The 62,815-nt window shown below is 40.7% G+C and overlaps 1 protein-coding gene and 1 pseudogene across 1 annotated transcript in view; both read right to left on the bottom strand.

Annotated features, from left to right (window-relative positions):
- The window catches only part of MYLIP (myosin regulatory light chain interacting protein), a 19,517-nt gene extending 1,223 nt beyond the window's left edge, over positions 1 to 18,294 (bottom strand). The window contains exons 1-7 of the mRNA XM_012643273.1: positions 17,971 to 18,294; positions 16,632 to 16,822; positions 5,374 to 5,559; positions 3,939 to 4,136; positions 3,298 to 3,462; positions 1,966 to 2,386; positions 1 to 363 (exon numbers count right to left, since the gene is read on the bottom strand). The exon at positions 1 to 363 is cut by the window's left edge and continues 1,223 nt beyond it. Coding sequence (XP_012498727.1) covers positions 274 to 363; positions 1,966 to 2,386; positions 3,298 to 3,462; positions 3,939 to 4,136; positions 5,374 to 5,559; positions 16,632 to 16,822; positions 17,971 to 18,057 — 1,338 coding nt within the window. The 5' untranslated portion in view covers positions 18,058 to 18,294 and the 3' untranslated portion in view covers positions 1 to 273. The remainder of the gene's footprint in view (positions 364 to 1,965; positions 2,387 to 3,297; positions 3,463 to 3,938; positions 4,137 to 5,373; positions 5,560 to 16,631; positions 16,823 to 17,970) is intronic.
- A 20,458-nt stretch (positions 18,295 to 38,752) lies between these two features.
- On the bottom strand, positions 38,753 to 39,711 carry LOC105809444 (annotated as a pseudogene).
- Positions 39,712 to 62,815: the final 23,104 nt, after the last annotated feature.

The following is a 62,815-nucleotide window of genomic DNA, read 5'->3' on the forward strand; positions in this document are numbered from 1 at the left end:
ACCTTTACTTGATCATAAAAAATGAAAGTCCAAGGAATGTGTCTGTGTCCCAGAGCTCTTCCTGGGTCCACCAATGGAGTTGATTCTACGCATGGATATGTTTTTGCAGTGAGGAGCGGTTGTGTTCTTATTTCTCTTCTTTTTTTTTTTTTTTCAAAACGTTGCATGGCAGATGGGTGTTGGAGTAATTATTTTCTCCACGATCTAATCATTTGTACAGTTTATAATAGTGCAGTTCATGGAAAATGGCAAGTCCAATAAATGCACAACAGATTAGATTACAGTTAGATTGAGAAGACTGGTGTGAGTTGGCAGATAGACGTGCTGGACGTGCTCCACGCGTGACCTGCAGACTGGACAAGACTGGAAAAGAGAGGCCAATAGCACCTGTTAGAATGAAACCCTTGGGCACCCTGTGTCTCTGCACCCACCTCAGTGCCTGCTGCATTCAGTTTCCTAGATCAGTTGTGATCACAATGATTTCTAGCTTTCAACTGATAGCTATCTTTGCTTTCTCATGACTTTGAAAGTTTATACTTTACAAGGGCTTAAAAATAAATATTGTGAAAAAGTATAAACCGAAGGAAATTAAGTAGGTTATTAATGAAACTCTAAACAATGCACACTGAGTAAAGCAATTACTGAAGACTTCTTTCTGTGCAGGGTGTTGTTCCTACATGAGTATATTATAACACTTGAGGCAGTAATGCAGCAGACCCTTCTAGAAATTGTGTGTCCTTGGCTCAGCTGACTGACTTGGCCAGCATTAATTGGGCTACTGCCCAAGCGGCCAGGGAACACGACTCTGCTCCTAGCTGCAGGCAACGGCTCTACATTCCTGCTGGCTTCTCAGCAAGCACGCGCCCTCCGTTGGCCCTCAGGGAAGACTCAGGCATGGGGGTGAGAACACGTGGGCAGAAAAAAGACAAGCCTTGACTGCTCCTGGGAAAATAACCCCTAGTAGTAGCATGGTCCACTCTCAGGAAGGACATAGGGGTCCTGCGGGCTCGTTATCTAGCCTGAAAAATAGCTCTGAAATTAGCAGCTTCTGAAGGATGCTATTTAGGGCTAGTTTCACATAAAACCATAATTTAGCAAAAACTTCTGAGAAATGAAATCAAATTAAAAAATTATTGTAAGTGGAAATGTAAAGTTCCTCTTCATGTGAAAAGAATGTATATTATGTGAGTTACTTTTGTTTTATTTTTATATTAAATTAAAATTAGTTTGACTTGCTAATAAGTCACAGCCAATCCATATGCCCTTAAAGCATATGCAGTAATAAAGGGAAATTAATCACACAAAAAAAATCACAGAGTAAACAACTTACTACGGATAACTCGAGTTACCTAGAAGTCAAAAATCTAAGTACTCTTTCCCAAAAATTTTAAATTAAAATTAGTTTGACTTGCTAATAAGTCACAGCCAATCCATATGCCCTTAAAGCATATGCAGTAATAAAGGGAAATTAATCACAAAAAAAAAATCACAGAGTAAACAACTTACTACGGATAACTCGAGTTACCTAGAAGTCAAAAATCTAAGTACTCTTTCCCAAAAATCTTAAATAAATAATAATAAAGACCATTCTGAGTGTCAGAAAATGGGAGGCGACATGAAATGGAAGAGGCAGCCCTGGGCCAGGCCTCGGGAGGTCTGGATTCCAGTCCTCAGTCTAGCCACTAACTAGATGAGTTACCTTATAAATCCTAGCCTCATTCCCAGAACTTGAAAGGCGGCCAGGATTTGGAATAATTAAGCTGTTGAAAATAGCCTGCTAATCCAGTATGTTTCCACAGGGCAATGCCTTTTAAGTCACCAAATACAAGGCCCTTCTCTGGGGGATGAGGGGCATCCCCCGTCTGTGTGTCAGGGAGCCAGTACCTGGCGCCTAGCAGGCACTCATTAGCTGCTAAGTGGGGGACGGGCGAGCCTGCAGGCAAAGCAGGCCAGCGGACGCCCTACCTGCAGCTGGGCTGCGCAGCTCTCGCAGCACACAGTGTGGCCGCAGGGGCAGAAGGTGGAGTTGATCTCCTCCTCGCAGCACACCATGCACAGCATGGCCTCCTTCAGCTTGCGCAGCTTCTCCTGCAGCGCCCTGGTCTGCTGGCAGCTGAGGCCCTCGCAGCTACTGCAGTTCATGCTGCTTTCTGACGACTTGAGAGGTGAGTTTGGAGGGCTCTGGTCGCTTCTTGAAACAAGGTCCAGAACCCCGGCATTGTACAGAGCCCTCCTGGCGTGGTCGTATACCTCCTTTGATGTTCTTTTAATATCGAAGACATACTTCTTGCCAAGGTTAATGTTTTCATTCAGAAACAGAGACGCCAAGTGGCCCTTTAAGTCGCGACTATATTGCATCATGACGGCACTGGTCACTGTGTCACACCTGCAAGAAAAGGTTGAACGTCTACTTTAACACCAAAGAGCCCAGGCAGCTCCATACTTCGCTGTCGTCAGTAAGAATGGTCACGTTGGCAGACATATAATAGTCTTGTTTGCATGTGTGAAAGTAAGTTCTACCAGTTTTATGTCTGTTAAATATCTGAATGATTCCCCTTCTGCATTTCTCAAATGTCTCCACGTTACCTCTGATAAAGCAGCCACAAATATAGAAGACAGTGAACACATACCACCTTCTCCAGGATATGAGCTACAGTCCAAAGCAGCTTACAGGAAAAAGGACATTTTTCTCTGACATTTTGGCTTCTATGTTAAAAATGTCTACAAAATTTCCCATTCCGTTCCACAATTTGTGTGTCTATTTTAACATAAAGAAGCTTTTAGGTTGCCTACCAATGAAATTTCTTAGCTTTAATTTTCCAAATACTTGAGTCCAATCACAACTCGGCTTTAACGTACCCTTTGAAAGGAGGGGATCGATATTGTCATTAAAAAATCCTTACATACATAGTGAGGATTCAGGATAGCCACTCTCCCAGAAAGAAAAGACAACCTGTGTCATCCTTCCGCTGGAAGGGACAAAGCAGCAGCCGACAGGCCTGACCCTGCAGAGCTATCTCAGGGGGAGGAAGTGACAGAAGGAACTAAGGCAAGAGGCAAGCAGAGGAGCGTGTGTGTGCAGCTCACGCACATGCACGTTCTCTGGGTAAAGCAGGACCACATCAATAAGGACTCCACTGCTCCCGCAGAGACAAAATGTTCAAAGCAGCCCCTTCTTACGACTCTGTAGTAGATTCACTGACACAACAATACAAGAAACTTGTAGAAACCTGTTTGTCACCTAAATCTCAGAGCTGCGACCGACGCTAAGGTTACCAAGTCAATAGCGATACGTGCCTGTAGAAAGCATGTGTTTCAGTTATTGCTCGGTAGAGCCCGCTGGCCGCCCTGGTGCTGATCATTTTAAACAAGAGCACGATGCTGTTCCCAGACTCCTTGGTGACCGTCAAGTACACGTTCTTTCCTGACTGGGTGGCCATCTGCACCACAGGATAAGCTATCCTAAGAGACGGGAAGAGAGATGTGAGCACACCCAAAGGAGCACCTCGTCACAGTGTGTGTGCCTTTCAGGATCCCCATTTGCTCATGACCCAGCAGAAAAACCAGACTGTTCATCTGGGGCCATCATATCACTACGCTGCTCCCTAGTTGTAAAGGCACATTGAAAAGCAGTTGTGTATACGTGGAGGGAATGGGGGAGCAAGTTTTGGGTGTATGCACATGTGCATGTAGAGGTGAAAAACGAGATTTTTATGGCCGTGAATGACTTATTTGAAAAATATTAACTCTGCCTCATTGTGCGCTTAAAATTAACTGATTACTAAGGCCTGAATAAAATTAATGTACATACCAAAATGAAACTTTTTATTCCTAAGAGATGACTGTCTAGTAAATCCCTCTCCGTTTTCTATTTTCATGTTGAGAGCTACAGATACATACATATGCTTCAATCTAAAAAAATGTAAGACTTGGCTTACCTATTAATGGGGCTAAAGTCATCTTTACAAATTGAGATTCCTTCCGGTCCAACCCCAATGAGGAGCTTCTGCCCTTCGCTGTCCCTCACGGAGTGCCACTCTATGCCGTAGTTCTCCATGGCCGACACGATCTGCAGAACCTGGTATTCAGCCGAAGCCTGGCTGGTCCCCTCCAACTCCTTATGCTTTGCAACGATGCTGTAGGACACCAAAAGGGCAGAGGATTGTACAGAGATTAACCTACACAGTCTTTAGAAATAAACATATAATTTTCACTAGCAAGTTATACTGACATTGTCATTTATGAATCACAAGAACTTAAAACTATATATTATTGAGGTTTCATTTATTTAGCAAACTTACTGTAAAATACTTCTAAGACACTGTTCAAGACCTTGACTATTAAATATTCAGTAGAAAAAACTTCTTAGACACTGGATAGAGATGAATTAGAAGAATTATGGAAAATCTCTAAAAATATACCTAAGACAAATTTCTATGTTGGAATTTCTCATGCATTTGTCTACATGTACTTTATAATTCCATTATAATATAGCATTATAAGGGATTGATTAGATCATTTGCAGCTGAAGAAAATACAGGATTCATTTTCTCTATGGTGGTGGGCAGCCTCTAACATGCTCTTTCATGATCCCACCTCCTGGTATTCATGCCCCTGTGTCATTTCCTTCCCTTGAGTGTGGGCTAGATGAAAGACCTGCTTCTATTGAAGAGAATATGGTAGAAGTCATGGATGCCATTCACGTCTGAGATTAAATTATAAACAGATTATGACTTCCATTTTGGTATTCTCTCTTGCTCTAACTTGGATCACTTGCTCTGGGGGACGCCAGCCACGGTGTCATAAAACAGCCCTGCCTGAGGCCCACGTGGCCAGGGAAAGAAGCTGGACAAGAGACCACACAAGTCAGCGTGGAAGTGGATCCCTCCCTCAGTTGAGGCTTCAGATGAAACTGAGCTCCAACAACAGCTTGACTACAGCCTCATGAGCCACAGGACGCAGCTAAGCCATGGCCAGATTCCAGTTGTTTTAAGCCACTAAGTTTTGAGGTAACGTCATGCAGGAATAGATGACAAAGATGCCTATATGTTAGGCCTCTTGGTTTAATTCTTGCTGGGATGAAGAAAAAACATCAATGTACATGATAGACTGCATTCTTAAAAGGTCAGAGCTTTTTAAGATTCTTGGTATATAGCATTTCATAAGGGCATTTATTTGTGTGGACTGTTTGTGTTTATAAGTTTCTCAAATAAAAGGTTAACGAATCTTTCGAAAATAACTGGTTAAATTGCACAATGTCCAGTCTTAACCTCACAACTTTCCTGTATATACCATAGATTCATGTTCTTCTGGAAATGCTTATTCATTTGATAGCTCTATGAACATAAACAGTAAGCTTGACTGCAGCCTCACCTGTTCAAGGTGGTGCTGGAGAGCTCCTTGGCACACAGCTCCTCATAGTGATACTTGGCAGTGTTCTGGTTGTAGTCTCCAAACTTGGTCTGGGCCAGGAGGGCGCTGAGCTCCACTGCCTGCTCTGGGGAACAGAGGAGGTGGCCGGCCAAGAGGGCCTCCTTGATGTGCAAGAAAAAGATATGTCTGCAAAGCAACGTGAGGATGAGGTTATGCTCGGGGATAACCAGGTATCAAACTTGACTTGCTTAGCAATTTCACAATCACTTTTAAGTAAGGAAAACAGAGCTCTTTAAAAAGTCACACTGAAAATGCTTAACGTTAAAGAACACTTTTTTATCATTAGTATTAAGACAAAATAAAAATAAGGACTTAGTTTCTCTGGAATAAAAACTGTAACCCAAACAAAACAAACCTAATTAAGACAAGTTCAGTAACATTAAGGCTACAAAATATAAAATAATTATACCCAATTTTCTGCATTGTAATGTTTTAAAAGAAATTATCTTAATCAGAAAAATCTTATCTTGACATGAACTCTGACATAACCTTAAGGAATACTATAATAAAGACAAGATCCTCACCTCTATTCAACTGACTCCAAATCTCATCTCAGCCCCAGCTTCTCTCCCAAGGTCACATTCAAACATCCAACTTTGTACAGACTTCACCACCTGCATGTTCTTCAGTACCTCACTTTCAGCTCATCCAAAACCAAACTCGCTGTCTTCTTTCCTAAGCCCACCTTTTCTCCCAGTAGAAACTACAGACTCACTTTTGACTCTACATCCTATTCTCATCTACTTTCTTGTCTCTGAAAACTCGAAATCCAGTTCCATCCTCCCCATTTGTACCTCCTGGTACCACTTGCAGCAAGAATTGACACCATTCTCTGAGCTGCTCTTCCTCCAGACTCTGTGCCAGTAGCCCACCTTCCAAGCTGCTTGCTTCTAGGATAAACTTGTCATTTCTCTGCTCAAAATCCTTCAAGGGATCCCCACCATTTGCCAAGGAAGTACATTAGCACGGAACTGAGGGTTCTGCACCATCTGGCTCCAGCTTTCCAGCCACGTCTCCTGGTACTCCCTCCAGCTGCTATGTCCCAGGGAAGGGACAATTCCTCTCTCTGGAAAACCCAGGAAGCATGTTCGTGCCCCTGTGTGTCTGGTCTTGCTACTCCCTCTGTCCTGACAGCCATCCTTTCTGTTCCCTCACTTGGATACCCTTTTGGACTACATCACATGCAAACCATCTATTCCTCTATTATAGTGTTTGACATGAGAACATGTGTAACTATTATATGTAAACCCACTTCCTAAGCACGTTGAACATCAGAGAGCTCCATAAATGTACATGAAACTGCATACTGTCTGCGATTAGTTTATACTCCAACCTTAGTTTTATTCCGTTTGAGCCTGTCCTAATTGTATACAATACTATATTCTACATGTATGAAAAGGTATGTCATACTTAGAAACTCCTAGAAAAATTCAGATATTGTTTGGACTGCCCAAAACTCTGAAGAGGGTATTTAAATTAACAAGAAGGATTGACCTAGATTATAATGTGTCTCTTGCAAATGTGAAGCTTTAATCTTCCTCTCAAAAACGCTTAATTGCCACAATATTTCTTTCACTAACAAATGTATTACGACCACTGGTAGTGCTCTGAACACTACATAAAAGCTCCGTTCCCCACTCCTCAACACTGCCTTTATCGATGTGCTATACCTGTGCCTGACACTCTGGGCAGAGGTAAGTATATGAGCAAGGTAAGAAAAGGAAGGAGGAGAAAGAGAGGCTCCAAACATAAGGAAGGGCTCTTTTGAGCGTCTGAAAATGTCAGGCTGACAAGAGCCATTAATCTTATTTTACCTAAGAAATTTTTAAGTTCAACGTTTTGTGCCTTCCATAATGATAAAAAAATATTTGAAATGATCAAACTCTGCCAAATACTGCAGTTGTTTCTTTATCCAAAGCCCCTATAAAGAAATGACAGTAAGAATGCATAATAGCCTGAAAGAAGATAAACATGGTTTTTATTAACCCAAACATCTGCTAGTCTTTAAAGTATTTCTGACATACTGCTAAACTGAGAAGGGAGCCCCCACTGGGGCAAAGAAATCACCACAAAAATAACTTGTTTTTTAAAATAGCTATCTGAGGACTGAGGTTTAGCATGCTCAGAAAGCCATAGTGTTACAACACTGCTTTAGGCCGCAAAAGGCTTTGTAGATGACCACTGGGAAAACTTTACCCTGGAGAACAGTACCTCGGGCTCCGTATTCAAGCGGGGGTGTGCTATTAGGAAACTAAAATCTGAATCCATGCTTACATTAAAAAAGAAATCATGTGCTGAAAGATTTTAAGGATATCACCACAAACTACATCTTTTTAATTTATTTCCTGCTTATATAAAAGTGTCTTTTAACTTATTTTCCAAGCATACAGTTAGAGACTAGTTCCTGCTTTATTAAATAGTAAGTATAGCATGCAAAAGCAGAGTTTTGAACTTGATTCAATTTCTTTTTCCAAACTATCCACGCCTACTTCTAGAGAGACAGCTGCCAAAATCAAAGGCAAAGAAGCAGTAACAAAATGTAAACAGGTGGCCAGCAGCCCAAGAGTAATGCTGATCCTTTCTCTGCATATGAGTCAGAATTAAAAAAAAAAAAAGGCTGGGGGTGTGTGAGAGTGGGCAGGGGACAATTGGCCTTTTCTACATAACCCACATTCTAGGCTGGATGGCAGACAATACCCAGCAAGCATGAAAAATCATCCTTACTGTCAACATAAACTTTCTGATAGGTGTCCCCTGCATTTTGCAGATTTATGGCTAGAAAGCAACCTTTGCATTTCAAGTCAACAAATATTTGTCTCACATTGCCTTTACACCCAGGCCTAAACTGGGATTACAGGGTGAACATGTCTCACAGTTCCTTTTTAGATGGAACTTACAGCCTTTTAGAGCACAGGGACATATCCCATATCAAAATAACTCCAGCCACCAACTGGCTTTGGGTGACAAGTGTACGCTCTCCAGGAGAACAGCACAGCGGAGCATTGGCAGCAAAGGGCACCAGCTATGATGAGCTATCAGCAAACTCTACTGTGCTCTTGCCAAGAGAGGATGGCAGAGTTCAGAGACGCATTTCCAAAAAGGAATTCAACGATGGCTCAATATTTATGGGTGATTTTGAGTCAAGTATTTTCTATGATTTTCTCCTCTAACCATCTGGACTCTGTCTGGCTCCTGGGTTTTTCCTCCTCCTTTTTTTGGTACAGTGGGCGAAAGGTTACCAATAACACCAAAACAGGTAAATGTAGTCAAAGAAGTTGTGCCTGCAGTGAATTCTTTTCTACTAAAGATCAAAAGTGGATGACATCTAAGTCAACATAGGCTACATGCTAGAATCACAAACAGGAAGAAAGCTTTTCGAAAAAAATTACTTTGTCTTAAGCAAATGTCTGTGAATATATCCTATGGGCATAAGCTCAAATTGCATTTTCTAAACATTCTTTGGGTTACACCTTGATGTTCATGATTCTCCTTTAAGTTTTATACAGTTACTAAGAAAATGGGTATTTTCAATATATGGATCACATTTTGGGGCCCAAGGTGAAACATTCTAACTCATGTCCTGGCATCATGAGTACAAATGAACTCACACTTATTGCAGCATTATGGAAGATTTTAAAAAATGGGGTGAATGTAAGGATACGCCAAATTTTAATTTTAAGAAACAATCAAATATTCTTTATATATATATATATACACTTCAAATTTTCTTCTTTTAAAAGTTCTTTTTTTACAGTTTGCATGTCCTTGGAAAAAAATGAATTCCTTTTCATAGTGTGAAGCAATGAAGTTGGATCATTTATCCTTTAAGAGTTATAATCAGAGAACTCTCCTCTAAACACTGGCTTGTCTCATGAAGTAATCACGTAGCAATCAGAGTAGAACTTTATGCAAACCACTCAGGAGTTGGGAGTTGTGGATCTGTTCATCGTGCCTACTCTCGGTTACTGCCCTCCAGTTATCTCACCAGCTACACCAGTTTGAAGAACTTTTTATGACAATTGTAAAATAACTATATCCAAATTCACAATGAAAATCAAAATTCAGGTAACTAACTTAAAACTTCTTTAAAATGGCTTAGTAGCTATTTTTAAAAATTCTCAGTTACCAATAATTGAACTGTATTTCTCCCAAAAGGCACAACTGGAAAGGCAGGACTGGTTCATCAGCGCCTCATCAGACCCCCCTGGGATCACCAGAAAGCCTGCCTCAGTCCAATGAGTCACTTAACCACATCAGTTTATTTTAAATCAAACTCTGACTGTCAAGTTATATTTTAAAACTATGAAATCAAAACAGAATCGCTCTAAGAGTTTTCTGTCTTCTATCTTAAATTCTAGTAAGACAAAAATCAGTTCAAGATGGATCATAGGACTAAATTTAAAAGCTAAACCCATAATGCTTTTAAAACTAAACATGAGAGAATACCTTCATGACTTATGGGTAGCAAAGGTTTCTCAGGACACAGTCTGCAGAAACAACAAAAAAATGGATAAATTAGACTTCACCAAAATTAAAAAGGCATCAGGAAAATAGGCAAGCCACAGAAGGAAATATGTTTACAAATCATCTCTCTGACAAAGGACTGGTATCTAGGATATATAAAGAATTTGTACAACTCAAAAATAAAGGGAAACAACTCAATAAAAATGGGTAAATGACTTGGATTCTTCAAAAAGAAGATATATGACAGGCCAAATAAGCACATGAAGAAGTGTTTAACATTATTACTTATCAGAGAAATGCAAATTAAAAACATAATACTCTACCACTACACACCCACCAGAAGGCTGGCAGGGCTGTGGAGGAACTGGGCTCTCTTCCATTCTTCATGGGAATACAGAAGAGTATAACTGCTTTGGGAACAGGTCTGGCACTTGGTTATAAAAGTAAACAATTACCTACTCTATGACCCAGCTAGTCCATTCCTAGGTAGGTATTTATTTACTCAAGAGAAATGGAAGCATGAGTCTACAAAAAAAAAAAAAAAAAAGCAAACATGTTTGCTCTAGAATGTTCACAGCAGCTTTATTGATAATAGCTAGAAAACAGGTGTTCATCAACAGGAGTATGGAAAAACAAATAGTATATTCATTCAATGGAATACTACCTTAGCAATAAAAAGAAACAAATCACTAATATATACAATATGGATAGATCTCAAAAAATTTATGATGAACAAAAGAAGCCATAAATAAAAGGGTATATACTTGCATGATTTGATATACCATGTTGAGCAGGCATAACTAACTAATCTATGGTAGAAAAACATACAACAGTGGTTGCAGAGTAGGGTGGGCAGGGGTGAGAAAAAAAGGTGGGGACTGACTGCAGAAGGGCAGGAGGGAACTTTCTGGAGTGATGGTAATGTTCTAAATCTTGATAGGGGTTTTGTTTAAGCAAAAATATCCATTTGTTGAAACTCATTAAATGGTACAATTAAGATATATGCATTTCATTATATGTAAGTTTTAAATCAAAAGAAAAAACTGTATGCAAACACTGAATTCTAGTTAATGACATGCATCCTGTAGTGTTCAGGGGGAAGGGTACTTACCCACAACTTATTTTTGAAATGCATCAAAAAGTAAGATTGATGAATGGGTAGAGGAACTGATAAATGGATAAATATGTAATAAAGCAAGTATGGTAAACTATTAATAGAATCTTGGTGGGGGTATATGAGTGTTCACAGTAAAAATCTTCAACTTTTCTGTATGTTTGAAAATTTCCACAAGAGCTTGAGAAAATAATACTAGTGAAAATCCCTTAGGGTCAAGATTGAGAATTAAAATGAATAGGCATACCTAAAATGAACCCCCACATCTATCTTCTTTGTGGAGGGCTTGCAACTAAGAGACTTGTCACAGCCAAATAATTACCAGGTAATCACCACGTTAGGTCTCTTCTCAGGCATAAGGAGATCCTTAAAGCCCCCAGTACAAAATGGGAATCACTGATAAACGTGCTCCTCTGGCTCTAAAGCAGTTGAAAGATGTGGAGGGTGGCAGCAGGGGAAATCCCCAACTTCAAATGGGATTACAACCCACACCAGAAGAACACTATTACCTGAAACCAGAAAATCTACACTTCTAAAAAACGTGTTTATTCAATCTCAGTAGACACCTCTCCTAAGCAAACACCAATCTAGGCAATCTCATAGTCTAAAAGAGTTAACCACAATCTCTTTCTCTGCAATCTAGAAAGCCAGGAGTGCTAATAGGTGCATTTATTCCACAAGGCAGGGAAGGGTCAGTAATTTTCGGATCTAATCATCTTTTTAACTATGTTCACATCCTCAGTTACCTGCTAGATCCTGCTGCTGGTACAGAGAGGGTGGGGAACAGACCACACTGGGCATGATTCAGAAAATAAACATACCCAGTGTCCCTGCAGCTGCTCAACGTTGGTCACCCCAAGTCTGACCCTGAGTGCCTCTGAATGCTCAGATTTTATTTAAAATGACATTTAAAAAATGTTCTTTGAATATTTCATGCAAATATATAAGTGTCAGAAATTCAAAAAGAGATGGTGCCCAGATGGGAATTCCCTGGCTAAAATACATACATATAATAATATAAACATCTTACAGTTTTAACAAAAAGAAAAACTTAATACGCTGAAAATCAGAAAGTCAATTAATACTTTCTTTGGAAATAATATACATGTCTGCTTTTACTTTTTTACTTTCCAGGGCCTATTTTGTGTTTGGGCATGCAAAAAAAAAAAAAAAAAAAAAAAAAAAAAAAAAAAACCAAAAAAGTACCATTCTACTCTTAGGCATATGGTTGATATGAAGAATGTAAATGACACCTTTATAATGATCAATACTGCTGCAACAGCATTGTACCTGCCCCAAATCACACAAAGTTAAATTATATAAGCAATCTTTAGCAATGCTGGCAAAGTTTTGAATGACTATGGACATGATTTACAGGTACTGGCGAGGACCAACTTGACTTGACTCAGTACTGAATTAGTTTGAAATTACCACTTCCTACCTGCCTTTAGTTTGCATGTGGCATTTGCTTGGTGGGTTTCGATGATGTCGTCTTTCCTAGATTTCCACAAGTCTAAGTGACTTGTGTTGGAAGACAGGGAAAAACTGTATTAATAAGGACTTACAACTATAAATTCGTTGAAATTAGATAAAGTGATGCTGTAACTTGAAAACTATCTGAACTTCATAGAAGGTCCAGGCAAATGGTAATTCATTTGAGATAAGAACTAACAGGCATAATAAACACATGGTCTGGGATGGGATGGAGAAGATGAAAGAAAGGAAGCAAAAGAACACTGCTGTGGTTTGGATGTTTGTCCCCACAGCCTCACCTTGAAATTTGATCCCAATGCTGGAGGTGGGGTCTAATGGGAGGTGTTTGGGTCTTGCACTTTTCCAGATATCAGAATCATGAGCCAAATAACCCTTTTCATTTTATAAATTATCCAGCTTCAGCTATTCCTTTATGGCAACACAAATGGATTAAGATAAAAAGGCCAAGCACCAAGCAAGTTCTAACAGAAAATAATCACTACAAAATATTTTTTAATGGTGAGATTTCTTTCAGATATTCTCAACTTTTCAGTTTACGGGAGCAAATTGACACACATTTTAATATCTATAAGTAAATTCATATTATCAGTATTAGTTAACTCCATTTTTATTTATTTCTAAGTTCTTAATTCATTGATTCAACAAATATTTATGCAACAGGCACTTGTTAGACTCTGAGGATACAATGTTGATCAGCTCCCTGTTTAATGGAATTTAGATTATTACAGTGACTGATAATAAACAAATTGTCACATAATTATATGTAGTATTACAAGCTCATTAAATGCTATCAAGGAAAGATACATGATGTCTTGGGAGAGTTTGGTCTCTCAAGCAGGGCTAAAGAAAGCTTTCCTGAGGAGTGATGATGGAGCTTAGGTCAGAAAGGCAGGAGAGATTTAACAAGGGATGAGTCAAACTCATTGCTGCTTGCATCATTACAGTCTTGATGGAATTTAACATCCAGAATTATAGCATTCCATGAACACTTAGTCCAGAACAAATGGATCCCCTGTGCTGGAGTTGTTTTCTGGGAGAGAATTCAGGTGTTTGTGAGCCTTAACTAAGCAAAAGACCACAGAGCTCTGCTAAAATGTGGCCAATTCAGGAGAAATGTGAAGATTTTATTGGCAGTAGATGGTGTAATTACCACTGTGAAGATGAAGCATATACTTCTCTAATCTCTGGTTTTGAAAATGTTGACAAAATCCAGTCTGAATTGCTATGAATAACTGAAAGCCTTTGAAAGGCAAGAATTTCCAAGATGATTATTATTTCAGCTCTATTTCCAGAATACATTAATTTGTTTCACTTTTCATTTTAATCCACAGCATGGCAAACATCTGCTGAAAATACCTGCTGTCTCCATCTCTGGAATGTGCCAGCTGAGTCTGAACAAGACTCTCCTTTTACTTTTGAGGTCCCTATTCAAGAGCAAAACATAATCTGGATAGAAGAACCAAATCTAAAATTAGGCCAGATCAGAGCTCTACCAGTCTACCCAGACACTTGATATGTTTGTTCTGTCTTCAGAGAAATGTATTCAGGAAAACGTTGAGGAAAATAATACAAAGAGGACACAGAAACAAAAATAAATTATTGCTAGGAGGGATTTTAGAAACAATCTCTTCCGAGGCTTAGTCTTGGAAATCTGGACAGCTGCTAGTTGGTGGCAGAGCTAGACCTACAACCCGGGCTTCTGCCTGATCCCCAGTGCTCTCCTGTGACAAACAGGCCTTCCTCCCCATCATTCTTACCATGGCCTCCCTAATCTGACATGAACTGGTATGCTAATACCCTCAGTTAGGCCAATAGTCTACTGTGAGCAGACTACTTTAATTGTCTACAGAGGACAACTCTGCCAGGATATTTCAGCACCATTTAATAAACTATCCATGAGTTTTCAGTATACTACATGTACCCTCAAGGCTTAGAAGAGAGTCAAAAATCACCGCTCATAACTGGATTGTCAAAGCTAAGTTTACTCACTACATAAACAGAGCTATTGTGTATTCAAGGCATTTCATATAAATATTTCATAACAAATAATTAAACATCAAAGAAGTTTATCAATCAGCTTTATTTTGCTAACATAACATTAAGAAAATTAAGTATTTTTTGTTCTATAGTATCATGCACATAAAAACAATGCTAATTGTAAACTGGATACAGTACAACTTCTGCTATCCCAATTAAAAGGTAAAAATGCTATTTATAAATCACTTTATCCAGTCATTATAGCTATAAATATATAAACCTATCTAAATCTTCGGTGGCATTTTGTTAAAGTTCTGTATTTCCGCCAATCCACTAAAGCAAGTCAAATGTTAAGATCACACTAACTTTTCAATATGATTTCAAAAAGAAATTAAAATCAATTAAAATTACCTAGTTGAACTAGGTATGTACATTCTTTCAGTTCTATTAGCCATGAATCTCAGGAGTCAAAGTCAATTGAGTCAATAAAGGAAAACCAAAATAGGAAATTTGATTCAAGTTCTAATTCATAAAATGTCTCTATTTCTTGCATGAATAAAATGGATTTGATAATAGTTATTAACCCAATTACAGGAAAGTACAGGTAGAGACCATCTAGTAGTCAATTATAAAGTCTGAATACATTCATAAAACAAAAGTATTATGCTATTATCACTGCAGCCATTGTTTAAGTAAGTATTTGGTCCTTTAAGCTTCTGCATATTTAAGAAATATATTTTTGTTATCAAAATTGGGTCGGTTTCATCTAGAGGTCTTGAAATAACAGCAAAATCACAATAAGACTACACAATAAAAATTCCAATATGTTGTGTTATATTTTTTCTCTTTCTTGACTGCAAGTTATGACAGTGAAGTGCAAAGTAGAAGCTTTCAAAAACCAGCTTTAAGCAAAAAAGAAAAAAAAATACAGACAGCTAAAACATCCTTAAGCATGCAATCACTTGAATAGAATATTTTGCAAGATGTTTTCAGGAGTGCTAAGAATTCAATATACCAGCTTCCTTCAGAAACAAAATCAAACATTTGCCTTCAACTTTTAAAGCTTCATAACAAGACAAAGTAGAGAGTTTCATTCAAATGAACAGTATTTCAAAATGTGTTTCCATCAGTCCTTTGGTAAACAAACAAAAAACAGTAAAAGCTCCTAAAGGATAATGCTCACTCATCATTACTCAAAATTTTCAGAAACACATTTTTCACATGCATGGCAAATTTCCAAGCCAAAGGATTAATGACAAACATTAGAACTTAGGTCTAAAGTTTGCCATGTCTTTAAAAGTAGTCATTTTCCTTTTTTATTTTTGACATACCACTGTTAAGACTGAAGTTTCTTGCATTTCAGCAATAAATATTAAATACCACTTTTCTGGTTTGGCTCATCCTTGTGAAAAGTATTACTGTCAGTGCAGAGGAAAACACATTTTGTTTGAAAAATGAAACCACATGCTTCAGTTGTCTACCACCGCTGGTGGGTTGTTTTTTTTTTTACAATGTAGATAAATTGAACAACCTAAGCTCAACAATTATGTGTAATATATCTGTGGGTTGGAATTCAGTTACAGTGGTCTTAAAAGAGTTTAAGTTTTCAAGAAACTTAAAAAACTTTTAAAATGCTGCACAAAGTCAGACAGAGCTCTTTGCTACACACTGTAATCTGATACTAGGCTGAAGAAGTTGACTAAGTTTAAGTAACCCAAGAGGAACTGTTTCCTGCTTTCAGTTAGAACAGTCTACAATGACCTATAGTAACACTGCCGAGGCAGAGGTTACTATCGGGCATTAGATGCTGCTACTATCAGGAAGTCAGTTGAGTCGTTTTCTTTTTTTTTTTTTTTTTGCGGTATGGCACTCATCTCAAGTGTTTGTCTGTAAGAATTCAACCCTGCTCTCCCATTGAGTTTACAAAGACAAGAAAATCCAAAAGAAGAGTTGGAAAATGCACCCAGGCCAACTACATAGCTCCCTCTTCACCTCAACAAAAGGTCTGTGCCATGGAAAACAAGCCATGAAGGAACTCAGTCGGTATCAAAACAACCTTGCCTGTGAACCTGTCTGGGAAGGTGCAACCGTCCCTTCTAAAGGGAATCAAAGATCTCTTCGACATAGGTTTACTTTAGCGTGGCTTTACCTAGTCTGCTCCTGTAAGATGAGATGAGGCTCCACGAAGAACTTCACTCTCAGTTTAAGCCGGTAGGGGGCTAGCCCATCCATCTGCTGGGAGATCCGGTTTCTTAGATTTAGCCATAAACTTTCACCTTTGCTACCCGTAAACTGCAGTCCAAAATAATCAACTTCTATGATTCCCAATCGCCTGCACACCTAAAACAAAAATGAATGCAGCACGGATGAGCAATTGGTACATGTCAAAGCAACCAAGGGCTCTTTCCGAGCCTAAGATTGCCGCATGCTTTTTACAAAGTTCAACGGTGTTAGGATTCCTGATCTAAACTGGAATAACAAAGTTCTAAGCGATACTAAACCACGAGCTGTCGCATGTAGGCTTGTATTTCCTTTAATATCTAGGGCATGATCCATTGCAGTAGGAAAAAAGCAGTCCTCAAAAGTAGCCTTCCAAAAGGCTCAGAGGAACCACGGGGTATTTTCCTTCTTATTCCAATCACCGGAATCCCTCCACCAGCACAATCTGCACAGCTGATTTGGCGGCTTATTATCTGGACAATTTTAACCATCTGGACTCCAGAAAACAAACACATTGAGGGAACACGCCACAAGTGTCAGCTAAGCTTTACAAGCGGTTTTCCAAACATCTCAGGTCCAGAGGGTTTGTGGGCACAGCGTTTCACTGGGATTAAACTGCTGCCTGCCATACCAACTATGCACCGTTTGGAACCGTTTTTCTGCACTCTTAAGGAAACACATGCGTAAAGACAACCGAGCAGCAGATGACCCACAACGACAGTCCTCTGGCCCCCGCGAATCCGGAAGATGCAGGTGAATGGCCCATCTGAGTAACAGCCTCAGCAGCAGGATGAGAGAAGGGCCCGGCTTGTCTGCCGAGGAACCCCGGGGCCCGCCGCCTGATTCGAGCCACCCCATCCTGGGACGCAGAAGACGCTGCCAGGAGCCGCGGGGACCGGACAGGTGGGCATCACGCACACACACCTGCGGCAGGTGTGCTGAGCCGCCTTATTCCGGGAAAGTGCCGGGTTGGGGGGCTGGGTGGCGGATCTCGGCTGCCTAGTGTGCCCGCGCCCGTAGCGCTGGGACCCCTGCCGCGCGCGTCCCCCGCGGGCCCCACGCGCTCCGGGAACGCCAGGGAGGGGGCCGCGCGCCCCACGCCCGCGGGGAGGAGGGGGCGCTCCGGGAGCCTGGGGTGCGCTCCCCCCCGGCCGCCGCCGCCGCCGCAGCGCCGCCCGGCTCCTGGTAGGCGACGCGCCCCGGCGCCGCTGCGAGGCCCCTCGGCCTCGGGGGACCGGCCGGGGTCCCCGCCCGGCCCTCGCCCTCACCTGGTTGAGGCAGTCCTCGCCGTTGGCTTTCGCCTCCACCTCCACCTCCATCAGCACCGCGTCCGGCCTCGTCACATAGCACAGCATGGCTGGGGCCGCCGCTGCCGCCACAGCCGCCTCCTCTTTGGTGCGCGCGGGGCTGCCGCCTCGTCACGGCTCGGACCCAGCCCCGGGCTCGGCGAGCGCTGGCCCTCGGAAGGCTGCAGCCCTGCGGACGCCTTCCCTGCGCCCCGCGGCCGCCCTCGCGTCCCCGCCACCCCCTCGCCCGCCGCCCGCCGGCTCCCCCTGTGCTCCGCTGTAGCGCCGCACTCCAGCAGCCCAACTGCCTGCGCCGCGACAGGCACTCCTCCGATATAGCGGCCCCGCCCCCTTCGGCTCGGGCCCCCGCCAATCACGGCGCCCGCGCCCCTCCTCCGCCGCCCCTCCAGCCAATAGCGGCGCCCGCGCGGCCGCCGCCCGGGCCTCCCAGCGCCGGCTGAGTTCCCCGGGCCGCCTGGGGAGGTGGCAGCTTGCGGGCGCCGGCTGCTGCGGGAAGGAGGGAGGCCCCGGAACACTCCCGCTGCCACTGCCCGCTGGGCGACGCTGCTCGGAGCGAGCTGTCGCCCGCGGCTCGAGGCGGGGACGCCTTTCTGTCGGGGCTGGAGTTGATGATGATTAAAAGCCTCCACGCTGCCACTCTTCTTCAGAAGCCTTGGGTCACTCCAATAACGCATTTCGGTTGTGAAAGCAAGAAGGAAGAGGAGCAACCCGGAGCCCATAGAAAACCGCCTTCCACCGAGGTTTGCCTCAGTGGGTTGTTGGAAGGCGAATTGTTGCTTATTTTAGACCTCACCATTGAGAAAACAAAATCTGAGTATAAAAGTTTTTGCAGTTGACAGATAAGCCAGGTAGCTTGGTCTGGTAGTGCTTCTTATGTTAAACCTCTCCAAGAGCTCCTGTTTACCCGTTCTGCTGAATCAAAACACCCGACAGGGCACCAGGCCCTCTCTCAGGTTGCCCATGCTATCTGTGTCTTATCTCATTCATTCGCTAAACATTCCATGAACACCCGAGACCCTGCCTGTCCCTTCTCTCAAGCGACCGATGTTATCCCCTTTTTAAAGGTAAGGGGCTCATCTGAGCACCTAGTGGTAGTAGTAGCTATTAATAATGAAAGGTCTACAATTCTTCATTCATTTACAACTTGCCTCTCTTTGCCAATACATTACTTAGCCTACTTCTTTCATGTCTTTATAGAAGAAGCCAGAAGATGTGGGCTTCAGCCTTGGACTCTTGGAAAACTGAGTTCATTTCTCTGAACCTCGGTGTTGTCAACAGTAAAATGGAGACCACGACGTCTGCTGTGCCTTCACCTAGCATTGCTGCGAAGTACAGCAAATATAATAATGTTTATAAACACATTTAAATGCGCTTGTGTATATAAGGAAAGCTATAAGGTCAGCTCTGGCACTGCGTGCTAATGACTTCCGTTCCTACTCCTTTTCTTTTATTTCTGATCAAGTAGGAAGGACAGAGCAGAGCTAATTGGAGGGATCCTACCACCGTCCTTCACTCAAGCCAACTCTGAGTAAAACTGTAAATCGTCCAAGTCCTGCCCCGCTATGTTACAGAGGGACATGTGCAGTCTCACATCTTTTTTTTTTTTTTTTTGAGATAGAGTCTTGCTCTGTTGCCCAGGCTGGATTGCAATTGCACAATCATAGCTCACTGCAGCCTAGAACTCCTGGCCTCAAGTGATCCTCCAGCCTTGGCCCCCCACAGTGCTCTCTCACAGGAGTGAGCCACCCTGCGGGCTTCTTTTGTCTCATGAATACACCTCATATTATTGTGTTGCTGAAATAGTCCCTCCCTCCTGTTCTCATTCCCTTAATTCCAGTTTACTAATTTGGGAAATTTATCTGGGAGATAGCATTTGGATCATTGTTACCTAATTTACGTGGAATTGCTAGAAATTTCAGAACAGGGAGAAGAGATGAGGGGCAATATTGAGGCCAGTTGTGTTGATTACTATTTTTGTTTATGAGCAACAGAAACCCAAGCTGGCTAACTGGAAGCTCATAGCATCAATGGGGACCAGGCAGGGAAATGAGTAGAAAGGGGACATATTGGTTGGCCGAGAACAAAAAAAATAAAATAAGCAAAAACCAAAACCAAATACCCATTTTGTGGAGAGACTATTTTAAAAATAGCTTATATGTTTGGTTTTATCAGGGATATTTCTTTTTTCTTAGGTATGATTTCATATTTATTTTTAAAAAAATCTCAGCATGTAAAATAGTTTGTAGAAGGACAAAGTCTGGCAGGTTTTATTTATTTATTTTAAAACATTTTTTGATAGAGACAGGGCCTCACTGTGTTGCCCAGGCTGGTCTTGAACTCCTGGGTTCTAGCAATCCTCCCGCCTCAGCCTCCCAAAGTGCTGGGATTACAGGAGTGAGCCACTGTGTCCAGCCTTATTTAAAATAATTTTTACATCCTGAGAGAAAAATTAGCCGGGTGTCATGGCGCATGCCTGTAGTTCTAGCTACTAGGGAGGCTGAGGCAGGAGGATTGCTGGAGCCCAGGAGTTTGAGCTTGCTGTGAGCTATGATGACGCCACTGCACTCTACCCCAGGTGACAGAGTGAGACCTTGTTTCAAAAAAAATTATTTTTAAATTCTTATATATTATTTTTAACAATCATCACTTACAAAAGAGTTAGAGGTTTAAGATTGACGAGGATATTTCTAATTCAAACCCAGATCCTGCTTCTGCTATGGGATAGTTGGTAAAGATTTCAGTTGTTTTGAAATTAAGAATCACCAGGTAACACTAAAGAGAAGAAGAATTTCTTAAAACAAAACAAAACTAATAACAGGAAAACAGCATTTGGGGAGGGGGAGAAATCCTTATGATTGGGAAGAAAAAGAATCCTGGTTTCTACCAGCGTATAGGAGATATATGAGACTATGATCTTTCTCCCTTTCTCTCTTTCTCTCTCTCTCATCTCTGTCTTTCAATTTCTTCCTTAAGTAGAGACAGGGAGAGACTGGTTAGTTAAGGAATGAAGAGGCAGAGTGAGCTAGTGAGAAAGCACATTATGCTCAAAAGACCTGGTTAGGGAATAGAAAACCCACAGTAGAATTACTTCCTAGAGGATTCCGCCATCTGCTAATGCTACTGAACGTCTGGAGCCAGTTTCAAGCCCCAGCTGGGTCTAACTCCAAAATAAGAGACTCTGAACACCCGGGGCTGGGGGTGGGAACTATATTGGATTGAGCCGTGATTGAAGCCAGGGAGAGGTGCCTAAGTTATCTGTGCCTGCTTTCTTTTGCTCTCAATTAGCTATCATCTTTTAAAGACAGCATTAAAATTAACCAGTATGGTGAAAAGGTCAGCTATATGCGTACATATTATTAAAACAGAAACCATAACTAAGTGGTAGAGAGTTGGCTAAGGCAGTGGAGTCCTAGCTGTTCCAACATACCCAAACACCACGGATTTTCTCTCTGTCTCATATACTAGAACTCAAGACTGAGCACTAGATAATATTTGCAGGACGTGATGCCATGGTTATTTGGCCACAAAATCTTTCTTCCGGTGGAGCACTAGGTCTGATCTGAATGGCTGGGTACCTATGTCTGTGCAACACTGCATGCACCACTGCAAAAGCCTGCGCTGAGCCAAAGGGAAGGCCCTTCTGGAGAAGAAGCACCTTCATTGCCTGCCACACCCTTCTCCTCACCTCTCAATGTTCATTTGTAGGAGCACCGAGGGAAGAACAATTAGTGGTTGCCTAAAATCTTGCCCTTTTGCTCTCACACATTATTCAAGCTAATTATTCATCTAAGAAATGCTTCACTGAGCACAAGTGCGTCAGAATGTGTTGAAGTGAGCTGAAATCTCTAATTTGAAATATTAAGACTTGTGAAATTCAGGAGTAGTTTAATTTGATCCTGGCTTACCAACAGAGCAGAACATCTCATTTCTAAAACTGGGTGTGTGCAGAGAAAAAGAAGGAATGGAGAAAGAATGAGGAGCACCCATGTTAAAAACTCTGGGAGATCTAAAATGACATTGTTTTAATTAGCAGGCAGTTTAAACGATTTTTTTTTTCTAGTTATGAGAATACTTACTGTTCATAATAGACTACCTGAAAAAGACAGCAAAGTACAAGGGAAAAAATGAAGTACCTATAAATTTACCAGACATTTCTATTTAGTAATGATGTTTTACTGTTGTGCTTTGCATACAATGTACTCTAACTATTGATTGTGATATAATCAAACACTGCACATTAATTTCTGGAAACATATCAAGAGAGCAAGAGAGACTTGGATGTGGAGATCCAAATCCAAACCCAGTGTTTTGAATATCAGGAAAATTATAACCAGAAAGAACAACAACCATGCAAAAATAATTCCAACAATTATTGTTTCTCAGCTCCCTTCGTTTCTTTTCTGAAATACTAACCTTTCTTACATTTGTTTTCCTTCTCACTGCTAAGATGCTCTGAAAGGTCATATTTTGTGATATGCTTACTTGTTCAACATCTGTTATTTGGTTGAGAGATGCTCAGAGCTGGGAGATAATTTCCAACTTGGCTCGTTTTGTTTAACAATAATGTTTTTGATTACTTACCTGTTACTTATGGAAATCATCAGTGGTTAGACATGTGATTTTTGAGTTGCTTATCAAGTTTGGTGATATATAGGTGCTGATTCACCCACAAGAGAGTTCACCCATCATTCTGATTTTGAATGAGATTGGACCAATGTTGGGGATGCAGTTGAGAGCTGTGGAAGAGAACAGACAACCAATCTGCCCGAGGCTCAAACTTACAAACCTATCCTAACTGGTAGGTGTTCTAACGAGCTGATCTGTAATGACACCTCTCCTGGCCCTTCATGCCTGAGCATGCCTTTCTGCAAAGGATAGAGGGACCAACCTGATGTTCTGTGTGAGAGGGTGGGGCACAGAACTTATGGGGGTGGTTGTTCCCAATATCAGTGGCACATTAGAAGTACCACCTTTCCAGAGAAAAAGCGACAATTGTTAGAAATGCTGTAGAAATACCCAAAGTACATGAAATCAGTCAGTTGTGTAAGTTGTGAAAATGACAAGCTTTTGAGCAAGAAGATAGAAAACAAGATAAAAACTATGAGCATTTTGGAATTAGGCAACTTCTCATTAAACGAGCATTTTGGAATTAGGCAACTTCTCACTAAACTTCAGTTACATCATCTCTCTCCAGCTTTTTTATTGCTGCTGACATTTGCATAGTTTATACCACTTGGTATGCAAACCTTACCTTCCTTCAGTTATTCAATATTGTGTCCTTGCTGTGTTCTCTGAAATTGTGATTATTTTTGAAAATGATTTGAAAACAAAGGTTTACTCTCTCCCTGGCAACTCTCATTGGCTATTCATGTGCAGCACCCTCTCTATCAACTGCTTTCCACTCTCTGCTCCCTTCCTCTCCTCTTACCTGGTTCAGAATTCCTGGGCAAGATTGGATGGGAAGCCGTCAGCACCCCAGGGTGAGGAGAGCAGCCCAGTTCCTGCCTACCTACAGTAATGGGTCTGAACCTCAGACCTGTTTCCCTCCAAAACAGACATTTCAGTTACCAGAGCCCAAGGAACACAGCAATAATTAGGTCAGGGCTGTGTGCATTTCCCAGATTAGCAAAAGCAGGTGAACCTTCTCTTCCTTGGGTATAGACTTCATGGACAACAGGAGTCCAAGCGTGTGCTCCTCAGTGGTTGGTGAGAGGCTGGTGCCCACCAAGAGTTAGGGCAGATGGGCACCTGGAAGCCCAAAGAGCAAACCAGACCTTGTGCTGACCTACCTAGTTTTGGAGTAGTTGCCCTTGCTTATCCCTTAGTCATTGTTCAGGTAAAAACTTGCCCAAACAGCCCAGCCTTGTCTTAGCTCTGGATAGGGTAAGGTGGGAATGGCCTCAGGACCTTACTTGGGTCTGAGTTTTAAAGCAAGTAGAAACCCCCTGAGATCAGTGTGCAGGCAATAAAAGTAATTCTAAGGAAGTAATTCTAGAGAAAGATAAGAAGTCCAGCTGCCCAAAGTACATGGAATAGTTACCTCTTATTTCCCACCTTAGAGAATCTGGTTTTTAATTTTTTTGATGGACACAGCAATTTTATATTACCCCCCCACCCCCTCCCTCATTTCACATCTTAATATGTTTTCTATGTGGTGAACAAGTTCAAATATATATCTATTAATGTTAACCTTGGAAAAGAACTACTATAACTCATCAATTGAGGTTCAGTTTACATTTTTACTGACCAACAATAATAACTTGTTAGCCAAAGTAAAGCTCTTTCTAGCATAAGCTTGAAGGGTATGCAAGTGTTGGCTGAGCTGCCTGATGTGGAATTCTCTATTGTGAAGTTTGAACATAGTCTTTTATTTGTCCACACTAAAAAAGTAAAGCTAAACAAACAACCCAGCAAACAAAATACTTATAACTGGTAGTTTGGGCAGTATACAGTTCATGAATTTGCTCACTGCTGTTATTATTGGTGTTTTGTTCTTTGCCATGAGCCTTCATTTAGTCTTTAGCAACTCTTTGATTAATTGGTTCATGCATTCATTCAGCAAATAAATGGTGTGCCAGGTACAGTGCTGGTGCTAGCCATAGAGCAGAGAACAAAACTGCTGTCATGAAACTTACATTCCAGTAAGGGAAACAGACAATGAACAAGAGAAGCAAGTACACTGTCAATGCTAAGCAGAAACAAGACAAAGCAGGGAAGGGGAGTGGGGTGTATAGGGAGGGAGGTGAGGCATGATTTGCAGCTTTGGATAAATTGTCCATGGAAGGCTTATGGAGGAAGTTACAGAAGCAAGACTCAAAGCAGGTGAGGGAGGGACAAACAGAATCCTGTGGAAGGATATCTGTGGGGAAAGCTTTCCAGGAAGAAGAAATCTCCAGCACAGTAGCCTTTAAAGGGCTCTGAGGTCAGCGTGTCTGGGGCATTGAGAAATGATCTTAGAGATAAGGGGAGTTGGTGGTGATAGGCAGAATGACAACTTCATCTGAATTATATCCACTGTCAAAAATTACTGAGTTTACTTTATATTTTGAAGATTCAGTCAAATAAAATTAAAGGTGCAAATAATTGGAAAATCGTCTCTGTTAGAAACCCTTACATTTGAATCTGCTTTCTCTTCAAAATAATGGAAGTTAAAAATTCATTGTTATTTTTCTCTTTTCCATTACCTTTTAAAATCTCTGTTCCTATTCTCAGAATCTGGCCACTGATGGTGGATGCAAGGAAGACAAACAACAAATCTCTTGATCTTGGGGTCTGATTTAGATGGAAAGACTTGCAATGCAAAGTTATAATTAGCTTTACCGTAATAGATTAGGACAAACACATACTCACAAAAACAAGATTTCACTTGGGTTGATATCACTGTTCTCATCATGACTAAAGTATATTTTGATTTATCATAAACAGATTGCTCAAGGCAGGTTGAAGATTCAGGATTGTGATAGATTAAAAGCAAGGAACACTAGGTCCTTGGAGAAAAATCAAATCCTCCTCTGCCTTTTTTTTAGCTCCACTTTAGTCAATAAGAGGTCTTTCTCAGATTGTAGTTGTTTTTAACCAGCTTCAAATATATATATATGTTTTAAAAATCTCATCTAGCTGTGAAAATGTTTACTTGAAAAACTGCAAGCCTAAAATGGTACATATATGCAAAGTATAAAAAGAGATAACAAGACAAAAATACTTAAGAAAGGGTGATATTTGAATGTACACTGGTAAAATGATATTATTTCTTTAAAGTGCCTGCTTATGTTCTGTGTCTTTTTCATTCATTTGATGCCCTGCTGTGTAAATCAGTTTTCTTAGGAGACAAGTCTTGCTGGCGGATATCTGATGGGATTTTCTGTCCCAGGTGGTATTCATGCTGTAAGATCAGTTAGATTGCTCCTTATTATAAACGTAAAATTGTATTTTGTCATTAGAATTTTATTGCATGTCATGAAAATGAAAACACATATTATCAAGTTAGAACTATCCTAAGTATTTACAGCAGTGCCTTGTATTAATAATATTTATGTAGTGTTAATAAAACCATCTTAAACATTTCTTTGAAGATTTAAAGGCTATTTTTTATTACTTTAAAACTTTTTATTCGATGTAATTTTAGACTTCAGAAAAAAATAGCACAAAGAATTTCCATATAGTTTCATCCTAGAGTCCTCAAATGTTAACATTTTATCACATTACAGTACTATTATCTAATATCCAGACCTTATTCACATTTCACCAGTTGTTCCATTAATGTCTTTTACAGCAGAAGAAAACCACCTGGATTATGTGACACATTCAGTTGCCAGGTCTCTTTATCCTTCCTTAATCTGGAACAGTGTGTCAGTTTTTTCTTTGTTTTTTGTGACATTGGCATTTTGAAGACTACAGAACCTGTACAAGGTCCCTCAATTTGAGAATAATCATTTTTAAGGTAAAAGCAAAGATAGCAGTATGTAACACATACATTCAGAAGAAGAGTAGGAGGGTTATTAACAGCCAGACTTCCTCTTTGATGGCCCTCACACACTTCTGCTGTTTTCCTGGCAAGATTTAAATCAATGGTCGTATAAGAGGCTATGAGATCTTTGGAGGTCGCAAGGAGAAGAGGCTGGAGATATGTGCCTTTAATTGCTGTGACACCGTTTTCCCTCATCAAATTCCAATTAGATGAGTTGAAGTCAACTTTGTTAAGGGTTGGCCTTTTTCTCCCTGGCCTGGCCTTCACACCTGTTGCAGTTTTTCCAGGCTACACAAGGCCTCAGTGGATGCTGTCCCCAGAAGAAATCAGACTACAGAAGGAGGTCACTGTTCACCATTCCCTAGCCCATTCACTGGGACTGTTCAATTCCTCTGGCCTGCTTACTAGTTTAAATAACCTTTCTACCGTCTCTAACAATGAGACCCTGGTCAGTTGAGGACATTGCCTCACTCCCTCTGTTTGTGCTCCTGTTTTCAGCTCTCCTTTCCCTTTTGCGGCCATGGAAAATTAAGTGTCACGTGGAACTCAGTGGCAGGAAAAATACGCAGTAAGCATCATGTAGTCAAGGCCTGTGTAAATGTTTTCAAATACTCCAGCCCGGTCTAGCCCTTAGGCACTTACTTCAAAGTACTCTCATCCTTTGTCCCCGTATTTCACCCAAGAGCAAGATTCTCTTGCAGGCCTCTGAGGGAACAGCAGCTGAGGGCTCAGCATCCCCCACACTCACCGGAAAACTGCCTAAGAAGAGAACAGAGAGCAGACAGGACCTGCCCCAGGTGCGGATGGAGCTGGCAGAGCCTTTAAGATCACACCGCATCTCCTCCTCTCCTGAGTTACTGCGCTGCTGGTTGAAGTTCTAACACCAGCGGAGTATTATTACAAGAATGTAAAATACACACCAGATCTATACATAAAAATACCCTAGAAGGAAATACACCAAGACGTTGGCTGTGATTGTTTTGATTGGTAGGCATTTATAAAAAGAAATGTTAATAAAAAGAACCACTCGACTTTATTTATTTTAGAGCTTTATTTTAACGAGTGGCCATTGCTTTCGTTATCTAAAAATTATACTTAAAAATATTCAAGTTCCTTAGAATTACTTAAAATATTAATGCAATATTTGAAACTAACCAAGGAAATTAAACCTTGATATGGACCTCCAGTATGAATAGACCGAAACTCCATTGGTTGCACTTAAAAGGACAAATATTAATATTATTCTACCCACTCTGTCAATTCGAGGTACTGATAACTATTCAGGTTACGTCCCCCAATGATATTTAGCAGGTATTTTTATTTGGACAAGTAGGTTACTGGAAAAGTATTAGAAAATTCTGCCTCTCTTTACATTCTACTAAGTCCATGTTTATTATTTTAAAAAATACTATATGCTCTAATTTCCTGAAAATCCTTTGAACCCTGCTAATTACAATAATACCATCTTAGTGCCCCGGGACAACTATTAAGGCAGAAGCTCCTTCAAGGTTCTTCTTGTAAACCAACACGTAGTTTCAGATACTAAGGAAGGAGCAAATTTAAACTGATGAGCAAGTTGTATCATGCCAAAGAGATTTTCATGCAGGAGGAGTGTCTTTATACATACAAGAAACAGTATATATTTTAATACGACAATATTTGAGATATTTCAAGAGAGAAATAAAACGATGCTGTCTCTAAAAGTTTACAAACCAAAGTAATCATCAGGTCATTCGTTTTCAGCCTCCAAGATTTTCATTCCACTACCGTAAGATCATTCTATGATGAGTTCTCACTGAGAGATCTTTATGCAACATCCACACAGGCGAAATGGAAACTTGTTCAGGGCATGTTGCCAACCTTCAGCTTCACAGGCTACCAACGTGCACTCATGTGGACTTTAATGCTGACCTTGCAAGTGCTAGCAGGGCCACGTCACAACCCAAGACTCAATTTTCTCAGCTCTAAAACGGAGTAATACCTATTCTCTCTCTTGGTTTATATAAGATTTAAATGAGATGAGTTACATGGAAGCATCAGCAAAATATGATGCATATATATTTCCTTTAACATACAAAGGAAAAAATGCTTAAATTTCTGTTTCTTAAAGTTTAGCGGAGTAATGTACATAACATAATGGAAGTAAAATAATGTAAAATTGTAAAAATAGTGTGCTATGCAATGATCACGATCCATGTGTGTTTTAAGAGTCATATAAAAAATGGAGTCCTTTCTGCCAGCTCTCTCTGTGACTGCCATGGAAGCATCAGTAGCCATAAAAGGAAGCTCCGCCATTTCCTGTGCTGGCCTGCACAAAGGAAAAGAATTACACACATTGAACAAGATGTAAATAAGGTTTATTTTGTTACTTAAAATTAATTACCAAAGAAATCATTAAAAGAAAACTTAAAGCAAATACAAACAGACTTAATTTCCTTTCTGGTGTTGTTAGATTTGGTTTTCTAACATTATATAAAATACTTTTGCATCTATGTTCGTGAATGATACTAATTTACAGCTCTTTTCTGGTAATGTCTTTGGTTTTGGTACTGGGGTAATCATGATGGCCTCATTGAATGAGCAGGGAGGTTTTTTCCTCTCTTGCGTTTTCTGGAAGAGTTTGTGTAGCATTGGTGTTAGTTCTTCCCTAAATGTTTGGTAGATTTTTGCCAGTGAAGCTCTAATTTCTTTCCTAACCAAGTCCAAATTCCCAAATCTTCCCCTTTCATCCCAGCCAACCTCCTGCCTGCTCAGAGGGGTGAGCAGCACTGACTGCTGTTCCAGAATGACGCTACTCCAGAGCAGGGCCAATCTAGATGCTTCTCCTCTTCCTAATGGCCAGCAGTTAAACTGCAATTTTTCTATCTCATTCCCCACTTCCCTCCCTTGCACTCTAAATTGGAGTTTGGAGAAAATTAAATTTTGAATTAATAGGATTTTAGATTATTAAAATGATTCCAGTTAAATTGAAGAAAACTTAAGACTTTTAAATAAAGTTGTTATGTACAATTTTCCAGAAAATTAACCATGCTCCTTGTTCCTGTAGTTAAAGGACCCAAGTCCTGGCTCTGCCACTTATGGTGTGATTGTGCATAAATTATTTCCCTGACTTAGCCTTGGCTTCCTAATCTTTGAGGAGTTTGCTTGTTTGCTTGATTTTGGTGAGGATTAAATGAAATTATGCAAAGTCCTTGGCACCCAGAAAGCCTACAGTAAATAGTGGTTATTATTACAACTCTTCAACTTCAGTTTCCTCAATTAGCAAAAGGAGACAGATTAGATTACCTACAAAATTATTTTCAGAATTTTCCCCTGCTGCCTAAGAAAGAATCTGGCCCTAATATGTTCATCTTTAGTGAAGCATACTTGACAAATGATTAAAATCATTTTTGGCAAGTATATGTATTCTGAAACTTCATTATCAACACTATAATTATTAATTATATTTCATTTTGAGTTCAATTCTATTGATTTCAAATTTACATTTTTTCGTTTCATTTTTTTATTGAATATGTAAGTAAATATTTAACCTGGGCCACGTCGTTTTTTTGTTTCTGAAGTTGATTTATTTTTGTATTGAACTGGGTGCCTCTGTCCTAAATAAGCCTTCTGCCTTGGGCCCTTGGCAGGTGAGCCTGTCAGCACTGTGCACAATGGTGACCACATGTTCGGCAGAGTCACGTCTACTGATATAATCCAAATAGATGGCATTGTGGCTGAACAGCAAAAGAGCCCTTCTAGATCATGAATAGAGGATGAAACTCAATTTAAATACTTGTAGGTGATCAAATGTAGACTACAGTTCTAAATTAGGGTTATTTTTACATGACATTTTGTTTTACTGTATAACTACTAAAAAGTCACTACCTGTTATTTTTCCAGTTTCATTATTGATTGGTTTAGTTAGACTTTTGTCTATTAAAAAAAAAGGACCCTCGGCCGGGCGCGGTGGCTCATGCCTGTAATCCTAGCTCCTCTGGGAGGCCGAGGCGGGCGGATTGTTTGAGCTCAGGAGTTCGAAACCAGCCTGAGCAAGAGCAAGACCCCGTCTCTACTAAAATTAGAAAGAAATTAATTGGCCAACTAAAAATATATAGAAAAAATTAGCTGGGTATGGTGGCGCATGCCTGTAGTCCCAGCTACCGGGAGGCTGAGGCAGGAGGATCGCTTGAGCCAGGAGTTTGAGGTTGCTGTGAGCTAGGCTGACGCCACGGCACTCACTCTAGCCCGGGCAAAAGAGTGAGACTCTGTCTCAAAAAAAAAAAAAAAAAAAAGAACCCTCAAGTATTAGCAAAACTGGTTTATGCCAAATTATTTCTTTGAACTAGCAATACTGATGTTAAGATCAAATATAGAATTTTAAAATTATATACTTCTTCAAAGTTGTGCCAATCCTGGAATTTCTTTCCCCTATTTTATCCTTTTATTTCAGTAAAAGGATGTCATTCCTTTTTTTAGTCTTCACCTTCCCGATTGTGACTTAAACTGTACGTTATACAGCTTTTCTAAAGGGTGAACTGACATATAATCTAAAGTTATACAGGCAGGAGGAAGCGAAGCATTTTATCTTTATGATTGTGATATGTGGTTAAAAAAAAACCCAAAAAAACCCTGCTTTCTTCTATCCGAATGAAAAGGAATCTAAGAGCATGGCCTTTTTTCCTTAATCGGAGGTTATTTTCCAGGTCATCAGTCCAACTTCTTAATAATTAATATTCTTCAAAACTCCATGTTTGAATGGAATCATCACCGATTGTTACTTTAGGTCTGTAGTTTCATTATCTGGTTTCCTTCATTTCTGACAAAAGCTTTCAAAATTTTTTCTCCTCTGTTCTTGAAAGTAGAAAATGGGATGTCATTGGGGCTAATAATAAGCCAAGTTCTTATTGTTTAATAATGTATGCAGCAGGCTAACTTAGTCCTTTCTGAACTATCTGACATGTAGTAGGGGCACATTAAATACTTTTTGAGTGAATAAGTTTTCAATTTTCAAACAAGTTATATTTTAGCAACCTATGAATAGATTTATATTAATGGAATCATTATTACAAAATAAACTTTTTTATTTTAGAATAATTGGCAAATTTCATACAGCATAGTTTCTGTAGACTCCACTCAGTTTCCTTTAATGTTAACACCCCACAACCACCGTACATTTGTCAAAACTAAGAAAATGACACTGGCGACATTTTTCAGATTTCACCAATTTTCCCACTAAATGTTCTTTTTCTCTTCCAGGATGCCCTCCAGATGTCACATTAGTTGGCATGTGTCTTTGGTCTCCCCAGATCTGTGACAGTTTCTCAGACTTTCCTCATTTTTCATGACCTTGACAGTTTCAAAGAGTACTGGTCAGGTATTTTGTAGAATGTCCCTCAGTTTGAGTTCGTGTGATGTTGTCTCATGAAACATCTGACAGTACGTTTAGGGGAAGAGCCCCAGAGGCGACGTGCCATTCTCATGGCATCACATCAGTGGACACAAGATATAAACGTGACATTACTAACCTTGACCCCTTGGTGCAAGTGGTGTCTCTCAAGTTAATGTGATCATCTCTAACTTAAAAAATAAAACTATTAGTGCAGCCTCCAGATGCGCCAAAGTTAGATATTTACAAACATGAAGTTGACACACAGATAGTGTTGAGTTTTAATGACAGCGATTGCATAAAACTTATTCAGATAATGATGGTACATTTATCCCAGTGATATTTCTTTCTCTCCTTTATATGAATTATTAAATGTATTACTTATCTTCAAATATCTATGCAGTGATTGGGAATGTATATCAAAAATTATTTCTGCATTTTCTTCGCCATGTTAAAGTAAAAAATGTTCCAAAAATAAGGTACATAAAATGTTAAATTATCTTTACAATAATTTTGAAGAAATACGTCAACAATTCCAAACTATAGCAAGTCACCTTCAGTTGTAATCTTTTGGTATATATAATTATCTTCTCCATTTCCAATTACAATATTTAAAAATATATTTGATATTGCATCTGAGCTTATAAAGCATACGATCTGAAATGGCATCTATGTATAGCAGTGGAATATTGAAAATTTGGTCTAGCATACTAATTGAATTTCCTGATTCAGCTTGTTTAAATTTGTCATCTTAGTGAATATATATTCCCAAACTTTTAAACATTTCTTCTCATGCACTTTATTTTTCCCCAATAGTGAATATCTTTAATTTTGAAGGCAATCAAATAGGATATTCAAAAATTGCCTGTGGTGGACACAACCCAGATGTCCATCTACAGATGAGCAGATAAAGAAATATGGCCTATACATACAATGGAATATTATTCAGCCTTACAAAAGAAGGAAATTCTGTCACACACTACAACATGGATGAATCTTGAGGACTTGCATTAAGTGAAACAAGCTAGTCACAAAAAGAAAGATATTGTGTGATTCCACTTGCGTGAAATATCTAACGTCATCAAACTTATAGAAACAGAAAGTAGAATGTTGGTTTCCAGGGACTGTGAAGGGGGAAATGGGGCGTCATAGTTTCATGGGTACCAAACTTCAGGTTTGCAAGATGAAAAAGTTCTGGAGACCTGTTTCACAGAAATGTGAATATACCTAACACTACCGAACTGTGTCCTAAAAAAATGGTAAGATGGTAACTTTTATGTGTTTCTATCACAATTTTTAAAAAGTTGCCAATGTAGGTTTAAAACATTTATTTATTTTGAAATAATTCCGACATGTAGAAAGTTGCAAAAATAGTACGAAGATTTCCTTACACAGCAGTTGTTCTGTCTGCCCTTCATCCAGATTCCCCAGTGGTTAACATTTCACCACAGTTGCTTTATTCTTCTGTGTGTGTGTGTGTGTGTGTGTGATATTTTTATACACCATTTGAGAGTAGATTGCAGACTTGATTGCCCCTTATTCCTAAATAAATGTGTATTTTCTAAGAACAAGGGCATAATCCTTTTTTTTTTTGAAAAAGAGTCTCGCTGTGTCACCCTAGCTAGAGTATAGTGGTGTCATCTTAGCTCACTGCAACCTCAAACTCCTGGGCTCAAGCGAGCCTCCAGCCTGAGCCTCCCGAGTAGCTGGGACTATAGTCGTGTGACCACCACAATGCCTGGAAAATTTTTCTATTTTTAGTAGAGACGGGGGTCTCGTTATTGCTCAGGCTGGTCTTGAACTCCTGACCTCAAGTGATCCTCCCCACCTCAGCCTCCCAAAGTGCTAGGATCGCAGGCATGAGCTACTGCACCAGGCCACAGTCTCTTAAAATAACCACAGTATGATTTATTAAAACAGAAAATGAATACTGATAAAACACTATTACTTAATCCACAGATTTTATTCAAACTTTGTCAACTATCCCAATAATGTCCTGTATAGCAAAAATAAGATAAAATAGAGAAAGAAAAAATCTGGTCCAGGATCCACTCCGGGATCGCACATTGTCAAGTCTCTTTAACATGAAATACTTCCTCAGTCTGTCTTTTACAACCTTGATATTTTTGACAAGTACAGGCCAGTTATTTTGTGTAGTGTCTCTCAATCAATTGTGTCTAATGTTTTGACAGGAAACATTTTCGGCAGAAATACCACAAAAACGTCATATCCTCAGTGCCTTCTATCAGTAGGCAGAATGTGAGTTTGTTCTATTACAGATGGTCATAACTTTGATCACTTAGGGCGATGTCTACCCGGGTTGCCTACTGTGAAGCTACTATTTTCCTTTTTGTAAATAATAAATATTCTGTGGAAAGTTATTTTGAGATTATGTAGATATTCTATTCCTCACCAAAGTCTCTCCCAAGAGTTTTTAGCATCCACTGATGATTCTTGCCCAAGTCAATCATTACTATGAAGTTTGTCAAATGGTGATTTTATCACTTCATCTTTCCTTTTACATTTATTTGCTGTTGCTCTGTTATAGTAAAGAGCTTTTAACCCCTCATTCATTCACTCATTCATTCATTTGTGTGTTCATTTATTTAGTTTTAACTGTGTAGACTCATGGATTCCTATTTTGTTCAATGAGCTATAATTTGTTATTATCATTATTTATTCTGATGTTCAAATTGTGCCAGATTTGGCCAGTGGGAACTCTTCAAGCTATTTCCCATGTCCTTTTTTACTTTCTGGTACAAGATGTCTCAGGATCATCTTTTATTTTCTCTTTTCCAACCCTGGAGTCAGCCATTTCTTCAAGCAGCCCTGTTCCTTTTAGTAGAGGATAATGTTTAGAAATCAATATTTGGGCACTAAGAGTGTTCATTGCCTACCAGTGTCATCGCTAGTAGGCCCTTCCAGCAGGCAGAGCTAGGATGTGCGTGTCTGTGTGTGTGTTTGCAAGTACGTTTTGTAGACAGGGTTCCCTGAGGATCAAACTCTGAGACAAACGTTAATGAGCAGAAAGTTTATTAGGGAGTGGTTTAGAGACAAACTCCTGTGGAATGCAAGGGAAGGAAACAGGATTGGGCAAAAGGAGAAGATGAGCTCATTTGACCCCATGGGAGTTCTGATGCTGGATGGTCCTTTAGAATTATTCTGAGTTGGCATGAGGAGTTCAGACCTTTATACCTCTGCATCAATCAGTCATTGGATGTGGGCTGCCCTGAGAAGGGTTCATGAAGTCAGGCAAGGAGGCTTTCGAAAGGGCTAAGAACTATTAGTCAACAGTGTTCCTAGAATTTTTGGTAATAAATTCTTCAGTCTTGAAAGAAGTCTGGCAGCACAGAGTGTGTGTGACACATCAATGCAGATGTTTATTTTTATCTATCATTGTCTGTCATCTATCCATCCATCCACCCTTCCATGAACCTACCCATCCCTCCATCTATCCACCCATCTATCCATCCACCCATCCATGAACCCATCCATGCATGCATCCACTCACGCACTAACCCACCCACCATCCATCCACCTACCCATCTATCCATCCGTGTATCTATCTACCTATGCTGAAGACCAGGAGTTTATAGTGATACTTCCAATTCCAATCCAGCACCATAAGGTTCATTCCGTAATTTTCCCTTTCCATATTTGTAACTCCCATTTCTGATAGTAAGAAACCTGGCACCCATTGTCAATCTAGGCTAAATCCTAGAACTTCCTGAAAATAGTTGCAGAATTTTTCAGCCATTCCACTGCAAAAACCAACTCATTAACTAGAGTTTAATATTTGTTTAAAGTTCTTTTTGTCTTTAGTCTGAGAGTATACAACTGAAATACTGTGTTCAAAAGTCATTTGGGTTGGCTCCCTTTCCTCTTCTCCCCTAGTGTGGTTTGTTACTCATTTAAAATGCAACTGGGTTTATTTGTTTCTGGGTGCTTTCCATTTTAGGGATTTATCCCAGTTGATTTTATTTTTGTTATTATTTTGAAGGTATATAAAACACATGGATCAAATATCAAAACTATATAAGAAGATGTGCAGAAAAATGATGCTACCCCCTATCCCTTTCATCCTGTTCTAGTAGGTAGCCAATATCTTTCATTCCTGGCATATCTTTCCTGTATTTCTCTTTGCAAAAACAAGCATATTCACATATAAATTATTTTCCTTCTTTCTTACACAAAAGTATCATACTATAGATCATTGTTTTGTACTTTGTTTTTAAACAATATGTGCTGGAAATTACTATCAGTTTACAGAGATCTGCTTCATTCTCTTTTTCATAGCTGCATAATTCTCCATTGTGTGGACATAACATAGTTTATTTAATCACTCTCTTGTTCAGGCATGTAGGATGTTTCCCATATTTGTAATCATAGAAAACAAGGCAATGATTAAACTTATGCGTATGTATTATCATAGTGTGGGAGCCTTTGTAGGTTTTTAAACAATACCTTTTCTTTTTTTCTTTCTTCTGTTCTTTTATGGTGTTGTTAGGTTATCATTCATGAATCATAGGCTGGACAATGGTGTCAACTGGCAATGCATGGTCCTGAGACCTCTGTTCCCAATAGACAATTTACTGGGGAAAATTGGGTTTTATAGTAAGATTACTTAGTAGCCAACCATATGCTGATAAACTGCAACATGTTAATGACAACAATAAATAAAATTCTTTATTTATCCATTAGCTATATATTATATTAATATTATGTGAACAATGTTTACATATTTCTTCTTAAACTGTATTTATTGCACCATAGGAAGTCATTTTAGCTTCAAGGATTACAAATCCAGCGTAGTGGCAGAGGTAAGAGAGTGCATGCTAGAACCAAATAGTGGATATAAAACCTGCTCAGATTGTGGCCCTGAGCAGATCATTTAACCTCTCTGTGCCTCCGTTTCCTTATCTACAAAATGAAAATATCAATCGTATGTTTTTAGTAGACCATTAGGCATTTCTAACTTACATCCAAAACCCAAATTCCTGATTCCTTTCCTTCCCTTCCCTACCAAGCCTGCTCCCTCCTTGGATTCCTCATAATAAATGGCAACTTCATCAATTGCTCAGGGTAAAAGCCCTGGAATCATTATGGATTCTCTTTTCCCTGAACTCCATGTCTAATTCCTCCATAAGTCCCAGGTTATTGCAATCGTTTCCTGACCATCCTTTCTACTATCTTTGCTGCTCTACAGTGTATTCTCCATCCATAGCTACAGTGATACTTTTAAAAACAAATCTTTTAATGTCACTCCTCTGCTCACACCCCTCTAATGACTTCCAGACTCATTCAGAATAGAAGCCAGAAAGCTGGCAATGGCCCACCTGATCTGGACCTCCACATCCCTGGGCCTCTTCTCCTACCCCTCTTGCCTGCCGCTCCCTGCCCTGAGCCACACACTGGCATCCCAGCTGCTCCTGAACTGAACATGCTTGTGCCTCAGGGCCTTTGCACCAGCTGTTCCCTCTGCTTACAAAGCCCTGTCCCAAGATGTTCCCATGATTCACTTCCCCATCTCTCCAGATCTTAACTCAAAGCCTTCCACGACTCTGTATTTAAAATGGCAAACCCCAAACCCAACATTCCATACCCATTTCCTGCTTTATTCTTCCCCATAACATTTCTCATCATGAGGCACGTTACACAATTTACTTGTTGTTTATTTTGTATTGCCCATCTCCTTCCTCTCCTCCTCCCTCCCAAGGAATGCAAGATCCAAAACTTCTGTTTTGCTCACTGCTATCTCCTTAGCTGCTAGAAAAGTGCTTGGCGTATAGGAGATACTTAGTAATTATGTGTCCAGGGCTCCCAAGATCACCCCCCAGGTTTGATAACTCACTAGGGGGACTCACAGGACTCAACATATAGTCACACCCACAGCTAAGCTTTATTACAGCAAAAGGATACTAAGCGCAATCAGCAAAGGGAAAAGATGCATTGGGCGAAGTCCAGGGAAAGCAGGCATGAGCTTCCAAGGATCCTTTCCCGTTGGAATCACACAGGATACACTTCATTCCTCCAGCAGTAAGTTGTGACCCAGCAAGAGGGCTTCTCTCCAGGGAAGAGGCTCATCAGAGACTTAGGACCCATGGTTTTTACTGGGAGCTGGTCACTAGGTACGTCTGCCTGGTGCATACCAAAATTCCAGACCTCCAGAAGGAAAGGAGGTGTTCAGCAGAAACTGTATTGTTTGCACAAACAGTTTAGGCACAGTGAGTCCTTCTTATCAGCTCTGGGCATGGTGGGAACCCTCCCCAAATCCAAACTCCCAGGCACCAGCCCAGAGCCAACCTTGCAAGCAGGCCTCTCTAAAGATAGTAGTCACAGGCCTGCCATGTTAACTCTGCACAGTGTGTTAAAAGAATTTGTTACTTTTCAGTTGACAAAAATGAAGACTTTTAGAGAACAAGAGCAAGATAAGATCAATTAAAGAAAATAAGTTTCCTTTTTTGTACATTGGAATCATGGCGTATAAATTTTGATCTTAGCTACTCACATGAACGCAGTTTGCATATTTTTAAAGTAGCCTGGCCTAGAAAGAAGACATCGGTAGAACCTCACACATGGCTTGGATTCTGTACATTTAAGGATCTGTTTCTGAAGGCAATGGCAAGAAACGAAATCTAGCTGGAGTGAGTGTCTACCGGAGAGAATGGATCTTGTGACAGCCTTCACATTTTTTTAATCTGAATATATACTTTTATTTAGAATGCAGTGCTTAAAAGCAAGATAATAAACTGTCACTCACCAATCTGCACTGAGAAGCACATAATCTTTAAAATGTGTTGTTTTGCACAACTAATTTAAGCGCAGCATTATTATTATTTAGTACTAGCATCAAAGATGACGTTTAGAGTCTTCAGCTTTGGGGCATTTAGTAACATCAAAATGATTGTCTAGTCAGGAAAGGGAAGCAATTCAAAAGCAATTTCTTTTTCTTCTGCCAGTTCCTTTGCAGGAAGATTCATCATTTCACCTGAGACATCATTACTAGGAGACTTGCAACAAACTTCCAGGTGTTATTCTCGATTACCAGAGGGAATGAGTGGAGCAGATCATCGGGAACACCATAGGAGTTGCCACCAGAGATAATGCTCGTGGACACAGACTCTCCCTCTGGGGCTCCCAACCAGATGACAGATGGGGTCAGAGATGGCTTTCGCAGCAGACAGTGCCCCGGATAGTTTTCGGGCTGCTGCACAGTCGTGATGGATTCTCCCAGGAGCCAGCTGTCGTCTTTCAGAGCTCCATAAACTCCAACTCCCTTTCCTTGCAATTCTACCTTGGCATGGCTGACATCTGGGTACCGAGTCGAGGAATGGTTTCCCCACATAATGACATTCTTTACATCCTCAGCAGTGACACCCAGGTTAAGAGCAATTTGAGCTTTAGCTTGGTCATGATCCAAACAAGTCATGCACATCTGAAGTTCTCCTTGGGGATGGATGGAGCCAACTTGGAGGCAGCCAGGCAGTTGGTATTGGCTGGGTTTCCCATAACAATAACCTTAACTCATTTGTTGGCATATTTCTCTAAGGCTGCACCCTGGCCTTTGAAGATTTTCACATTTGCTTTCAGGAAATCCTTCTTCCCTTCTTGGCATGGAGCCCAAGAGAATGGCCACATCCAGGTCTTTGAAGGCAGCCTCTTCTTTATCTGTTGGGATGACATCTTTCACGAGAGGAAGGGCACAGTCTTGCAGTTCCATTAGGACACCATCCAGGACACTCATCATAGGGGTGATATTCAACATCACAGGAATTATAGGCTGGTCTTTACCAAAGACAGATCCATTTCCAACACATTATGGCAGTGAATGTGCTCTAGTCACAAAGAGTCTGATTGGTTCAGACATGATCGGAAACTGCGCAGACGATTCCAGCAACTGTAAAATGAACCTGAGAGAGTGGGGTCACTTCTATCACGGAACAAACTCCTGTGACAGCCTTTGGCACAGTGTTTGTGTTTCTTTTTGTTTTTGCTTTTTGAGTACACAGTGCTCAGCAAAGTACCTGGCACATACAAGGAGCTATAAAAATATTTGTACAGTGGATAAATAATTACTAATATAAATGTTAAAAGCTGTTTTATGGCATAGGCATGTAAATTCAACTTATATCAAAAACAAATGTGACTTGTGGCAGATGCTGAATACAACTCGAAGACTGATATTACAGCTACCGTGCTAAAACAGCTTAAAATGTTTCTATTGTACCATATTTTGGTATGTTGGAATTATAAATAAATAGTTGGCATTGCTGCTTTTGTTTCCTTAAACTGAAATGGGAGGGAGAACACACACACACACACACGCACACACGTACACCCCCACCCCCACCCCCAGCCCCCAAAAGCCGTCTCGAGTTGTGTGGTGTTGGGGGAGGAGGATCCCTAGTTCTCTAAATCTAGACTTGCTTAGAGCAGTCTTCTTCAGTATGAGACTGTCAAAATAATATGGAGGCTGTAGGGAAACTTCTCAGGACAGAAACTCCTAGGAAACTTAAGCCAAAAGCATTATTCAAGTTATAAGACCAGTAAAAGTAAGGCTGGTTTACGGGACTCTGAAATGAGACAGGTAGGAGAGATTTAATAAAAGTGTTTACAGTCTTGATTTGAATATCATACTTGTGGTTTTAGAACTTGTTCCTAGTAAAGCTTCTTTCTTGTAAATGTCATATGTTTTGCCTGATAGGTATTTTTAGAGCATTATTCAAGTGGAGGATGGTACTTTGCTTTAATTTCTGATGAAAATAAGCATGGCTTTTATATATACATATTTGCATATGTGTATACATACATATATATGTATATATGTTTTAACTTTCCATTACTGTTTAAAAATGTTTACTTACTACTACCTTGTGTAAAGTCCAAAATTTATGACAGGAGAGAGTAAAACAAGCCACTCTAGAGGCTGACATTCATCCTCTATCATGCAGGCAAACTCAGCCCTGGTTCACACTTGTGGCCTCCTGGCTGACCTAAGCACTAACAACATTTTAATGTTTAAGAGTCAAAGAAAGAAGAAACAGTCTTGTGAAAAATACCAGGAATGTGAATACTGCATTTCTGAGTAAGTGACTATCCCTCTAAAATATTATCGTGGAAGTTCTTCCATGCAAATATTGACCCCACACAGAAAGGGACCTTGGAAAGTATGTTTCTAGATAGAGGATTTGAAAACGAAATGCTAAACAATTTTTCTAGGCTATAGTACAATTAGACATTCCTAGAGTTTTAGAGCTGAATCAGGTCTTAAGAGACCCTCATGTAATTATTCCTTGTACAGACTGGGAAAGTAGGCCTTGAGATTTCAAAGCACTTGGCTAAGATCATACAACAAGCTTTGAGCCGCAGAAGAACTGCCACACCTAGAATTCCCTCCAGAGTATCCTATTGCTTCCTTCCATATCCGCGAGAAGGAGTTGTCAGGCATTAGCACCCACTATGTACACAGTAGTATAGGAGGCTCTAAATTAATACAGGTTTAATCAGGAAGTGATTTTATGCCTCTCAGACTGAAGTGGGTCAGGCTTGCCCACAGGATGCCATTTTTAGGTTGTACTCAAGAATGAACGTGAAACCTGGCACTCTCCAAATGTCCATCGCGACTCTGAAAACTTTGGATTTGGAGTCTGTGAGAATCCTGAAACTTTTGGGGTCTGTATTTTGCTCAAATAATACCACTTTGTAGCAACCCTCCCTCCCTTTGATTTTTAGACTACCCTGAGCCAGCTGAAGCTGGTGGGTCTAACATACAATATGGATATAATGCTGGCCCGTCCAACTCGATTTTAGGGCAGCAGTTTGAATTTAGTTGCAAATGCTACATTAAAAACTGAAGGGTGTAGCAATATATTTGGAAAAAAACTGATAGGTTGCTTGTGCCTGAGGATTCTCAATGACAGGTGACTCCCATAAATAGAGAACACCTGGTGGCCCTCTCTCTGAGGCGACAGCATACTCTCCCAGTTGGAGCTGCTGAGATGCACTGGCCCAGACCTGTTGCAAGAGTGCTGCTTGTCCTCTAGATGTGCCTGCAGGCTTTGAGGACATGCCCCCTACCTCCTTGCACGCTCAGTACCCCTAGGGAGTGGTGAGACACAAAATCCTAGTTACGCCTTGCTAGCAATCTAACAGCAGGTGGCATTCAAGTTTGGTGTGTTTCACTAGTACCTTGTGAGTACAAGTGCACTCTCTGAGCGTAACCTTAGCAGCTTAGTAGAAGGTGTACCTGTTCCTGGCTCTTTCTCCAAAATGAGAAAATTAGTCTTTATTAGACAGGCAAAATCTAAGTGGCTCATAAATAAACCTCTGGTTTCATGTTGGGATTACCAGCCCTCTCTGCCCCCAACTCGTCCTACCCCTGTTAAATCAGGCTGCTACCTTTCCAACTAATGATTGCCATAATACAATACTTCATTAACCTGATGTTCTTCTAGAGGAAGCAGTAAGACAGAAATTAGCATGAAGAGCCTTGCTCCTTTAGGCAGCATGAGATCTGATCAATTTTCAGAACACAGTAAGAGTGTGCTCTTTTTTTTTTTTTTTTTTTTTTTGAGACAGAGTCTCACTGTGTTGCCCGGGCTAGAGTGCCGTGGAGTCATCCTAGCTCACAGCAACCTCAAACTCCTGGGCTCAAGCGATCCTCCTGCCTCAGCCTCCCAAGTAGCTGGGACTACAGGCACACACCACCATGCCCGGCTAATTTTTTCTATATATTTTTAGTTTTTCCAATTAATTTCTTTCTATTTTTAGTAGAGACGAGGTCTCGCTCTTGCTCAGGCTGGTTTCAAACTTCTGAGCTCAAACAATCCGCCCGCCTCGGCCTCCCAGAGAGCTAGGATTACAGGCGTGAGCCACCGCGCCCGGCCAAGAGTGTGCGCTTATTAGATTTCCTTACCAGGACCCAAAGGATGCGGCGAAATTCTATCTTTGTTGCCTCCCCCATAACCAACTATCTCTAATTAACTTGAGGAAATCAATGTCTACAGATGCTGGAATAAACAGTGGCTGGAATAAGGGGAAAGTCTCCTGTCAGCTGTAATTGTGTCAATCACTGTTTTCAATTTACCAGCAATAAAACTCAGCTCTTGTTGGAGAAATGTGACACTCACCATCTGGTATGGCAAATCACAAAACCTCTAGCCAGGACACTCCCGCCATCCACGGGTTGAAATAGGATCACAATGGGATCAGATCCTTTGGCCCATGCTCCAGAAACACAGGGCCCAAAGCAAACGGAGACACTGAACATCACAATGATGCCATCCCCTGGGTAACAAGTGGTTTATCATGTGCTTTCCCAGACGTCTGGCAGAGCATCTGTGGGGTGAAGGTCAGAGGGATGATTGACTGTCAAGTCTGTTATTTTCCACTTACAATACAGAGAAGAAAAATGGAAAGGACCATGCAGTATGCTTCCGAGATCTGAGTCCTTGTACCACAACATGTTTCGACTGACAGTACGATTTGGCATCTTTTGGCTGCCAAAGAAAGATATTCTTCCACTCTTCCGAGTCTTACAATGGAAAGCATTCTCACAGTAAATAAAATAAATGGAAAAAATTCATCCTTATGTATCACATTAGCTTGAAATCAGTGATGAATTAAGATATCTAAAACTCACCTTGGAAGGCTCCCCTCTCAGTAGCTACCACTTAACTATCTATCTATAATTGTTACAAGAAATATACATGTTCCGAAAAACTTCTCAGTGCCTAGATTTTAAATGCTTATTTTAAAATCTTTGGGCCAGGAATGGTGACTCATGCCTGTAAATCCTAACACTCTGGGAGGCTGAGGCGGGAGGATTGCCTGAGTTCAGGAGTTCGAGACCAGCCTGAGCAGAGCGAGACCCCGTCTCTACAGAAAATACAAAATTGCTGGGTGTCATGGCGTGTGCCTGTAGTCCCAGCTACTCGGGAGGCTGAGGCAGGAGGATGGCTTGATTTCAGGACTAGGAGGTTACAGTGAGCTATGATGATGCCACTGCACTCTACCCAGGGTGACAGAGTAATACTCTGTCTCAAAAAAAAAAAAAAAAACTTTGTACTTTTTCTATATGCAAAAGTTTAGTCCATTTCACATTAAGATAAAGCTATAAATTTTAGTAATAGATTAGATCAAAAGAGGAAGCAATGCAGTTGTAACACAACAGTTCCAGTCTCCTAATTTCAAATAGCATTTTTTAGAGGGGAAGTATTTTGTGCTTTTAGATGTTTTATTATTTGTTCTTATAAAAGTCTTGGTTTCATTTTCTTGTAAGTTTTATCATACAAAAACAACAATGGCCTAGCTTCCTGTGTAATTAATAAAACGTGGATTTTATATTCTTTATTTGAGTATTTCATTTTAGCATAAAACAATATATTTAATCATCTAAGGAAAGCTAAAATTGCCATATTTTCCATTGATATAAAATTTCTTTTTGGAACCCACATTGGCACCAGCTTTTGTGTTAGCCGTGTTAGTATTATCTTAAAGATCTCATGAGTGTTAGAGAAAACTAAGAAACGTCTTCGAATAAGCTTGGTATAGCAGCATCAAAACTCAACCTTTACCTCGTAATGTTGTAGTTAACCAGTCTCCACAACAGCTTTAGCTCTTTTTCTTCCCCCATACGATATCTACGGCAAGACCTTTCACCTACCAGACTTTATACACCTATTGGTCTTTTGTTGGTCTTTTGAGTCTGACCTTTGAAACAAGACTGACCCGCAGCTGCACTGCCTAACAGCTGTAACCCTCGCAGGCTGACTTGTGCTTCACGTCGGATGTTGTCTATCTGGGCTCAACGATTAGACAAACTGTATTGTTTATGCCTTCATTTGGTTAAAATGTTTTGACGTGAACGTGGTGCCTCTTGACCATTCTGAGCAATTTAAAAGAACCCAGTAAGACACTTATGGGGAAATCTAAGTGCATTGCTGCTTCCAAAGAATTCTGCACTGTATGCCTTTTACTCTTAACCTCTACACTACAAGGAAAGGCTGAATGAGCCAGTAATATTTCAGCAAGTCAGTAATGCAGACACCGTGTCTACTTTTCTTTGATTATCTGTAAGATAAAACCATGTTAGCAACAATGAAAATAGCATCTAAGATGAATCTTGCAAGGTGAGCCCCCTTATTTTCCTATCTTTTAAGATACTTGTCATCAAGGGTAATTGCCATCGGCTTTGGGGTTGTTGCTGATCTTGACAAAATTTAAACAACTGCTACAAGGCACCTGTTATTCATCCCAGGGCCTCACAATGTGCTCATGATCTAGAACTGAAAACTTTTCTCAAAGCAATTCTATTATTTTAAGATGACATTGTAGGCCCGGCGCGGTGGCTCGCGCCTGTAATCCTAGCACTCTGGGAGGCCGAGGTGGGCGGATTGTTTGAGCTCAGGAGTTCGAAACCAGCCTAAGCAAGAGTGAGACCCCATCTCTACTAAAAATAGAAATAAATTAATTGGACAACTAAAAACATATAGAAAAAATTAGCCGGGCATGGTGGCGCATGTCTGTAGTCCCAGCTACTCGGGAGGCTGAGGCAGGAGGATCGCTTGAGCCCAGGAGTTTGAGGTTGCTGTGAGCTAGGCTGATGCCACGGCACTCTAGCCCGGACAAAAGAGTGAGACTCTGTCTCAAAAAAAAAAAAAAAAAAAAAAGACATTGTATCTATGCATGCAAATAATTGGGTATTTTTAATGCCCTATGTGTCTCTCTTTCCAAATGTTTATTTCTCTTCACAACATAGGAGAATCTAAGAGACCAAGAAGAAAATAAATGCATTGAGGTGTAGCAATATGTACTAACCTTGGAGTGTTGATAAGCACAACCAAGTCTTATCCATTCTGATCTAAAGCTGGAGTTTTAACTCAGAGAGTTAAACAGGTTTTAATAAAGATACCACACAATTAACCCCTTGAATCCTAGTTAGAGGCAGAGTTAGAAAAAGACGGTATATTTCAAGGAAACAATTTTCTGTGTGTCCTTGTCACTGTCCCTCAGGGTAGGAGTCAGGGCAGAGCACGAAGGGAGGAAGATGGGGAGACAGCCCATGGACAACACTAGCCTGTCTCCAAAACTTGTTCAGGAAAAAGGGAGAACTAAGCTCCCATCCAAGACTCTGTCAGGCACTGCTCTGCTCTCAAAGGGGAAGTGGCCCAGGGGATGCTTAGTGTAAGTCAATGGACCTCAGCTTTTCTATGGGAAATGTTTTCTTGTCTCTGCTACACCTTTGCCAAGGCAAATTGTGGAAGGGATTCCAGGGCGTCAAGGGACATCAAACACTACAGAGAGAAACAGTGGCTGCTGCTTTGCCATCCTCTGTGTTCTGGTTGGAATGGTGTCCCACGAATGACCGGTTGACGTCCTAACTCCCAGAACCTGTGAATGTGACCTTATTTAGAAAGAGATTTTGCAGATGTAATTGGGTTAAGATGAGTTCCCACTGGATTAGGGTGACCTAACCCAATGACGGATGTCCTTAAAGAAGAGAAAACAGAGACAGACACACACAAGGGAGAATGCCACATGGAGATAGAGACAGAGATTGGAGCGATGCCTCTACAAACCAAGGATGCCAAGGACTGCCAGCAACCACCAGAAGGTAGGTGAGAAGGAAACAGATTCTGTCTCAGAACCTCTAGTAGGAACACTGCCAACATCTTCATTTCAGACTTCTTTCCCCCAGAACTGTGAGAGAATAAGTTTCTGTGGTTTTAAGCCACCCAGTTTGTGGTACTTTGTTTTGGCACCTGCAGGAAATGAATACGCCCTGCCACGCTGTAAGGCAGTAACCACACTCTGCTTTCTCTCTTTCCTTCCACAGAATAGTGGCTGGAAGAAAGGGGAAAACAGTAGATCTTTTTGGTGCTTAAAGACTTGAGAGTGGAGTTTGAGCTCTAAAGTCTGTTCCAGGATGGGCATGAATCACCACCACAATGGTAGAGCCACCATTCATTGCGCATGAGCTGTGTGCCTGGCTCATGTGTTACATGTTGCTTAAGACAACAACCCTGTGAAGTCAACCAAATCTCACCAAAGAGAAAGCTCAGACTCAGGTTCATTAACCTGCCCAGGACACAGAGCCCGAAGATGGAGAAGCTTGGATAGGAACCCCAACTCTACACATCTGCAGAAAATTGCCATCTTCCTAGCAATCATACTGGGATATTCGATCCTTTGTGCCACAGGGGCACAAGGAGGTGCTTTCTGAAGAAGGTGGAAACATTTTCCTTAAGTGTCTAGAATTCAATCCAATGACCCTTAAAAACATTTGCCTTGACTCCATTTTTTATGAAATTACAGAGAAAATAGGTAGTAAAGGAAACTAGTTGTTGAATTGGGAAAAGAAATAAAGAAGCCTCAGAAATAAAGAAGAACAGTGGTGACATTTTTATATTTCTTTATTTGGGTGACATTTTAAATCACACTCCTCACATTTTCTGTGAAATGGGAATGATTTAGCTGTAGTACTTAAAACTAATGAGCCAAGAGGCTACCTAGTCAGTGAATGAGCATAAGACAAGTAAGTCTAAAACCACACGGAACATTCTTGGGGGCTCGGCCTTTACTGCAAATGGTCTTGTTCCTCTCACCAAGCCCTACTCTGTCCTGAGAGAGCCATCAACCTGACCTATTCTTTTGACTCACAGGACTGCCAAATGAAACCAGGTAGTAAAAGCCATATGTAGAGATACGAAGATTGTAAATCTCTGGGCTCAAAGAGCATCCATTCCTACACAGTGAGAACCAGTCAGAGTTTACCTCCAAGTGGCCGTGCATTTGCATGTGGTACCCCCTGCGTATTTAATTAAGCGTGCACTTCTGCCTTGTGCACAAGTCATAGATATGCCCTTGCTTGTATCTGAACTATCCCTAATCCAAACAAACCTGTGACATATTTTGAAGCTCCTCTGAGGAGTTTGCCTTTGGCCTCACCACCATCCCAAGCTGAATGCATTTTCTGGAAGGAATTATGTCGTTTGTTTGAGTCATTATGAATATCATCTGGAATAGTCATGTGGCAGAGTCTGTGGACTGTTCTCTCCAGATCTACTTCCTCTTCTTTCTGGGATAGTGCTGGACTACATTTATCAGCCTCCCTTACAATTAGGTGTGGCCACGAAACGGAGTTCTAACCATGCAGTGTGAATGAAAGTGACATGTACCATTCTAGGCCACAGTTTTTAAGAAGTGGATGTTTCCTCCCATGTTCTTTTCTTTTTGCCATATGGGGTTAGTCCAAGAGGAGGCCCTAGAGTATAGTGGACCAAAATGTGGAAGGAGCCTGGGTCCCTGAGTCACCATGTGGAGGAGAACCACCCTCCAACCAGGGGCAACCTGAGACAGTCAAGTGAACCATGAGCAGAGAACAAACATCTCTTGTGTTAAGCCACTGAGATTTGGGTACTATTTTAAATTTATTCTTATCTTAATCTGGCTACTCAAAATGGAATCCATGAACGGGTGCTGCTTCACGAACAACAAGAAGTCCATAATAAGGGAAGTATAGAAATTTGAAAGATTAAGAAGTTTTTATAATAATTTGATACTGACATTACATCTAAGTGTAGTGAATGGATTCATCTTATTGAGTGGGGTGTAATCGGTTTGAGTTCTGAAGAACTTACATGGTGAGTTGCGTATAGCACAAGTGACATACTAGTCGCGAGTGGTGAGTGGGGGCACAAATTGTTTTTGCACATATTGAAAATAAAAATAAAAAACTTCCTACAACTGTGTGAAAAGCACTAGTCTAGCTCACCGTAGTGAATACAAGCCAGCAGCTGAAACTGTTGCAGGCAGCCCTTTCTGCCTGGCCTATTGTAGCATCCAGCTACTGCCAGGAAGCCTGCCCATCCTACCTTCAAAATATTTACTGAATATATGTTCGTTCTCCCTGTCCCCACAGCCCCAGTCCTAGCTTAGACCCCAACCTCTTCACAAGGACTATTACTGAATACTTTTCTGCTTCTCCTTCTCATCCCAACTCACCAGGCTGATTTCTTTGCATAAAAATCTGACCAGCGCACGCCCTTCTTGAAAACCTTCCATTGCTACTAAAATAACTTTGACTCGTGATCGGATATTAACTAAAATTTTAGCCACATCTACTGCTGCTCTCTCCCTTGCAAACTGTGCTCCAGTGACAGCTGAACTTCCATAAATGTGTCACGCTGAATCATGTCTCTGTGCACTTGGGCATGCTCTTGTCTCCATGTAGAATCTCTTCCTTCCTTCCCTCTAAAACTCAGTGGAAAAAAATTCTCATTCTTTAAAACCAGCTAAAGTTCCCAGAGGTCTTCTCTGAGTAATTTCTCCCAAGTTGAATAAAGAACACTTTTCTCTGTACTAGTTCTTACGTATCTTTCCAGTATTTGGCTTGTCCTATAGTACTTATTTTAATTATTCTTGGTCTCACCCCACTAAGATTTATAACCATGGTACTGGGCATGGGGTATAGAACACAGAAGGCAACTTGTAAATGTTGACTAAATGAGTGAATGAATGAATGAATGAGTAAATGAATGCTATAGTTAATAACTTGACTCATCAGTGGCTTTGCCCTTGCTCTCACTCTTGCTATTTAGACAAGCAAGAGTCTGTCTGGTATTAACTTTCTTCCAATTTGTAATGTAAATGGAACAACACAGGTGGGCGTTGTTAACATTAGAGTGAGGAAAAGAAACAGTAGCTGGAATCAGCTCTTTCCTTCACTTTTGTTCACACTTTCATGGTTTGGATTTACAAAGGCATTAAGTAAGCTTTTTAGATCTTTCAGACACCTATGTTAGCAAATACTCCTGCTACTAGCAAATTTCTTTTTAGTATGACTTTTTCCATTCCTGAAAATAAAATATCTACATGCAGGAAGAAATGAGGTGGACATCCACCAGCCAGGCAACAGCCAGGTGACAGCTCCATCCGAATTCTCAACACATCATTTTTATGAACGTTCCCTTTTGAGTACAACCTAACACTCCTTTCTAACTACCTGTCTGGAAATGGTTTTGCAGTCCACAAGGCAAGGAGTCCTTGTACTCAAAAGTTAAGAAAAACATAACACAAAAGCTAGCACATATTTTGAAACCAGCTTCAAGCACACATTTTGAAATCAAGGGTAATAAATAGGTGAAAGATATGAACAGGTGAAGAGACTCAGGTATTCATTTTGAAAGAAAGAGAGTCATGGTATTTGTTGAAGAACAGAAGGCCTATGCCCTTGAGAGAATAAAATATCAGAAGTATTTTTGTTAATCGTGTTTGAGCATTTAGAATACATAATATGTGTTATCAAGTTATTTTGATTATGGAGGGGCTGGTTTCCTTCGTTTATTGCGCTGACCCTTGGCTGTACAGATGAACACACACACCTGTGTAGTCATGAGGCTGTGATTATACCTCCCCAGGCACTGTGGTTTACCCTCACTGTGAGAGACACTCGAGCGAGGTGAGAAGGGAAGGAGGCCCTCTCTTAGGGAGCAGCGAACTACAGCTGTAAGCAAAGGAAAGACTCACGCACACTGGTGTTGGTATCCGCAGGTGATTTCCAAGTCACACTAACAGTCCTGAGGCCGCGTGTTCAGCCTCCTGCGCGGTTCCTCCATGCTTTGTTGTGGTCTTCATTCAGTCACCTTGGCATCCCACTTGCCCTCTTAGGCCCAAGATGCCACCGGGCTGTGGAAACTGTGGTTCCCTCCAGATTTTCTGAGGTCTTAAATGGTGTCCAAAATTTGCAGAACAGTCAGCCTCATATTTTTTAAGGTAAAAAAAAAAACCTTAATAAAGTTATTTTTATAAATAAAAACACTTTCATAAAGTTATTTTTCATCTATTTCAATGTCTAGATCTGAAGTGTGGAACACTAAAAATCAAGTTGATATTGATCTCACAGATGACTGAAAAACATTCTAGGTTCATGTTACATTTTTAGTAGTTTGTCAACCCCTTAATGGTAGCATGTGTGTCAGTCTGTCTCCCCAACTTGAGAATAAAAGTCTATTTATACCAAGGGCCAGATGCTTTTTTTCTTTTCTTAACAGTTTGGAACACTAGCCTCATCTTGTTTTGATGGCAGCTCCGATGTGCTCATGGCTTGGTATCCAAGGGTCTCTGGAATCAGTGTAGGACCAACATATACCAAGACATGTCTCTCTCTGAGGATGGTCAAGAATTCCACAGGGCACAGTCTGTGGGGGCCAAGGTAGTCTTTCTCCAGAATCCCTGCAGCCTCAGTCACCTGGCTAGTGTCGACATGTTTTGGTTTTGTTTGTTTGTTTGTGTTTTTAGAGGGAGGATCTCGCTCTGTCCTCTAGGCTAGAGTGCAGTGGTGTCTTCATAGCTCATTGTAGCCTCTGGCTCCTGGGCTCAAGTGATCCTCCTGCCTCAGCCTCCCTAGTAGCTGGGACTACAGGTGTGTGCCACCACGCCTGGCTTGAATACATTGATGAAAGTCTGGTTCTGGCCTGGTAGCCCCCACTTTTTCCAAGAAGGGACTTGGAATGGAAGTAATTGTTGATGACAGCAACCTGAGCCCCAGGTGTTGGAAGAAGACAGCTGGAAGAGTTCAAACCTCCTGAGCTGAGCTCCAGAGTCCTTTGAAATGTAACCTGCAGGTTCATCATCACAGCTGGAAGGACCTCAGGCCACTACAGGTTGAGTCTCCTTTATCCTAAATGCTTGGGACCAGAAGTGTGTCAGATTAAAGGGTTTTTCAGATTTTGGAATATTTACACATACATAATGAAATAACTTGGGGATGGGACCCAAGTCTAAACACAGCATTCATTTATGTTTCATATACACCATATACACATAGCCTGAATGTATTAATAATTTTATACATGAAAAAAGTTTGTGTTTTGACTGTGACTCGTCACATGAGGTCCGGTGTGGAATTTTCCACTGTGGCATCATGTCAGCGCTCAAAAAGGTTAGGATTTTGGAGCATTTCAGATTTTTCTTTTAGGGAATCTTAACCTGTAGTGGTCTGTTTTGTTGCAATTGATGACATCGACTAATAGAGATTTAGGTGGGAAGGTGCCAGGGTTCTCCTTTGTGACTCCGAGGTAGGGTGTTTAACCTATTTGCAGTTGTTTTGTCAATGGCTCCTTAAATTCAAGGGAGGAGTGATCACCTGCCCCTCACCTGAATTCAAGTTAAACACGAGCCATTCTTCTATCCACCACTAGGAGCTTGTGACCCCTGCTCAAGTTGATAAGTCCCTAAGACACATAAATGTCATTCTCTTTCTAACTCTGTATCTTTGAACTTGATGGGATTCTAAGCAATACCATTTTAAATATCTTGGAACTTGGTGGAGTCTTGCATTCTTTTATACTTTTAGGGTTGGAATGCAGTGGCACGATCATAGCTCACTGTAGTTTTCAACTCCTGGGCTCAAATGATTCTCCCATTCAGCCTCCTAATTAGTTAAGACTATAGGTACACGCTACTATAACTGGCTAATTTTTAAAAAAAAATTTTGTAGAGATAGAGTCTTGCCGTGTCACCTAGGCTGGTCTAGAACTCCTGGCTTCAAGTGATCCTCCCACCTCGGCCTCCCTAAGTCCTGGGATTACAGGTGTGAGCCACCATGCCCGGCCTCAAATCTTAAACATAGTGAAAGTTATATCCAATTGAATTTTGGATTCTTTAACATGGCTTTGTCTAATTTGAGAAGACAACTTTATGGTGTCATTATACTGGTAATTCCCTTGAGTCAGAAGCACCATCTAACTGATGTGTTTACTAGTTTCTGTTTCCTTCACTGGTATCATAATATCAATGTGATTAAATAACAATGTCCAACAGGAATATTAGTTTGAGTGATATAAATTTTTTTGATCTCTCACAGTTAAATAATGACAATTCCTTTTTCTTATTTTTTTCTTTTAGCCCTTAGAATTCATATAAGAGAGTCTTCCTTTGCCAGAAAACGGGAGCAATGAACCTTCTTCAGGGCCATCTCCACCCAGACCCTTTCGACCCGAGGTCGGATTATGACACGAACAGCAGTTGTCTTTGCTGCTGGCCAAGCTCCCGCTCACGTCCTGCGCTACTCTGACCTCTGTGCATCTCACCTGCCCGGACACACAGGCCTCCTTTGGTAACACCATTGCCTCGCTGATGTTATCAGCATCCACCAGACAGCACTGCAAGCTGGTTTTCCTATCAGCCTACTCCCCGTATCTGTCCCATCGAGGTAGGCTTAGTTCTGTTTTAATGCAATCGATTGAGAAATGAATTTAGAAAACCGTGGGAGGAATGATATTTCTCTCGAACAACTTTTTGTTCCTAGTTTTTATTTAGCCATATAAAGCAAATAATTACAGTACAGATCTGTACAATTGCTTCTGTTTGCCCAAAATATCTGGTCAGAGTTTGTCTGGTGCCTGTAAGTTGCCAAGGGGTGAAAGCTTCTGCCCCAGTAGGTAGGCATAGAAGCCAGCCGAAATGGCCATGGGACGTTCTGCTAAATCCACACAGGCCCCTAGATGCCAGGCCTTTGGTTACTCTTCTGGTGCCCACCTCAGCCTCTCACCAGGACTGTGGCCTCTCAGTCGGCTCTGGCAGGGATCCTGGTCCTGCTCTGCCTGATTGGTCATGGCCATCGTGCTGCCTGCTCATGACATCGCCCCCAGAGGCTCAGACAACCTTGGATCCCAGTTCATGACCCAGCACGCACAGAACTGGCCTCTGCCAATTCCCAGTATGCCAGGATCTAACATGATCAGATAGTTATGACACATTTGTGATATTATTTTCACTCACATTATCTTGAACATTGGCTTACTCACCAGTTTATTTTGCAAATGTTGGATAAACCTCAGGATACACATCAAGGTTCACGATAAGAAAGCAATACAGTAGTTCAAAAACCACAACCACAACAAGATAACAGCAGCAAAGCCTCCCCTTCTCTGATTATATAGTTCCTGAGATCAATGGACCCAGTCTGTCCCATACAAAGTACACACACAGACACACACACACACACACAAACTCTGTTTGGTTATGTTTGGTTGGTTTTTTAGTTGTGGGAAGAATTTTAAATAATGGAAAACTTTATTCTAACAATCCACTGTTGCCCGTAGAACTTTCTATTTCTTCTTTTGGAAAAAATCTCATTTCCCAAAAATGCAAATAGACTGATATTAATTTCCAAGTCATATTCCACATAAGCTAATATTGAGCTCTTTATGAGTAACAAGTTATTATGTATAATAAGAAGACACACTGCTTATAATGTATTTTCCACCAAAGAGCTGAAAACAGTTTATAGACATGATGTCATTTGGTTTTTTAACAGTCTGTAAGTTAAGACTGAAATAGACTCTACTTCTCTTTGAGATATTTAGGTAACAGACACTGAAGTAATGAAATTGACAGCCCCACACCCAATCACTATATCACATACATATTGGAAACAAGAATCTCCATATGATTCCAAACTTCTGAGTTTATGTTGGCTAACCAAGACTGCAAGTGGCTGAACATCAAATTATAACAAACAATTTAAATCACAATAATCCAGTGTAAATAAAGAGGCCATGCTTTGTGCAGCAAACACTTCTACTCAGTTTGAGAGGCTCACTATATTGTGTTGCATATGAGGATATATAAGAAGACAACATTGCTATTATAAAGTCATTCCTTATTTCACAAAAGGGAAGTCTATTGGTTGCAACCACAAAAGTGTTGCTATCTACTTTTCCTATTTAATAATCCTTTGCATTATTTTGTGTTTATATGCAAGCCCTGTCTGCATGTGGATTAAGTTTCAAATGTATCTGAAATGCCACATTCATTGTGCCCTAAGGCAGTAGAGCCTGGTGGTTTTAGGCACTAATTCTGATGACAGATTGCCTGGGTTCAAATTCTAGCTCCAGCTTCCCAGACATCAGGCTTTGAGAAAATTACTTAACCTCAGTTTTTTCATCTGCAAAGTGGGGACAATACTACCGACCTCAGAGGGTGAATGTGGGTTATTAAGGGTAAAGTGCTTAGAATAATAGGTGAATGTTTTGTAAATGTTGGCCATATCATTGCAGTTGTTATTCCTACTATTCCTATTATCATTTGGGACAAAGGACAGTTTCCCTAGCAAGGGAGGTACTCTCCCAGGCAACCCAGTGCAAAGACAGCGTGAAGTCTTTGGACTATTGAGAGACACAAAGAAGACAGTAAAGGAATGTGGTAAACAGAGTGATAAAAATAACAGAGGAATTTTTCCAAGTGTTTTAAGGCAATGACAGTTAGGAATGAGTTCTTCAAAGCAATGAAAATCTTGACTGACCTGAAAAGCTTTTCCCCCATTCCCAAAGTAGAAGAGGCTAAACCTGGTAAGAAAAAGCACAAGTAGATAGATAGATAGATAGTGTTTTACACTGAAAGGGCATTTCAATTGCTTAATTACCTTAGATAGGTCATTTAAAAATTCTATTTCTTTTTCCTTATCAGCTTAACAGAAGGTTTCCATATATTTGAAATTGAGGAGAGGGGTTGGAGATCTTTCACATAAAAGTACTCAATATAATTTGATGCATGCATGAATGCATAAGTCCCATTATACTCATATTTAAAATAGAAACCACCTTCTGGCATGTACTACATCCATTTTATTTCATTTCCTCTTAACTTATACTTAGGAAACAACTAGAAATTGCCAGGTGTTGGGTAAGACCGAGGCAAGATGACGGTGAGCAGGGCAAAATCTGTGACCCTAAGGAGCTCACGGTCCAAAGAGAAAGGCCGAAACTGTACTACTTTCACCCCTGTGTGCTACCCAGAGACAATTAATTACTGGAGAAAGGGCTTCTGTCAAACACGAAGCCCACTTGGGTTTGATTTTCCTCACTGGGAGAAGCAGAGGGCTGGGAGGGGCTGGAGGAACAGGATTCAGACAAGCTCCCCTAGGTGAGCACTCCCGAGCCTGACGCACTAGGTAAATCCCTGCACCCACCAGGTGAGTGCTGCATGTTTCTCTCTCTGCGGTTCACAGTGGAGAAATCCTAGTTCAAAAAGAGGAAATCCCTTGGCCCTGGTCAAGTAGAAATCCCTTGGCCCTGGTCAAGTAGCTAGCGAACAAGCTTCCACCTGCTTCTGCCCCACCCCAGAGCCCTTGGCGTCCTCCCCACCACCCCACACTGTCACATCCAGGCAGGACAAAATCTTTCCCAGACACACCAGTTCATCTGGGCAGCCAAGCCCCAACGTGTTTGAGCTAAATCATAAAGCTGTCACCTCACCATTTATTCAGAAAAAGAAATAATCAGGGGAAGAGAGGGAGGGTGATCAAAGGCTGGGAACTGACAACCGTTTCCAATAAATGTTTATTCTGTACTCGATGGTTTTCTTAAACATATTCAAGCAAAGAGGTAAAACCCAGCCACCCAAGTTTGATATAAATTCTTGGTAAAAGGTAAATAGGATGTTTGAGCTGTGCAAATGTCAAGATGATGCCTCAGTATTTTTGTTTTGATACTTAAAAATTATGCCTGAAGTTGGGCGTGGTGACTCACGCCTGTAATCCCAGCGCTTCAGGAGACTGAGGTGGGAGGATCGCTTGAGGCCAGGAGTTTGAGACCAGACTGGGTAACATAGCAAGACCCCATCTCTACAAAAAAATTTAAAAATTAGCAGGGTGTGGTGGTGTGTGCCTGTGGTCTTTCCTACTTGGGAAACCGAGCCAGGAGGATGGCTTGAGCCCAGGAGTTTCGGGTTGCTGCAGTGAGCTATGATCATACCATTGCACTGCAGTCTAGGCAACAGAGCAAGACCCTGTCTCTTAAAAAAAAAATTTATGCTTCACTTAAGGACAATATTCACATTTTTATTTAAATATCAAGAGAAGAAATCAGTGAATTAGTAGGAAGTTTTGCCTACCAAAAAAAAAACAAAAACAAAAACAAAAAACAGTCATTCTGAACAGAAGAAGAGAATTCCTGTTTTCTGGGTTGGACACACTCAGTGCCAGGATGGTGAAATGTTATTTCTAACTTTCCTCTTAATCTCTTGTCCTAGTTTTTTTCCTACATTTCATTTATTTGCTGCTTGTTTTTAGTGCAAACCAAAGCAATTCAGAAAGCCAGCTGTCTGCATGCATAGCCTAAACACAATCTAATACAACCATCCCAAAAAGAGCTTTGATAAATACAGAAATATATTTATCATCAGAATAACTTATTGATAATAATAAAAATTATAAGCATACAATGTGGGGTCCGGACAGAGGTACAGAAGAAAGGGAGCCTACACCCAGGCAAAATTTGAGTTTGTGTCCATGTAACATTAAATCATATAAGCATTCATACCGATAAGTTGATAATGATCACTATTCATTTGATTGATCTACTAGAATGTAGAAGCGGTGAAGAATTCCTTTCCAGAATCAGGATTATTTCCATTGGCTATCTTCAGTGATTCAAATCAGCTGGTTCATTGACCAGCTCTTCATTTCACATAGGGCTGTTGAAACATACATTTCAGCCCTCTAAGGGAGTATCTTCCAGTCTTCACCTGCTTGGCTGAGTATGGCAGCTCCAGGGCTTTTGTATGATGCAGCCAGCGTGGCAGGAAAGGAAAGAGATACTTCTATCCACAGCACAGCGTTGCCGAAGCTGCCCAGGATTCAAAGGAGCCAGTCAAGGCCAATATTGACTTTGATTTCTCTAATACGCTTCTTCTTAGGACCTTAGGTATGCAAACCAACTTACATGAATTAAATTAGATTCTCCCAGTATTTAGGCTCTGCTTTAAGAGTACTACAGGGGTACATTCAGATTTTTAAGGCAGCCCAGCCTCCTGAACAGCAGCAAACAAATGCCTAGCACTGGGTAAATAGTTGATGAATAAACAGATAAATGAATGGATGAATTTAGAACTATTTAAACCCTCAGCATTAAATATTTAGTTAGAAACACAAAAGCGCTTAGCATACTTTTTCTAGAGTTTTTGTACAAAAAGAATCTGAATTCATTAGATCTGTAATCATGAAAGAATCCTAGTGTAATATGAAGAAAATAAATATATCATTCTTTTCATTTTTCAAACTTCCCATAGTGACTGGCCAGAGTAAATCCTGAGTAAATAGAACCTAGACTCCTGCATGAAGACAGATTTTACAATCTACTCTGCATGGTTCATTAATTTGTCATTTGCTAAACAAGCAGTAGAAGAGCCCAAAGAAAATACAAAAAGAAAAGGAAGGATTTATTTGACCTACCTTTGGGTTCTAAACTCTCTCTATATTATTGATTCTTGATTATCTGAGCTAAATTGAGCAAGGAATAGAAAATACCAGGTAATATTATATTCATTTGTGTCAATTCATTAAACTCCTTGTGAACCTTTTGCCAGAGCTGGTAATTGTTAAATTGAATTCTTTGAGTTTCATCTCTCTACTCCCAGGATAATGTGGCCCAACATGGCCAGGGAAAAATGGAAAAGGAAAGCAAAATCCAAACAGTCTACACACTGGATAACTGTTCCATTAATAATCTTCATTTAGGGGGGCTCTGGAGTTGGTAGTAGGAACACCTCTGTGGTAGGCTGAAAAGTGGCCTCCCAGAAGATATCTGTGTCCTAATCCTTGGAACCGGTGAATGTTGCCTGATATGACAAAAAAAAAAGGTAAGGGGCTTTGCAGATGTGATTAAGTTAAGGGTCTTGAGATCAGGAGATTGTTCTGGATCATCCAGGTGGGCTCTGAATGCAATTACACGCACCCTTGTGAGAGGGAGGCAGAAGGGATCTGACACACAGAGGGGAGCAGGAGGGGTGAAGATGGAGCAGAGGGAGGTTGGAAGAAGCTGGCCTTGACCATCAGAGAGATGCAGCCACAAGTCAAGGAACACCAGAGCCACCAAAACCCGAGAGTGGCAAGGAATGGAACAGGTTCTGCCCTAGAGCCTCTGGAAGGGGTGTGGCCCTGTGACACCTTGATTTCAGCCCAGGAACACTGATTTCAGCCTCTGGGGAAACTGTGAGAGAAGAAATTTCTGTTGTTTTAGTCACCAGGTTTGTGATACTTTGTTACAACAAATTTGCTCCTGTCTATAGGAAACTAATGCAACCTCTATTTAGAATTCCAGCTGATATATACATTTTAATCTGTGTGTGCCTTTGTGGAGGAGAAAGGGATCTTATAGCTTTGCTTGATTATAATAATAATAAGGACTTACCCAGTTTACTGCTCCTCCTGGCTGTCAACTACAGCACCCTTTGACAAGGGTTCCAGGGGTGCCTGGTCTTTCTTCAATATCTGATAACTTTTGTTGGGTAAGTTGCCTGTGTGAAGGTAGGTGTGATGATGAAATTAGAACCTTTTGCAATGACAGTAAGTGCCAATTTCTCCATCAGATAATACTAAAAAGGAGATAACATACAAAATAAGAAACTCTCCTGTGACTTTGAAGCCCTTGTTTATTTATGTGTCCTTTGAGGAGTGTGTGTGTGTGTGTGTGTGTGTGTGTGTGTGTGTTGGGGCACTGATTGTGAGTGTTATATTCATAAGAAGCCATAGACTCTTCTCCATATAGGATCAGCCCTTGGTAATATGCTGGACAATTTTAGAGAACAATCAAATCTTATCACTCAACAAATACTCATAAGTGCTTTCTCTCATCATACAACTTGCCTGAGTGCCATAGGGGATAAAAAGATGTAAAACATTTTTATTGGCCACAAGGTACACACAATACAGTTGGGTTGAAACTTTTATCCAAATAAAAAGTAAATAACAGCAAAATACAGCCATACGAGAAAAGCTATAAAACACATGGCTGATTTCTTTCCTGGGATATTATTGCCTTGACTTTTGTTTGCTGTCCTTCCACCTGTTTCAGAGAGCTGGGCCCTCCCCATTCCTTGCAGTGCAGAGCTGACAGCATTTCCTGCCATTTGCAAATATCTAAGTTTATTCCATACATTATTGTTACGGACTGAATGTTTGTGTCTCCCCAAAATTTATATGTTCAATCTATAACCCCAAATGTGATAATATTTAGAAGTAGAGCCTTTGGGAAATAATTAGGTTTAGATGAGGTCATGAGGGTGGGGCCCTGTCTTAGTCCATTTTTATATTACTGCAAAGGAATATCTGAGGCTGGGTAATTTATAAAGAAAAGAGGTTTATTTCACCTGGCATCTGCATGTGGGGTGGGCCTGAGCTGCTTCCACTCATTGGTGGAAGGTGAAGGGTAGCCGGCGCGTGCATAGATCACATGGCAGGAGAGGAAGAGAGAGAGGAGGGAGATGCCAGGCTCTTTTTAACAAGCGGCTCGCTTGGAGACTAACAGAGCGAGAACTCACTCATTACATCAAGGACAGCATGAAGCCATTCACGAGGGATCTGCCCTCGTGACCCAAACACCTCCCATTAGACTCCACCTCTGACACCGGGGATCAAATTTCAACACGAGACTTGGCAGGGCTTGACAAACCACATCCAAACCGTAGCAGACCCTTCTGATGGCGTGAGTGCCCTTAGGAGAAGAGAAAGAGACGTGACGGCTCTCTCTCCACCCAGGAAACACCCCGTGAGCACCCAGTGAGGAGGCGGCTGCCTACAAGCCAGGAGGAAGGCCCTTGCCTAGAACCTAATCAGCCCGCACCTTGGTCTTGGATTCGCCGTTTCCAGAACTGTGAGGAATGAATGTCTGTGTTGAAGCTGCCTGATCTATGGAATTCTGTTATAGCAGCCCAAACAGACTAGCATAACTATATCAGGGGTCCCCGAGGTGGGGGAAAGATGAAAGGACTGTCTTAGAAAATAGCAGGAGGGGAGAAATGGTGATTTCCCCAAAGTGGAGAGGAGACAGAAGTCCTGGGACCGGCTGCCCCTTGGCTAAAGTCCCACGAAGGTGAGGGGTCTCAGAGGGAAATGGCTGAAGGTGGGCTCAGAGAGGTGACCATCGGCCCAGGATCCAGTCTCTTCCCCGGGTCGGATACACCTGTGCAGACTTGGCTAAGAAGTCATCTCCTCCAAGAAGCCTTCCTTGACGCTCCCAGTCAGAATGAATCTCTGCTTTCTGTACCCTCAATATTTTATATTTCTATTTTGCATTTACTACTACTCGCTTTGTATGGTATGTATGTTCGACATGTGTCCTTCAGGAAATCAGGAATTCCTGGGGCCTGGAGAGGTTCACTGTAGGATTTGTCCTATGGCCCCCTCTGCACCTTGGATCCCACCACATCCTCACTCCCACCCTAGCACCCAATAGTGTCTTGACTTGAGAGAGTTTTCAGCATAGATGCTCCTTGACTTATGATGGGACCACATCCCTATAAACACATCGAAAGCTAAAAATATCATAAGTTGAAAATGCATTGACTACACCTACTTGAACATCATAGCTTAGCCTGGCCTTCCTTAAACGTGCTCAGGACACTTACATTAGCCTACAATTGGGCAAAACCACCTGGCAACACAGTACCGTGTAGAGCATTGGGTGTTTACTCTCGTGATCGAGTGGCTGACTGGGAGCTGTGGCTCGCTGCCGCTGCCCAGTGCCATGAAGGTGTCATACCACATGTCGCTGGCCCAGGAAAAGATCAAAATTCAAACTATGCCTTCTACTGAATGTGTATTGATTTGCATCACCGTAAAGTCGAAAAATTAAGTCAGGACCGTCTGTAATTGTTTGTTGAATTTCATCCAATTGCAGGCTCTAGTCAATCAGAGGAGGCAGAGAAATAACTGAAATGAAGTAATCACAGCAGGCTTCTTGGAGGAGGCAGACCCTAATTTGGATCTGCAAGGAGAGGTTTGTTTTTCCAAACCTTGGGTAATACTTTGGAAGCAGGGTAGTACTCTGGAGGCCTGAAAAAGGTAGATGACTTCCTGATAACCTTCCTTACTCAAAAGGGATGATTCACCCTGGGAAAAAAATCAGACTGAACAAGTTCTTTTCATACATGAAAAAAAAAAAAAAAAACCTCATTAACTTGGGCTTCATTAATCCAGAATTTGAAATAATGATAATAATAATATCCAACATTTAAACAGTGCTTCTCTGTTTATAGAGCACTAAGCAGAATATTCACAAACTTAGAAGTTATTTCGTCCTAACACAATCTTTCGAGGTATCACAATCCCCATCTGAGGAAGAAATAAGATCAGGGAAGGTAAATAATTCAGCTCTGACCCAGGTCTTCTTTAATTGTTTTTTTTTTCCTGCACTAAACCACATTGATTGAAGGGATTCATCAAATCAGAGTTAAAGATCATTTAGTTACAGGCCCACTCATGCTTGGATTCCCTTTAAACCTTGACTATAAAGTGGTAAGGTTGAAAGCAAGCTTTATTAAGCAAATTAAAAGTGTAAAAATAGATTAAATGAAAATTTTTACAATGACTTAAATGAACAAACTGGAGAGGTTTGCTATAGAAGCTGGATTGTTGTGAAGCAAAAATAAACCAGGGGTACTAGTGAGCTAATAATATAGCAGTGGCCTTAGTGTAATAGTAGTAAACCAGTGCTATTAGAGAATATAAATTAGTTGGTGAACTGTGATCATTACACCTCATCCTTATTTATTTGCTAAAGAAAATCCTTGAAGAACTTTTATCTGATGTCACTTAATTAGTCTAACTTGAGTTTATAGATACTTGAAAGCAATAAAATCGTATTTCTTTAAAGTGGAGTCCATAACTCAAACTTTTTATTGATTTAGTCTGATCTTACACCTATTTAGTTAAACGAAAAAAATGACACTTGATTATATTTCTTTGTTTGACTTTGCTCTGAGACAGCAGTATATATACCTGACTTTATCAGGAAAGGTCTAAATCCTCAGCTTTCATAGAAAAATAAAGACTCTCTGCCCATGCAATAGAACTGAACTGCATAATCACTTTTTTTTTTTTCTGAAGAAATTTTCAAGAGCCAAAAACATCACATGCCATGAATTATAAAAGAACCAAATCTTGGTTTTATAAGATTTTAGGACAAAGC

The sequence above is a fragment of the Propithecus coquereli genome, unplaced genomic scaffold (assembly GCF_000956105.1).
Source record: "Propithecus coquereli isolate 6110/MARCELLA unplaced genomic scaffold, Pcoq_1.0 Scaffold194, whole genome shotgun sequence".
In the NCBI taxonomy this organism is placed as follows: Eukaryota; Metazoa; Chordata; class Mammalia; order Primates; family Indriidae; genus Propithecus; species Propithecus coquereli.